Genomic DNA, 72,089 nt, shown 5'->3' with positions numbered 1-72,089 from the left:
ACCACATATGGTCTTCTCCACCTTCCCAAAATTTGGAAGCCCTACAACAGCTTCAAGTCTGGACACTTTAGCCACTTGTTTGAAGTTTGCATGCCCAAATCTTTGATGCCAAAGTTCCAACATGTCAACACGAGCACTTCTACAAGAAATCTTTGGTGTAGGAACTACTCTGTAGTAATTGTCGGTAGTCCTATTTCCCTCCAATACTTGAATCCCTTCTTCATCAATGATTACACACCCCTTCTTTGAGAATTGAACAAGGAAGTCTTCATCACATATTTGAGTGATGCTTAAGAGATTCTCCTTAAGCCCTTTGATGTAGAAAACATCCTTCAATAAAGGTAGCCTCGATAGCTCAATAGTCCCTTTGCCAAGTACTTGAGCATGGCTTCCATCACCAAATGTCACATAGTCACTAACCTTTTCTTTGAGTGACTTAAACAATGATTTATCTCCTGTCATATGGCGAGAGCAATCACTATAAAGATACCATAAACAAGAATTAAATACCTTCAAAGAGGTGTGCACAAATAAACAAGCATGGGACAAGCACTCTTGACCTTTAAACATAAAATTATCTTCACTTTCCACTCTCTTGTTAGATTGAATTTTCTTTTTAAGATCATCAACCTTATCACACAATATTCTATTCCTTCTTTTATACTTCTTAATCAAAGAATTTGACTCACTTATTCTATTGTGTGGGATATGGTTCTCATTTTCAGAATATTTCAGCATGTGAACAAACATTCTAGCATGTTTCTTTGTTTTTAATAACTATAGATTGTTAGGAAACTTCTCATAGAGTCATTATTTGTACATTTAAACCACAATTCAACATAGCCTTTTTCATAGCTTCATCTATAGTTAAGGGGTTTAGGATCACACTTAGGTAATCAAATCACAGCAAGTGCACCTACTCTGATACCAAATGAAAGTTAAATTAGTGTGAAAAATACTAATGAATGCTTAGACCCCCAATTTCAAATTTACCAACACAAGCTTATACCCAAATAATAGATGTGCAGAATAATAGGTACAATCAAAACCCAAACAAATAAACAACTCTGCACCATAATTAATCACAACACAGCAACAATTAAAGGTAGAGAGTAAGGGTTAGAGAGATGCAAACACAAGGATAACACCGACATGTGTTATTGAAGAGGAAATCGAAGAACTCAGTGAAAAACCTCTCCGCTGCCCTTCAAGCAGTAAAATGATCTACTAAAGAATAAAGTTGGGATACACGATAGCAATAGACCCCCCAAGCCTAATCTACCCAATGCACCTAAGCCCTCCAAGCTTCTTGCTTCAACAGGGTTAAGCCTAACCATGTCTTCTTTAGCTTCTCGAATCCCACAAGAAGCCCATTGCATCAACCAAGTAAATTGGTCATCTCCAAACTTCTTCCCAAGAACCAAAATACCTCCTCGCTGATATGGGCGTGGTGAGAAAAGGATTTGGCAAATGTACCTATTAAGGATATGTTAATGGAGAGGGTGAGAGTAGAAGAATTTAGAGAATCAAATGTCTAAGATTGTCGATAAGTCAATCTTGGTTTTTCTCTAGGGTTTCTCACTCAAATTCTCTAGAAGCTCTCTACATTTCTTGGGTATAAGGGTATTTATAGTAGTGTACGTGAGGAATGCGAAAAGTCATTTTTCTGCATAACAGGGCAATTTGGCGACTCAGTCTCTCGAGTGGGATGAATTGCAAGTTTAAATCGTCAGATAATTGCCTGGCCAAATTGTACTTTTTGGCCTGTAGTACTCCAACTGTCGTGACCCTTCAGCTTCCTACATGCTTCACATGTGTGGCATTTTGGCGAGTTGCCAGGAGCGAGTCAGCCACAAGATCTAGTTGCGAGACTCCTTTGAATGCACACAACTTGAGTTTTCTTCACACTCTCTCACACACAACCCTTACATAATTCCCACCTAAATACAGAGTATCTAATTGCTAAAATACAAGCAAATTTGACACGGAATAAAGCCAACACATGATTGAATAAATTCAACCTTACAATCTCCCCCTTTAGCTATTTCGTGACAAAACCCTAAAACTGACTCTAGACTTAAAATGTGAGTTGGGAATAGTTGCCAAAACTCACTCACACCTAACTCTAGAAACTGTGAAGCTCTTGAACCATACAGACAAGTTTTCTTGAAAACAATAACACAAGACGATCATTGTAAGTAGAAATCTTGAAATGCATATGGGACAAGCACAATGCGATAAAGCAATGAGGAATATGACAATAAAGCATGACTTGACCAAACATGAACAATCACTAGAAATAGTGATCACAATGATCATTCACACAAGGAATGAACATCCAGACATGCAAGCTAATAAGTTCTATATAAAGTATCATTTGCATGTCCAACACTCAACCGATACAAAAACACTAAGGTAAATGCATCAAGGATACAAGATCCAACAAAGGCACAAGAGTAGAGTACTATAGAAAATGCATACATAATCTAAAAGTACTAATAAGCTACAAAGCAAAGGTACGTAATTAAGCATAGTCAAGTACACAACATAAACCATGAGATATGAACATAAACTAAAAATAACATAAAACAAAATATTAAGCATATGCTTTTTCTTGCTCTTCATCTCCAATGCTCCCCTTTCAATCTTGCTCTTTCTCCCCCTATCATTACACTCCTTTATCATGAACCATCTCCCACTTTTTGTCATGGAATAGCTAGTCCTCATCTTCCTCTAGCTTTCTTTGGATTTGTTCCAATTGAGTTTGGAGAGACGTGAACTTTGTGTCAAAACAGATGTGTTGGGAGTGTATGATAGAAGCAAATCCGGACAGCTTAGTGCCGATGTCGTGGATGGAGGCCATAATAGTGTTTAGCTTCTCATCATAGGAATTGAGGTAGAGCGTGAATCACTATGTTTAGCAGGACTCTCTTGCTTAACTCCTCTTCGGCTATGACTGATGCTAGCATTGAGAATGCGAATGTTGATTGGACTTGCTTAGGATAAGGGTACTCAGTTGCCAATGGATGAACGCCCTTAAGCTTCAAATTTTTTGAAATAAGGCAACAAAAAGGAAGGCAGTTCCTTGAGGCAGTTCTCTCCACAGTCATGAAGGAATAATGTCCGACCAAGATTCATGTACCCGGTGCTTGAGAGAGGATAGAGGTTGTGGAACATGATTGTTGTGAGCAGCCTCAATTCCGGTGACAATGATGAAACACTAATTGATTTCCCATTGGGAGAGAAATCCAAGTTTTCTCCGAAGGTTTCCTGAAGCAAATTCGCCTTCGGGTCCAAATCATCATACATCGATGGTTTTCGGAACACTAGCTGGTTGATATTTAAGACGATGACAAGATAAGAGGGTGTAACCGTGAAGTCCTTTCCTCTAACCCAACACTTCAGCTCATCCCATTCATAAATGGCATTAGCATAAAATTCCTTCACCATTTCTTCGTAAGTTTCATCAAAGTTAGATAGAAGGAAGTTTCAATCCTCAATCGTGAACCCTTTCAGAATTTTTGTATCAAGAAGAGAAGCTTACTCAACCACCTTTTCAACCAACATGGGGGCATCTCGGAAGTAGTTCTCATAAGCTTGAGATGCAGCATATGATCTGAACATGTTGGCATCATAAAATCCCGTCGATGATCGAGTCTTCTTTGACTTAGGAGTGAAGCTATCAAGATCAATCACCGGTTCTTTTCCCTTGCTACTACTTCCTTTCACAGCTGATTTCTTAAATGGAGATATTGTCAAGCTGTATCATGTAATATCAAAGAGCAAGAGGAGACACAAAGGGCAACAAACTAGATTAGCACCAAGTTAGTCCCAAATCAGAATTTTAAATTACAACCCTAAAAATTGAATTTAAAGTAGTAAATCAAAAACAGATTGACATGTGAAGACATATAATATCTAAACATGATAAAATCATGACATTTAGTATTCAAACATGTCAAAGTGTGTGTGTCTGTGTGCATCAATTTCAAAAGTGTGCAAACTAGGGCAAAGTGTAAAAACACATAATCATACAATGTTTCAAAATCAAAGAAACATGATTATCCCTACAAACTTTGTATTCCATGGAATCCAAAGAGACACACAAAAACATTTAAGAAACATTTTATCATGAACATGATATAATGCATGAAAAATGAAGCACAAACATGTAAAACATGTAGAATAGGCATTATACTAACAAAACCAACAAAACCCACAAAACCCATACATCAAACTCAACAAAACATCAACAAAACCATATTCAAACATCATATTTTCAAATCTCAACATAAACACAAAATCCAAGAAATCTAGGGCTAGAAACATGAAATGCTTTGGAAATAAGAGAAAGCCCATACCTTTTCTTGAGGATTGATGAAGAAAATGGAGGTTTTGTGAGTGAGGATGGAGGTTTTGGAAGAGGGAGAGGTAGACAAGACAAAGTGTGTGTGCGTGATGCGAGGGAAAACTGAAAAGCCTTTGAAAACTATCATGGATTTAACCCTGTTTGTGTAAAACACATTTTCACAACTAGAATGAGTCGTGAGAAAGTCGCCAAAACGAGTCGCCAAAATCCCTTGACAAAATTTTTGAAAATTTTTTCCAAGTGTTTTTCACAATTGAGAAGTCCACTCGCAAGCAAGTCTCGAAGGGAGTTGCGAATCATTTTGAGTAAGCTCACGATTGGAGCTTCCACCCGCAACCAAGTCGCCAAACTGAGTCACGAAAATGCCAAAAACCCAAAAGTTTTGAAATTTTTATAAGTACTTTTTGCAACTAGGGAACAGACTCGTTAGAGAGTCACAAAAGCTTTTAAGTAAGCTCGCGACTGGCATGACCTGCGAGAATGAGTTGCCAAAACAGAGTTGCATAGTTTTTGGTTTTTTTGAAAATTTTCAAAACAAAAATACTTTCCAAAAACAATTAAAAATACTCAAAAATCTTTTTGTGTTTGATCAACATATGATTGAGTATGTGCAACACATTTAATCAAGTACAATCACACAAATGAATAAGGCATTCATTGAATATAGACATGTGTGATGTGTGTGGGTACCAAAAATGAGATAGTCTAATGTGAAGCTTCAATGATCAATTCAACCAAGCCATACACAATTAGCACTAGGAAGAGTGACCAATCTCAATTATAGAAGTATGCATATATGACCTCCCACAAGACTTGATTATATAACTTTGAAGCTTTTCATTTGGCTTCTTACATTTCATAACATTTTGAATTTTCAAATAGTGTGTAAAACATCTATGAACATTTAGACTCCCAATTTACAAATTAACAACACAAGCTTATAATCAAACAATGTATGTATGGAATATGAAAATAAGCTAAAACAGAATTGGTAAAATAATCTAAACCAAAATTAATCACAACCACAACAATAATTAAAAGGCAAAGATTAAGGGAAGAGAGATGCAAATACAAAGACAACACAGAGATGTGTTATCGAAGAGAAAACTGAAGTCCTCAGCGAAAAACCTCACCGTCGCCTTCCAAGCGGTCAATAATCCACTAGAGAATAAAGTTGGGATACATGAATAGTAGAAGACCCTCCAAGCCTAATCTACCTAGTGCACCTAAGCCCTCCAAGCTTTTTGCTCCAACAAGGTTACGCCGAACCTTGTCTTCTCTAGCTTACCGATCCCGTAATAGCCCATTGCTTCAACCAAAATAAATTGGTCCCTTCTGAACTGTTTCTCAAGTACCAAAATTCCTCCTCACAGTTATGGGTATGGTGAGATAAGGATTTGGCTAATGTACCTCTCAGGGATGTAACAATGGAGAGGGTGAGAGTAGAGGAATTTGGAGAATCAAAGGATGAAGATTGTGGATGAGTCAATCTTGTTTTTCTTTAGGATTTCTCTCCCAAAATTCTCTTTGCAATCTCTCTACATTTCATGGGTATAAGGGTAATTATAGTAGGGTGAGTGAGGAATGCGAATAGTTAGTTTTCTTCAAACAGGGCATTCTAGCGACTCGAGCTCGCAACTGGAACGAGCCGCGAGTTTGAGTCGTGAGCTAACTGCTTGGCCAGTCTGGAGGTTTTGTCTTGTAGTGCTCCAGCTAGCATGACCCTTCAGCTCCCCTTCATGCTTTACATGTGTGCTACCTTCGGCGACTCGCCAGTCGCGAGATCCAGTCGTGACGCTCTTCTTGAGTGCACACTCTTGAGCTTTTCTTCACACTTTCTCACACACTACCCTTACATGATTCCCACCTAAATACAGGGTTTCTAAATGTTGAATTACAAGCAAATTTGGCATGGAATAAAGCCAACAAAATGATTGAATAAATTCAACCTTACAATCTCCCCCTTTGGCTATTCCATGACAAAACCCTAAAACAAACTCTAGACTTAACATGTGAGTTGGGAACAATTGAACAAAACTCACTCACACCTAACTCTAGAATTTGTAAAGCTCTCAAACCATACGGACAAGTATTTCCTGAAAAGAACAACACAATACGATCATTGTAAGCAGAAAACTTGAAATTCATATGGAGCAAGCACAATGCGATCAAGTAGAAACCTTAAAAAAAAATAAAAATAAATAAATAATAACCCGGTTAAAAAAAAATTTTGCATCTAGGTAAACCCTAGTGATCTCTTCTCATCATACTTCACTTAACATTTTCTCTCTCTAAAAAAAAATCCCCTAGCGATACCACGATACAGAGAAAGGGAAGGAGAAAAAAAACCCTAACGATCTCTTCTCATCAGAATCTGCTTAACATTCAACCGTTCCCTTTCTAGCCTTAGAGCACCGCTACAAGCACATAGAGAAAGAAAAATCTATGGGCATCAACACTGTTATATCTACCACCATCAGATCGTCGGAACTAGCTCCAGTACGTTTTTCTCCATTGTTTTTAGATTTGGGTACAAAATATTACTTTTTTTGAGTTTTTTTGTTGGATAGGTTTAGATTTGATCTTGGTTTTGATTCCTTTTTGTTTCAGGTTTTTGGGTTCTCCATGAAAATGTTTGTTTTTGGATTCCTTTCCCTGTTTTCTAATATCTGTGTTCATAGTGTTTTTTTTTTTTTTCCTAGGGTTTTGACTTGGAAAATTGGTTTTGCTGTTGATTCACCACCAATCTCCTCTTTCACAGGTAACTTCTTTTCTCTTTTTTCTCTCTTTGGAGCACTGGCCATTCAAGTTTTTCTCTCTCACTCTTTGGGTTTTCAGTTTTGGTAGATATTTGGATTCCAGTTGGTTCTTAATTTTTCCAATCCTACTTTGAATTTTGATTTTATTTTTTTGAATGTTTTGGTAGATATTTTGGCGATATTGCGATACAGAGAAAGGGAAGAAGAAAAAAAACCCAAGTGATCTCTTCTCTTCAGACTCTACGATCCAGTGGAGATTCTTACGGCCGACCATTGCCATACCCTACCAAACTTAGACCACTGCAACGAGCACCCGTCAAAGGTAAATACGATCAAACGTCCCAGAGGTATTGAGATATGGAGATAGAGATCAACGCTATTTTGACATAAGGTGCACATCAATTCTCTGTGTTCATTCTTTTTCTTTAGATGCTTTGTTGTAAATATTGATTCTTACGGCATGGACAAGAATGCAGAACCCTAGAATCATGAGAGGTCATCTAAAAATCAAACTAACCTCTTATTCGAATTTGATTTGCATGTTAACATTCTGTACATGCTATGTAATACTACCAATTGCCTCACATTTGTTTCATAATTCATTTCTTCCATCATGCTGATATCTTCTAGACTTCATCTTTGAAATTTTTTGTTCATATTCATTGTTCATAAATAACTAAATCATTTAGATTTATCATGGTATGAGGGTAGAAAAAATTGAATCCAATCATCACTAATTAAGTCTAAAATGCTTATACTACTCGAATTACAATTTGTCTTCTTCAATATATCTATATTTAAATTTTTTTCCCCTGCTTAATTGTCTAGGGTTCTTCTTTTATCCTTTTTAAAAAATAGATTGGTTGATTCTCTTTCTTTGGATGCTTTGGTTTGGTTTTTAATTTTGGTAACATTAGGGACTTATCCTTTGATTTATTGTAGTTAAAAGTAAAATTTCACCTTGGATTGTTTAAAATCTTTATGCATAAGATGAAAACAAACTTTCCAATTCAAGTTTGTGCCAAAAAGTGTTACTGTTTGATGTTAATCTTGCTTTAAGTATTTATTTTATATATCCTTGGCTAATGGAAGCCAAATCCTTAGCCATCATCATACGGGAAATAGCCAACAGATTATTAAAAACTAAAACAATCTATCATATTTTTGCAACTCAAACCATATTACAATGTTTGCTTCCGCTTCTTTTGTAGTCTCTCTTTCATCTTTCTTTGCTGTGATTTTTGAAAACTTCTTACACTGACATTTTGTTGAATACTGAGTTTTTTGCCATGTACAACATGGGTATTTTGCAAGAAGAGTTGCTGCATCAAACTAAGAGGTTTGGATAGCTTGATTTTCCCTCTATTTATCTCATAATTTGGATTAAATTTTCTCCGTTGATCTGTTTGGTTTTGATTTGGCTTTGAATTGCATATTTTAATCAGCTTTTTTCTTCATTTTTTTTTTAAAAAAATTCAATGAATTCTTATTTTGTATTTTACTAAATTGTAAAACTGTTATGATTTTTTTTTTTTTTTTTTTGGCAATGCTTTTAGGGGGGCCTGCATTTGGTACCTCCACCATATTCATGTATTGGACAAACTTGATATAAAAATTGTTTCACACTACTTAATAAAAGCCCTAAATTGCCACATCCTTAAACAAATGGCACCTTTCTCAAAGAAAATTTGACTTCCACTCTATTTCGCTTCTTCTTTGCAGCACCTATACCCAAGGTCAGCATTTTGTTACTTTATGTGTTATATTCTTTATTTTGATGCTTTCTTCTATGCCAAACCCATAGAAGGTGGAAGACATTATTGAGTTAAAAAAAAAAAAGGAAGACATTATGAAATTGAGAAGGTGGAAAATCTAGAACAAATTTTAATTTAATGCTAAATTCTAATTCTAATGAACTATTTTAGTAAAAAAAAAAAAAAAAAAAAAAAAAAAAAAAAAAAAAAAAAAAAAAAAAAAACCTATTGATGTAGATAGTATGGGGTTTGTTGTATAACATGTTTTGCATCGAAGTAATGCTAGGATATTTGAGGCCGGCTCAAGAATGAGGAAGGTGAAATACAAGCCATTGAGGTCAAGTCTCAATTGGTAACCAAAGTACCATGTTGTTATTCGAAGATGCCTCTATTTGTACTTGGCAAGTAAACTGAAATCTTTATTCATTAAGGAAGTGGTTTTTTCCTTTTTTACTTGCCAAGTAAACTGAAATCTTGACTATTTCTGTAGAAGTTTTCACTGTGGCATGCCACTTAGTACTTACCACACATAGGATATGTGTAAGGTTGAATTTATTCAACCATCTTATTGGCTTTATTCCGTGCCAAATTTGCTTATAATTCAGCATTTAGTAACCCTGTATTTAGGTGGGTTTGATGTAAGGGTAGTGAGTGAGATAGAGTGAAGTTTGCTCAAGAGTGTGCAAGAAAACAGAGTGTCGCGGCTGGGTCTCGCGGGTGACTCGCGGCTTCAAGCTGCCAGAAGCAACCTCACGTGCCAAGCATGCTGGAAGGTGAACAGTCTGCTAGCTGGAGCACTACAGGACAAAACAGGACAACTGGCCATATGGTTATCTCGCGACTGGATCTCGCGACTTAGTCAAGCCGCAAGGTCAAGCCGCGAGCCACCCCTGTTTTGTAGAATTCTGACGTTTCACATTCCTCTCCACTCCAGTATAAATACCCCTATTACCCACGATTGAAAGAGAGCTTCCAGAGAGAATTTTGAGAGAGAAACCCTAAAGAAAAACCAGATTGTTTCACCCACAATCTCTACCTTAGAATCTCTTCAAATTCCTCAACTCTCTTCCTCTCCATTGTCAAATCCTTGAGAGGCATTATACCAAACCAGGTTCTCACCATCATCATCATTGTGAGTCTGTTGTTTGAATTTCTGGGAAGCAGTTAGGAAGGAACCAATCCTCATTGGTTGATGCTACGGTCTAGTAGCGGAATCCGGAAAGCTAGAAAAGAAAAAGGTTCGGCGCAACCTCGTTGGAGCAAGAAGCTTGGAGGGCTTAGGTGCACTGGGTAGATTAGGCTTGGAGGGCCTATTGCTGTCCTTGTATCCCAACTATATTTTCTAGTGGATTGATTACCGCTTGGAGGGCGGCGGAGAGGTTTTTCGCCGAGGACTTCGGTTTCCTCTTCGATAACACATCGCGTGTTGTCTTTGTGTTTGCATCTTCCTTCCTCTATCTTTGCCTTTAAATTATCTGCTGTGGATTTTATTTTGTTATGGCTTAGATAGTATTTAATCAATTTCGTATGATAGCATATGTTAAGTTTCCGCACACTAGTTGTTTGACATATTGCTTGAATTGATTAAGTTGTTATTTGGGGGTCTAAACGTTCAAAGGTGTTTTTACACGTTTTTGAACTTTCAATTGGTATCAGAGCGGGTACACTTGTTGTGGTTTAAATACCTAAGTGTGATCCTTGACCCCTTGTGTTCATTTGCCATGGATTGTGCTTTATATGACTCTTTGCATGATTTGGTTGGTGATGAATGTAACATGCCACGTGTTTGTGAAAATGCCTCTATGAGTGTTAATCCTCATAAGTGTGATGACATGTTATTTGAATCTATGAGTGTTGTTGACAAACTCTTAAAGAAAAATGCTATGAAATTTCAAAAGAATTTGAGCAAGTTATTTTGTGAAAAGGATGATTTGATTGCTAAGCTCAATGAATCCAACAAATTGGTTGAGAAATATAAAAAACTTGCTGAAATTTCTCATGAAAAGCTGAAAGAGTTTGAATGTTTGAATATGAACTTGGATGCTAAACTTGTTTTGTCTAACAAACTTGTTGATGATCTTAAATATGAAAATGAATCTCTTAAGATGCATGCCAAGTGTTTGATTGCTGAACCTATTGTTAAAAAGGATGAAAATATTTGTTGCAATCATGTTATAGTACCCGATTTTGTGCCTAGTGTGTGTTCTACCTTAAAGGACAAATCGGTGTACATTCCTCCACATAAGAGAAATCAAAAGGTGGAGAGAAAGGCTGTTAAGTCAAAGCCTTCATTTAGGTCTCAACCTAAGGTTTTGAATGGATCTAAATTTGTTCCAACTTGCCACCATTGCGGTGTGATCGGTCATATAAGACCTCAATGCTCCAAGTTGAAAAAGGAACAAAACAATGTTACTAGATCTTTTCCCAAGAAGCCTAGTAGACCTAAACACATTGTGTGTCACCATTGTGGTGCCTTAGGTCATCTAAGACCTCATTGCTCTAAGTTTCAAGCTCTTAAAAGAATCAAAAGAAAAGAGAAACTAGAGCTTTTTGGAAGTTGTGCTTTGAAAGCTAAACCGGATTGGATGGAAAATGGTAAGTTGTTGAAGAAAGTGGTTAATGCTCTTACCTCCTTGTCTATGTGCATCTCCGGTTCTCATTCTTCTAACCCTCGTCTCACTTCCCTTGAGACACTCATTCCAAACAATCGTTCCGTTTGGATGAGGAAGGGTTCCTATGGTTGAGCCTTTACTCTTTTGGTCCTTGATCTAATTCTTTCGATCTTTGTAGGACCCTTCATGCATTAAATGCCATATCATCATGCATTTTGTGCATCTTGCATTTATTTGTATGCATTGTTTCGTTTTTTATCTTACTTTTATGTTTCTATTTTGTGTGAGTAAAAATCCAAAACCACATAAAAAGTGAAAAATTCAAAAAGTTTGATCGTATTTGTTTGAGCACATATCACATGTGAGTTTGGCCTTGTACCTTTGTACAAATGGCTTTGTGCATTTACGAGCTTAGCTTGTTATTTTTGCACCTATATCTTTGTGGGAAAAAATCTTGACATCTTTGTGTGATTGTTGTAAATCGATCTTCAAGCTTGTCATGAATGATTTGTCAATAGTCATGTTGGTTTTGATACATGCGTAGACTTGTGCTTATATCTCTTTCCACTCTTTTATTTTTATTGCTTAAAGAGCTCAATAAATGTAAATCTCAAAATGAAAAGAGATAATGAGCTGCAAAAGCCGTCGCATATACTAGTATTTGACTAGGAAAAAGGGAAAGCGACTTAAATGAAATTGTATGATGCCCAAAAAGCCAAAGGCTTGTTCATCAAATTGAAATATCAAAAATTTCAGGCATCGATCTCAAAATGAGATGTTTTGATTCAAAATGATCAAATGTTATAAATTGTAAAGAAGCCAAATGAAAAGCTTCATCATATGTAATCATTTTCTTGTGGGAGGTCATATATGTTCATTTCTATAATTGAGATAGACCACTTGACTTTGTACTAGTTGTGTATGACTTGATTGAATTGATCATTGAAACTTCACTCTAGACTAAGGACTATTCCACATTTGATACACACACACAACACACATGCCTAATGCTCAATGAATGTCTTATTCATTTGTTAGATTGTATTTGTCTAAATGTGATGTGTATTTGCTCAATCTTATATGGATTAATCCAAAAAGATTTTTGATCAGTTTATATGTTTTTGGAAGTGATTTTTATCACTCTTTGTGTTCATGTTTAGTGTTTACTTTGTTTTTCAATGTTTAAACATGTTCTGAATTGAAAAACAGGTGTCAGAGTTTTTCGCGGCTCAGATGGCGACTCGCCAGTCGCGAAACCCCAGTCGCGAGTTCATCCAGAAGCTTTTGGCGGCTCACTCGCGGCTTGCTCGCGGCTCACTTGCGACTCGCGAAAATTTTCGCGACTGAAACTCGCGGCTCGCGGCTGAAACTCGCGGCTCGCGGCTTGCTCGCGACTGAACCTCGCGACTCGCCCAGTCGCGAAACGCCCAGAAACAGTTTTTTAAAGAGCTTTTTCGTGGGAAACTTGTTTTAAACCTCTCCCATCCTCTCTAAAACCCCTCTTTCAATATTTTTACATCAAAACCCAACCAATTTGAATGGTTTTTCAATCCATTAACATCTCTAAGGTAATTATAAACTCTTTTCATTGATTTTGATCCTTAGATTATGTTTTGGAGAGTTTTGTGCTCTTGGTTGGGATTTTCATCATAGGGGTTGGGAAAACTTATTTTTTTTGTCAATTTTCTTCATGGGATTGGTTTCTTTTGTTGATATGCATTGGATGTTGGCCCCTTGTGGCAGAAAGAACATGTATTAAGGGTGGATTTCATAATGTTCATGCATTGTTTCACATTATAGTTCATAGTGTGCATGCTAGGTGTTTGATAAAATGCCTCTTAGACATTTTCTCGCTTGTTTGGACTCCGATGAGTACCAAACTTTGGGGTTTCTCATGTTTCCTCATTAGGAACATGCTTGGTTCATTAGTTGTGTATTTTGCACACTTTGCCCCACATGTGCATTTTTCATGCATTGGACATGCATTGCACTTAGCCACCTCTTGCACACACCTTTGCTACCCTTGTCATGCATTGGTCTATACCTTGCTTCTTCATCCTAGCATGTCATCTCTGTCTTATGCTTTGTAGCATTTTACTTTGTCATGGGTTTGAGCTTCATTTTCTCATTCATCTTGCACCCCTCATGCATCATTAGCATTGTTCATTCCTTCATCTCTTGCCCTCGTTTCTTCTTGACCCTTTGTCTATTCCTGACAAAAAGGGGGAGAGTATACTCTAGAGAATATTTCGGAGTATTTTGTCATTTCTATATGACTCTTGTGCACATCCTTAGGGGGAGAAATTTTATTTCTCATGCACATTTGTAGGGGGAGAGATATTCCATAGGGAAGATGCATATACCAAGGGGGAGAAGACATTGTGTTAACTAGAAAACCTTGTTCTATTTGTTTTTCTTGTTGGCTTTATGGTACTTTGTGTTATGCTTTGGTGTTCTCATTGCATCATGTTTGTGCTTTGGACATGCATATGTCCCTATGTTATTATGCTTCATTGAATGCATGTTCAGATGATCTTTTGCTTTGCTATGTGATCATTGTAGTCTTTTCTATACTTGTTATATTATACTTGCCATTTATTACTTGCTTTACCTTGAGGGTCTAATGTGTTTTGTGCAAGTGTTTCAGGGTACAAGTATATATATGTTCCAAGTGCATCACCGCTTCTCATCACTTTGAAGGGGAGAAATTTTAAGCACTTTTAGTTTATATTGTTTAAGTTTTTATTCAATATAATGTGTTTGTACCCATGTGCTTATGTAAGCTTTTAAGGTTTATGTCTTTTGCATAGTTTGTAGGCTTTATGGTTTGTACCTTGCCTAGTGCAGCCTTTATACTATGTTGAAATCAGTACTTTAATCTAAATGTTATGCATTTTGGTTTATGTACTGTCACTCTTGTGCCCTTGTAGGATTGTTCCTAGATGCATATGCCTTGTGTGATATGCATTGATTGAGTGTTGTGCATACAAGTGTCTTGCCTTGTGCTTGTTAACTTGTATGTTCTTGTGTTCATTCCAAGTGTGAATGAGCACTGTGATCACTACCTTGTGGTGTTCACTTGGTTGATCAAGCCATGGTTTGTTTCATAACTCCATCTTTGCTTGATCACTTATTGCCTGTTTCATATGCATTTTATAATTTTCTGCTTACAATGATCATGGTGTATTGTTGTGTTTCAGGAGTATTATGTTCATATGATTCAAGTGCGTCACAACTTCTAGAGTTAGGTGTGAGTGAGTTTTGTTCAACTGTTCCCAACTCACATGTTAAGTCTAGAGTCTGTTTTAGGGTTTTGTCACGGAATAGCCAAAGGGGGAGATTGTAAGGTTGAATTTATTCAACCATCTTATTGGCTTTATTCCGTGCCAAATTTGCTTGTAATTCAGCATTTAGTAACCCTGTATTTAGGTGGGTTTGATGTAAGGGTAGTGAGTGAAATAGAGTGAAGTTTGCTCAAGAATGTGCAAGAAAACAGAGTGTCGCGGCTGGGTCTCGCGGGTGACTCGCGGCTTCAAGCCGCCAGAAGCAACCTCACGTGCCAAGCATGCTGGAAGGTGAACAGTCTGCTAGCTGGAGCACTACAGGACAAAACAGGACAACTGGCCATACGGTTATCTCGCGACTGGATCTCGCGACTTAGTCAAGCCGCAAGGTCAAGTCGCGAGCCACCCCTGTTTTGTAGAATTCTGACGTTTCACATTCCTCTCCACTCCAGTATAAATACCCCTATTACCCACGATTGAAAGAGAGCTTCCAGAGAGAATTTTGAGAGAGAAACCCTAAAGAAAAACCAGATTGTTTCACCCACAATCTCTACCTTAGAATCTCTTCAAATTCCTCAACTCTCTTCCTCTCCATTGTTAAATCCTTGAGAGGCATTATACCAAACCAGGTTCTCACCATCATCATCTTTGTGAGTCTGCAGTTTGGATTTCTGGGAAGCAGTTAGGAAGGAACCAATCTTCATTGGTTGATGCTACGGTCTAGTAGCGGAATCCGGAAAGCTAGAAAAGAAAAAGGTTCGGCGCAACCTCGTTGGAGCAAGAAGCTTGGAGGGCTTAGGTGCACTGGGTAGATTAGGCTTGGAGGGTCTATTGCTGTCCTTGTATCCCAACTATATTTTCTAGTGGATTGATTACCGCTTGGAGGGCGGCGGAGAGGTTTTTCGCCGAGGACTTCGGTTTCCTCTTCGATAACACATCGCGTGTTGTCTTTGTTTTTGCATCTTCCTTCCTCTATCTTTGCCTTTAAATTATCTGCTGTGGATTTTATTTTGTTATGGCTTAGATAGTATTTAATCAATTTCGTATGATAGCATATGTTAAGTTTCCGCACACTAGTTGTTTGACATATTGCTTGAATTGATTAAGTTGTTATTTGGGGGTCTAAACGTTCAAAGGTGTTTTTACACGTTTTTGAACTTTCAATATGTACTCTCACTTTTGCTGATTGGTATTGCTTTGAGTGTTATCTCAGGAAGCTGGTGCAACACAGGAACTATGATCCAAGCTGATGTAAGAGTAGTAGTAATGCTAGCTGCTGCAATTTAACAGGAGCATATCTAATGTATGATCTGTTAGTGTAGGTTTGTTAGCTAATGTATGACCATAGCTAATGTTTTAAAAGTGTATATTGAAATGTCAAGTTGTATTTCTATTGTACAATTTTATTATAATTTCCCTTTGACATTTGATTTGCTGTCATCTTTAAAAGCATAATCTAATAATTTCTTTTTGGGGACCTGAATTTGAAGCAAAGAAATAGAAAGAAAATGTGTAATACAAATGTTGGAGAGAATAAGAAGGAAAAATAGCAACTACATAATTCAATTTAATTTTCAGTTACTGTTTTACATCCTACCTGTTCTGCTATTTTTGAAGAGTGATTGAAAATGTAGAACCTTGAAATCTAAAGGTGTAATGTTTTTGAAACAAAGTTGATTATCTCTTAGATTTTAGTTAATATTCCACTCTATTTGCATAATTACTCGGGTTAGCTACTTTAAACTTTTATTTTAATGGTAGATAAATGCAAAAAAATGTATTTACTTTATTGTTGCTGGCAAATCATGTTTGGTTGGAGGACACCTCTTATTCTTTGAGTTTAACACTATAGAATACATTCAAAGAATGTGTGTGCAGCAGCTAATGTGGCATGACCACAAAGAAGGGACCTTTTCTCTACCTCACTTTGTTACAAACTCTCTACCCTTTTCTCTATTGTTCTTTCTTGGTTCTTACCCTAATATTCTAGCAACATGTTCCTCTTATAGTCTGAGGAATGTTGCTAGGTACAAGAAAAATGTCACATTATGATTCCCCCATTTGAACACTAATACAACTGTTGTACTATGTAGTGGCTGGAGGAGAGAGAATGAGCACACTAAGGTTAGTATAGCTGCATGAAAAGTAACCCTACCACTATGTAGGGAGCAATCCTTGGACAAGGAAATGGACATAAAGGGTCTTGAGAGCAATGCACATGTCACACCCCAAACCCGATACTTGAATTTGTGACCATGATCGGCATGTTAATATCAAGCCTAAACCTGGTATTAACAAGAACCAACTAAAACTTTTAAGAAAAATTTCCTCTTTCTTTTCATTCTCGTTTCTTTACTGATAAAAAAATTCGCCTGATATTCAGAGCATCTACACTATACTCAAAAAATAACATAATCCACCAATCATTCAATATCCACACTTTCACATAATACATCTCTTAATACTTTAAGGTACACAACTATCATTAGATCTTAAAATACACAATACTACCAAGCAAAACATCAACTGCTAATTTGGGATCTATACATTAAAACTAAAACTAGCTCCTTCCAAAACTTGACAAAGACTCCCTCTGCTCCAAAATAAAACCTGTTGACTAAAAGCGTGGAAGGGGTGAGCTACACAGCTCAGTAAAGGTAAGATACATAAAAATTTAATAAGAATACATGTAAATCAAATCATTTCATTTTATAAATGTCCAGATAGGAGAACATCTTTTCACGCATAGTATTTTATACTATTCATAATAAGAACTTATATGCTTTTCATCGGTAAATAACTGTTCTCCTTTTTCTTATCAGAACAATATTTTCAAAATCTTTTAGATTGAACGTCTTTCATTTCTTACAAAGTCACCAAATATAATATTGATTATTTAAAATCATATACTTACATCCATACATATATGTATATATATTCTCATTACAACATAATCATTTTAACTTAATTCAGATAATTGGTAACTTTGTCTTAAACTCAAAACATCTTAAAGAATAATAAGACTTTTCTTCATAAACTTCTTCTCATAAAATATTATAACTTTCATAATCATAAAACTTAACGTTTCATAAAGAATAGATGTCTGATAACTTTTTAACATAAAATTGCACTTTCATCAAAAACTTTATCTTTATAGAATGTTAAAACTTTGGAAACTTTTATCTTTAAGGAACAACTTTTCTTTTCATCAGAAACTTCTTCTTTCCATTAGAGCTTTCAACTTTTCATAATGCACTTAAACAAAATCATTCTCTCATGATTAATAACATAATATAGCGGTTTATAAATAACATATTGGTTAGTTCATGTCTGATAAGTCTGTACTTATTTGGGAGGCTTCTAGCACCACTATGCTATGCATCTAGCATTCCTCACAATTACATCATAATACATATATTCAACCATGGGGGTCGGTTGACTTCCTCGACAAGTTGGCTATAACCAAAAAGGGTGGGTAGAGCAGAGTCAATCCAATTTTTAATGGCCAATCAGATAACATTTTCCATGGAAAGCCAGTAATTAAACCCCTACTGGCAGAGTTCAGATCATCAGAGGACATAACCCGAAAACATTTCATACTTATACATCATACTAAAATTCATAGTTTGCATAACATTTCATAATAAAAGCATTTCCATTGTTTTCTTTAAACATCATGTTTGTGGAATTAGTAATGGCAGCGATATGCTTAAATCATATACATAAGGTTTCGAGAACTCACGAACATATCTTTATCTGAAACATGATTATATGTCATATCTCTAATAAAAAACATTTTAATGCATCATATACTTTAAAATAACCTCATGACTTACCAAATGCTCATATAACTTATCCCTTACTTGAAAGCAGAGGAATTGAAAGCCTATAGTCGAAGGAGCTTAGACTTGGGAACTGGTAACACCTAAACCAAATATCAAAGCTTATTACTTACTATCAATTATTCTTTATCATAAACTTACACATTCATCTCAAAACCTATTTCTTAGAATCAAGGAAATCCTAATCCCACCTCAACGAGGTTCCCACAAACATATTATGCACACATCAACAAATGATGTACCAAACTAAAGAAAAACTATCATTCTCATATTTATACCATATCTCCAGAAGAGCCAAATTCATTTCAAAAGGTGCTTTGAGATTAGGCAATAATGCATGCATAAACATAAAATCCTTTAAGTATGGTCATGTAACCATATACACTCATAATGCAACATACAACATGTTGAACAAAACAACTTCATAAATACAACCATCAAATGGTTTAGAACCCCTCCTTTGAGTACTAAACCTCAAACCAATTTAAACACAATTAATCTATGATCTAAACATACCAAAAAATAAGCATATTAAATTATAGCTCAAAACATTCACCCTAACTTTAGAATTAAATCCTCAAAGTCAGAGTTATCATTTACTGTTTACGGCTCATTTCAGCAGCACATACCTCATTTGTAAAATACAAATGGGCTATCTAAACACATCCAATCTTCATCCAATTTTACAGGAAACTCCTCTGGATATCTAGTAAAGACCATATCAATTTTGGAGTCAAATCATGAAACCATAATTTACTAAATATCATATAATACAGCATACTCAAATCTGTCCTGATAGAATTTCATGCAACTTAGAAATTAAACCATTATTTTTATATTAATCCAAATGTTGTGAGACCACTTTTATTAGAACCATAGGTGTCTTAGCATTCATAAGAACTACTCCTAGAATTCTAATTCATTGAATAAAATTTAATACATAATTTATCATGCGTAGACACAGAATCTGTCACAATGACAGCTTTGCAACATTTTCTTGTAAATTCACAAACAATTATCAAACAATGATATTTTCATAGGGGGGTTTTTATACACTCATTAGACATGTTAGAAAACACTTATATACATTCATTTAACCATTTATAGCAAAATTAAATACAACAAAAATCCCAACAGTAACATCAAAAGTACTCACTCGAACTTTTTCTACTTCCTTAATCATATACAATCATTAATTAGTAAAACCCCTAATCTACCTTCAACAAATCACCAACACAGTTTCAAAGCTTCTTAAAACAGCATATATATATACATATATACAAACTTACAAGTTCATGATTTTCTAATTTTACAAACCATAAACTACCATTACTAAAATTCCTTGAAGAAATCATGGATTCTAAGGTGAGAATAGCTAAAACCCTTACCAATTTATGGTTCTTGAGGGAAATAGACATAGAATCACTCTTGCATGAAAGGATTTCCCTTTCCTAGTGACTGGACCCGAAAGTATGAGAGGTAGAGAGCTTGAGAGAGTTGAAAGAAGCTTTCTTCTTGCTGCTAGACCTATAGGTGTGAGAGGGAGAGAAGAGTTGAGAGCTTTTCTTTCTTTTGGTGTAGGATCCATGGGTATGAAAGGGAGAAAGTTCTTGACTATTCTAATTGCTTTGAAAGAGTAGGAAGAAGAAGTGAGATGGAGCCTTATCTTTCTTTTAATGTGTGGACCCGTGGGTTTGACAAAAGGGACACAAAAGAGCTTCTAGCTCTTTCCATAAGAGAAAAGAGAGCAAAGTGAGGTGAGGAAATTCTGATCTGTGTGGACCCGTGGGAATAGAGAGGCTTCTAGGATGCTCTAGTTACTTTGACAAAGTCAAAGAAGAGATTAGGTGGAGCTTGCTCATTGCATGTCCAAGTCTTGGTCTTTGGGGTTTAAGGGGATGACATGTGTCAACGTGCATGATGCTTTGGCCTTACATGTGTTGAATTTCAATTGGTTGCATGTGTAAGTGGAATTACAACTATAACATCTCATGCATCATGCTTAATTAAAACACCAACTATGTATCTAATAACTCAAACCACTTAATATAATTTTGTACATAATTAGTATATATTCATAATACAATTGGTTATATAATTATTTATAATTTTAAAAATTCTTATTCGATGGCATTATAAAATAATATGTTTATTAAATACTTTTTTTTATTAATTATAGAAAGAAAGTGGCTTAAAATAATAATTAACCATTAAAACACATAGTTTAATTATAAAGTTGGGTCGGGGTGTTACAACACATGTCCCCAATAGTGGTCCAACACAAGTACGACCAATGGGAAGGAAGGTTTTCACAACCTTTGACTAAAGAAAGTCACTATCCCCTTTTGTGAGTGTTGTGTGTCCATGTCAGGTGCAAATCTCACTTTTCCCAAGATGATCACGCCATTGACATGGACCAAAGATCCCTTATCCTAGCCAACATTCCTTTTCCTTGCTCACAGCTATTCCATGCGTAGGTTCTAGGTCCAGCCATGTCAGTATTCTCCCGTGCCTTGGCTGGTGTATTGTACACGGGTGAGGTATCATGTGATTGCAATAGGCATAATCCATAAGCTAAAAGGGAGACTTAACAGAGAAAAACTCAGAGAATGGAGGAAAAAGAAGCGCCACCTACAAACGCTATTAGCGATAATGTTTTGCAAGTTGATTATGGAGATGTGGTGGATCTTGAAGACTTGGACTTTGATGAGATGGAAGCTATTGACTCGATAGGTTTAGTATTAGCAACATCAAAGGAGCAGCAGATTTGTTGTGATGATATCAAGTCTCAATATTGTGGCTAAGATGTTTGCAATAATTGCAAAATTGTTTGTTGGATTGTTAGCAATGATTTTTGCAATAAGAAAGAAAAATATCGCCTCCAAAATATTGTGTAAGGGGCACCTAGACTATAAAAAAATCAACTTTAGTTAAAAGTTAATGGCAATGGTCAATGGTCAATGGTCAAAGTCAACTAGAGAAGCGGTCATGATCAACAGTTAAGTCAACAAATGACTTGGTATGCTAACAAGGCAGTGAGGTGGAATCGATGGGGAGTGGGTCGACATGGCAATGCAAGAGCCTGACACGTGGTAGGTTGGTGTTAGCCAAAATCATATATTAGTGCGTGTGAAAGAGCAGCTGAAAGAGAACTTTCCAATAGTGTAAGACTGCCAAGGGAGCACACTAGAAGTTCAGAGTAATAGCACTGATACCATATTAGAAATGCTGAATGAAGGTAATAAAATATACAAAAGTGCATTGAGACCTAGAAGTGTAATGTACACGTTAACATATATATTATATTTGAAATGGCATTAATAATATATATTTATTATCACATCATTTTGTAAACCTTTTATAATAAATTATGTATGCAATAGTTTTAACATATTCCTTGTTATTTTTTGGTTGATGAAGCATCAATCCGTAAGGGTTAAATAATGGTAAAATTAGAAATATCTATCCTAGGGGTCACTTGTCACAGATGGGAAAGACACCTACGGAAGCAAATAATTAATGGCACTGATATTTCTTCTACCAAGAATTAAAAAGACCATAACCCCGGTTCTGATGGTGTTAGCCATTTGATTCTTTACAGGTGCAACTTGATATTAGTCACGGTTGTGTTTATTGTGTAGGGCAACCTCTATGGAAGGACAATATCACTTTTTTAAAATGTAATTAAAGAAAGGGATGCTCCCTTAGTACGAACTAGCTGTCCAAATCAACTTCCACATATATAAGTAGATGAAAAAGAGTTGGTTGTGAAGACTAACAAAGATAATCAAGGAAATATTAATTGTGAATTGTGATGGACATTTCAGTTGGACAAATTAATATCACGAATGTAATCAATGTATCGCTCAAATGTCAAATGGGATCAGTGGTCGGCCATTCCTCAATCTGCTATCGTTGTCAGCTAGCTATATTATACTAATTAATAGTTTGCTTGGCTGGGTAGTTGGGGCACACTAAAAACATTTACTATGTGTGCGTTTGGATACAACTTATTTTGTTGAAAACTGAAAATACTGTAACAAAATAATTTTTAAATGTGTGAAATATTACTATTCACTCTTTTTTTACTGTTCATATGCCAAGCATTGTTCATGTCCCATGAACAGTGCACCAGGCCTTGGCCTTCAAAAAAAAAAAAAAAAAAAAGCTGAAAATGCTCAAGGAGAACAAACGTTGGACATGAACGTGCTATCCAAACCAACCTTATGTGTGCGTTTGGATACAACTTATTTTGTTGAAAACTGAAAACACTGTAGCAAAATAATTTTTAGATGTGTGAAAAATTACTGTTCACTCTTTTTTTACTATTCATATGCCTTGATGCACTGTTCATGTCCCATGAATAGTGCACCAGGCGTTGGCCTTAAAAAAAAAATAATAAATAAAAAAAATAAAAATAAAAATCTGAAAACGCACAAGGAGAACAAATGCTGGACGTGAACGTGCTATCCAAACCAACCTAGAAAATAGTTTGCTTTGCTCAGGAAAAGTGTGATCACTTGAAAATAGATTTTGCTATTGAGCTCGTTGTTCGTGGTTATTGATAAGGATAATTTTGTGAGCCACTCATGATAAGGCAAAAGGTGACGGTCCTAATAAACCCGTCAACAATCTTGAGAGACGACGAAGATACAAAGGTCTATAGTTCCACCTCGAAGCTGACGATGGCACCTTGGACGACGAAACAGGAAGCTGACAGTTTGAAGCTAAAGGGGATACATAAAATTTTGACGAGTCTAACATGGCCTTACTTGGTCTCCACTCATGCATGTATAAGGAAACATCTTGTGCCCCATGCTTAACCATAAACAGGAAGACTCCTACAAGGAAAGGATTCCGCAAGATATGCGAATTAAAGAGGATCTCTCCCATAAGGAAATATCTTCTTAACCAAGGCACGGATGTCAACCCTACGCTACTATACTACTATAAAAGCCCTAAGTCCCTCACAAATCAAGGTACGCATAATTCCTCCCAACTCTATCACTCTAAAGTGGTAAAAAGGTTTTCTGACTTAAACTTCGGAAGGTCTTTGGCCGATACCACACCAGTACTTTCCTAGGGTTTTTCTTTGTTTTTTTCATCGCAAGTATCATCTCGAACACGAAAGCATCATGTGGCTTACTGACGATTTTTGGCATCATTAGTCGGTGCCATTTATGGGAAACATAATCAGGAGATAAGCCATATCCACTGCTTCTCGGAAAAAAAGTTGCATGGTACTTACTCGTTCGATGGCGACCACCACCAATAATCAGGGCGATGAATCGTGACCCACTGCCCTGGAAAGGCAAGTCCAAACCATCATAGCAGCAGTGGAACGTCTTACTAAGCAGAATCATGACCTAGAGGAATAGTTGTGCCAGAAGAATGCGGTGATGGATACCCAAGAGGACATGTGTCTACTGACCTCGATGACTTGGTCCATCAAACTGATTCACCATTCACAGCATTTGTCACTTCATTCCCCCTTCCACCAAAGTTTCGCATGCCGTAGGTGGAAAATTACGACGGATCCAAGAACCCCTTAGTTCACTTGGAGTCTTTCAAGACCATGATGCACCTTCAAAGGGTGCCAGATGAGATCATGTGCAAAGCCTTCCCCACCACATTGAAAGGATCCGCAAGGGTTTAGTTCAACAGGCTGACGCCCAACTCTATTGGAACCTTCAAGGAGTTAAGTGCCCAAATCGCCTCACACTTCATTGGGGGGCACAGATATAAGAAGTCCACTGCATGCCTGATGAACATTAAGCAACCAGAGGACAAAATACTGAGGTCTTACATCACCTACTTTAATAAAAAGGCCTTCTCGATCGATGATGCAGACGATAAGATACTCGTGGTTGCCTTCATGAACGAACTACGGAAGGTTAAGTTCCTGTTTTCCCTATACAAGAATGACCTGAAAACTATGTCAAATATGCTATACAAGGTAACCAAGTACATGAATACGGAAGATGTGTTGTTGGCTTGAGAAGAGAAGCACAAGAAGTGGGAAAGGCAGGAAGACCCGCAGTAGGACAAGGGGCAGAAGATGGCTAGAACCAGAGAACGGCGAGGGGACAGACGCTCCAAGCCCCTTGCAGGGAAGTTCACAAGTTTCATCCCGTTGACTGCTCGATCAACCAAGTTTTGATGCAAATTAAGGATAAAGGAGCCCTGACCTTTCCTAGCAAGCTAAAGGGAGATCCTAACAAGAGGTCTAGGGACAGGTACTGCCACTTCCACTGTGATCACGACCATGATATAGCTAATTGCTATGACTTGAAGCAGAAAATTAAAGCCCTCATCAAGCAAGGGAAGCTGTAGAGTTCATCAGCAAGGAGAGAGCAGACCCACCCCAAGAACAGGATCCTTGATGGGAAAACGAGCGTCCTAAACCGCCCTTAGGTGACATAAGAATGATTGTAGGGGGCACAACGACTGCCGAGTCGTCTAAAAAGGCCCGTAAGACCTACCTGAGGATGGTCCACAACGTCTAGTTGACAAGTTTCATGTCGAAGATGTTACGGATCGACAACCCTGTCATCGAATTCTTGGAAGAAGATGCTCGACGTCTCCACTACCCACACGATGATGCACTAGTCATCAACATACGAGTGGGGGATTACAACACGCACTGGGTTCTAGTTGACAATGGTAGTTCAGCTAACGTCCTTTACTACCCAGTATTTCAACAGATGATGATTGACAGAGAGCGACTAGTTCCGACGAACACTCCACTCATTGGCTTTAGAGGAACAAGGGTATACCCCTTTGGTGCAGTCACATTATCTGTGACGGTGGGCGACTACCCCCAGCAGATCACTAAGGACGTAACATTCCTTGTGGTTGACTGCTTGTCTGCCTACAATGCCATCTTGGGACAGCCTACCCTCAATTCATGGAAGGTCGTAACCTCAACCTACCACTTGATGATCAAATTACCCATTGATTATGGAGTAGGGGAGCTGGGCGGAAATTAAGTAGCCGCCTGCGAATGCTATATAGCTATGATGGAGATGGATGACCACCTTCAGGCCATGAACATAGAGGAGCATCGGACAGTGACAGAGCCCATCGAAAAGCTTAAAGACATACTTCTTGACAACTCCAATCCTGATCGAACGACCAGAATTGGTACTCTAGCCAGTCTAACCATCTGCCAAGCACTTACAACTTTGCTCAAAGATAGCCGGGATGTATTCACTTGGAGCCATAAAGACATGCTAGAAATCGACCCCTAGATCATGGTACACAGACTAAATGTATGACCCTCCTTTCCACTCGTCCGTTAGAAGAAGCGAGTATTTGCCCCCAAATAGGACCAGGCTATAGCAGAAGAAGTTCACAAGCTACAAGAGGCGAACTTCATCAGAGAAGTTTACTACCTCAATTGGTTGGCAAACGTGGTAATGGTCAAGAATTATGGGACAATATCAAAATAAGCCAAATCAAAATTCACCTTATTAAAAATGTTGAAAAGTACATTGGAACTTGCATTACAAAATTTCTTTCCCCTATTCTTGGAAAACCCAACCCAAGTCTAATTATTGAGGTGCCCCTTAGCAGGCACGATGAAGGTAGAAGGATCACTTAGCTCTTTATTGGTGATGGTGAACACGTCCCCTTTCATCTTCAACATAGTCTCCATTGCTTCAACATCCATATAATCCACTCAATCGACTTCCTCTTGAACTTCCTTGATCACCACAATAGGTTTCTCCTTGAAAGTAAGCTTCTCATTGAAGAATATCTCCAAACCTAGATGCACTTTTCTATCCTTACCTACCCAAAGTTCGGGAAAGCCACAAAAAGGAAAGTGTCCTCCTTCCTTCACAAAGTTTCCATTAAAGGTACCTTTTGATTCCGTTGCAACCTTCAAAGAATCTTAAACCTTTCTTGGTCAATTAAGTCTTAAAATTAGGGAATTTAGCCACCCCTTTTCCTTCTTTTCCAAGCCTATACTAGGCCTATACCCCATGTTCTTCATCATTGCAATCACCTCATGGCTACAATATGGGAGCAAGTTCATAGTATACCTTTCATCCTTCAATCCATAGTCAGCCATGTTCACAAACTCAAAACCACTCATTTGAAGCTCACTTACTCCTTCTTTGAGTCTACAGATGGGAGCAAGGATTTCACCATCACCAATTATCACAGAAATACCTCCTTTCCATGGGATTTTCATCTTTTGGTGTAGAGAAGAAGGAATAGCTCTAATGTGATGAAGCCATACCATTCCCAAGAGAAGGTTATAGTTAGGTGTGATGTCCATCACGTGGAATTCCACAATTGTCTCCAATGGAACAATCTTGCAAGGAGCCTTGAAAGTTCTCATAACCTTTCTTGAAGTATTGTCATATGCCTTAATTGTCAAAGGAGAGAGGATGATCGTCTCCACATCTAGGCCAATGGTGAAAGCGGTCCGAAAAAGGCATACATTCAATGTGGACCCATTATCAACAAGTACCATTGGAACCTTGGCATTGATGCACTCAATGGTGATTTGCAATGGCCTACTGTGAGTTGCTCCTTCGGGAGGAAATTCTTCGTCGGAAAAGGCAAGGAGAGGATGAGATGGAGCTTCAACTCTCATGAGAGATAGCACTTCTTCTGATGTGGTTTCAATGGGTACTTCCTTCCCATTCAAGGCATCCGAGAAAGCACTACAATTTTTGTGAGAAGCCATTAGCAAGCCCTTTATAGACACGTGGACTTGAGTCTTCTTTAATTGAATCAAAACTTTATCTTCTTCCTCCTTCTCTTCTTTTCCTTTAAAATCCGTGGGCTTAGACCCTTCTCATATGTCCCTACCAGGATGATCATTTTCCAAAAAGAATGGCTTATAGTTCTTTTCACTCCTAGTAATGTTTTCCACATTGTCTTCCACGACCCTTTTCTTAACTTGATTATCCCTTTGGGGAGTATCCCCCACACAACCACCACATTTTTCAAAATATCATCCTCCTCATTAACTTCTACAGTCTCTATCAACTTTGAACAGTCCTATTTGATCTCTTCTATTTGCACCTAATTCTAATATGGAGGAGGAGCTCGGTGGTATTTAGGTAAAGGCTTCTTCCTAATGCTAGGCTTGGTGATGATGTTGGTGTTGGAAAAACATGATTTGTATCTCATACACAACATACGTAGCAAAAAATTAATGGACCTACTTCATTTGTAATTGATAACATGTGCTATGTAAATTTCAGAATTTAAGAGCAAGAGAGCGTACCTTGAAGCGGTGAATTTTAAAACAAAGATCAGAAGCACTTGGGAGCATTTTTAATCTTCACTCCAATTCCACTAATGTCCAAGAAGTGTGGTCTCTCAATCAATACAAGGAAGAATAAGAAAGTGGCTTTCACTCACACATGCACAATTTCACAACCATGTCTCTAATAAAATTCTATATGTTTCTTCCCATGTATTATACCGATTATCTAATTGGGCCAGCCTTTTGGGCCTTTCCAATTGGGCTTAAGTGTGTGGCTTGGAGTGGAACCAAAAGGGACCAATAAGACACTAGCTCCAATAGGCCTTGGGCTATTCTGTCAACTCTTGACAAGTCCAAAGTACCATTAATTATATTTAATACCACTATATAAATATAATTACACTTTAGGCCTTATTAATAAATTATATCCCAAAACTTTATTATACATGCAACATCTTCATAAAATATTCGTAGTAATACAAAGTCATGAATGTAGACTGCTACTTTGAAGATTACTACATCTTAATTCCTTGAGTACTCGGTTTAATCCCTTAAGTTATTCATCATATATTTATGAAATCCAATTCGATAAATATATACTTTAGTAACTCCTTACTAAAGTGGTTAGGCCTAACACTCTAAATAGCTAAACCCATTAAACTTATCTCAAGGGAATATTTTATATCTTCGTTAAGAAATTATGAATTCCATCTTGAGAATATATGTTCCATCATTACTAAATGTGGCTGCCCAACATACTAAGGTTTTGATCGTGAATTTAGATCTCACTCATGATATATCAAAGCAACCTACACCTCATAATCAGGACCATTATTCTCTCAGGATTAAGAGTTCATGTAAATATAAGTCGTGATATTTATTATTCATTTGTCAATCGTTAGGAGAATAATAAATCCCATAGTGATCTAATTTAATATGTCTTAACTCTTAAAACATATCAACATACCGACTAGAAGTCTCCACTTCCATAATTAGGACAAATCATCTTAGTTGATATGTTATAGTCTTCGCAAATGAAATATCTAATTTCATCACTAACTACGAACTAAAATTTTGAGTTTACAAAGAACTTGTGATTCATATCTTCTGTGACTAAATCACATACTATGCATCTCATGGACTATATGATAATGTCCCAATATTCACGTTACCATTATTTTAGATAATAATAAAATAACTTTATTAATCACAACACATACATAATGTCATACATGGCATTATACAATAGGATTTAAGGGCACATATCCTAACAATCTCCCACTTGCCCTATAGACTATTGTGCACTAATCTAACTCTCATTTCCTCCAAATGTGATTCAAAAGTCCTTTAGGGCAAGGCTTTGGTAAAGGGATCCACTAGATTCTTTGCACTATCAATCTTTGCTACTACCACATCTCCCTGAGCAACAATGTCTCGAATGATGTGGTACATTCTTTCTTTGTGCTTTCCTTTCTTGTGATTCCTTGGATCTTTGGATTGTGCCACTACTCCACTATTGTCGTAGAATAATGTGATATCAACTTGCTCAATTCTCACAACACCAAGATCAGAAAGGAATTTCTTGAGCCAAACAGCTTCCTTTGCCGCTTCATAAGCAGCAACATATTCAGCTTCTATGGTGGAGTCGGCAATGCAAGATTGCTTAACACTCCTCCAACTTATGGCTCTACCTCCCAAGGTGAACACATAACCTAAAGTGGACTTTCTAAAATCAAGACTTGACTGAAAATCTGAATCTATATAGCCAATAGGAATCAAATCCTCACACCAGTAAACAAGCATATAATTTCTCGTTCTCCTTAGATACTTGAGAATATGCTTTACGGCTTGCAATGTTTAAGCCCTAGATTTGATTGATATTGTCTGACCATGCCAACTGAATAACAAATATCTAGTCTAGTACAAAGCATAGCATACATGAGACTTCCCACTACAGAAGCATAAGGAATCTGTCTCATCATGTTTTCTTCCTCAAGAGTTTTAGGTCTTTGGTCATCAAACAGAGGAACTCCATGTTTGAAAGGAAGTAATCCTTTCTTGGAGTTTTGCATGCTAAACCGTTCTAGAACCTTATCTATATATCCAGCTTATGACAAACCTAACATCCTATTCTTTTGATCTTGCCAAAGCTTGATCCCTAGAATATAGTTCACTTCACCCAAGTTCTTCATATCAAATTGGCTTGACAACCAAACTTTAACCGATGACATTACCCCTACATCATTTCCAATTAGTAGAATATCATCAACATAAAGCATTAGGAACATTACTACTTTATCTTGATATCTTTTGTACACACATGGTTCATCAATATTTTGTTCAAAACCAAATGACTTGATTGCTTGATCAAATCTGATGTTCCATGACCTAGATTCTTGCTTAAGTCCATAAATGGACCTTTTTAACTTGCATACCATATGCTCTTGGTTCTTTGCTATGAAACCTTTTGGTTGCATCACATCGATTTCTTCTTCAAGATTGCCATTAAAAAATGCAGTCTTGACATCCATTTGTCAAATCTCATAATCATAATAAGCAACAATGGATAAGAGAATTCTGATAGATTTAAGCATGGCTACTGAAAAAGTTTCATCATAGTTAATTCTTTCCTTTTATGTATACCCTTTCGCCACTAGCCTTGCTTTAAAGGTTTCAACCTTTCCATCTATCCCTCTATTCCTCTTGTAAACCCATTTGCAACCAACAGGTTTAATGCTGTTAAGCGCCTTTACAAGATCCTAAACTTGATTGGAACACATTGAATCTAATTTAGATTTCATAGCTTTGACCCAATGATGTACATTTATATCATTCATTGCCTCTTCATAAGTGTAAGGATCAGTTTTGGCCTCTTCTAAGATAGCTTCATAAGTTTCTCCCAAACCTATGAATCTTATAAATGGCCTTACAATCCTCCCACTACAACGAGGTTCTTGTGTACTAGTTATCTCATGAATAATATCTTGTGGTATATCGGATACAACCACATCATCCCTAGTTTCATCCATTGGTTGTTTAATTATAGGTTCATTCATTTCAACCAAAAGAACTCTACTTCTAGGAGTAAAATTATTCATATAGTCTGTAAGGTTGAATTTTATCAACCATCTTGTTGGCTTTATTCCGTGCCAAATTTGCTTGTATTTTAGTAATTAGTAACCTTGTATTTAGGTGGGAATCATGTAAGGGTAGTGTGTGAGAGAGTGTGAAGAAATGCTCAAGATTGTGCAAAGAAGCAGGGACTCGTGTCTAGATCTCACAGGTGGGTCGCTACTTGCAAGCTGCCAGAAGTTGAAGCATCATGCCAGCTAGAGCATTACAGGACAAAAAGTATAGACTAGTCGTTTAGTTACCTCGCGGCTGGAACTTGCGGCTCAGTCAAGTCGTGAGGCCAAGCCGCCAGCCAGCTCTGTTTTGAAAAACTGACTCTTCGCATTCAACTCTCACCCTAGTATATATATCCCTTATACCCACGAAATGTAGAGAGCTTCTAGAGAGAATTTTGAGAAAGAAACCCTAGAGAAAAACAAGATTGACTCATTCAGGGCTTAGGTACATTTGGTAGATTAGGCTTGGAGGGTCTTCTGCTGTTCATGTATACCAACTACATTCTTTAGTGGATTATTTACCACTTGGAGGGTGGCGGAGAGGTTTTATGCTAAGGGCTGCAGTTTCCTCTTTGATAACACATCATGTGTTGTCCTTGTATTTGCATCTCTCTTCCCTTAATCTTTGCCATTTAATTTCTACTATGGATGTGATTTTATTTGGTTTGGATTGTTTATCAATTCTGTTATAAGCTTATGTTTCATTTTCCGCACATATATTGTTTGATATTAAGCTTGAATTGGTAATTTGTAAATTGGGGGTCTAAACGTTCAAGGTGTTTTATACACTAATTGAACTTTCATAGTCATTTTCTAAGAATTTAGCATTTGTACTAACAAAAACTTTGTTATCTTTACGACAATAGAATAAATAACCCCCAGTTTCTTTTGGATAACCCACAAGCAAACACACTTCTGATTTTGGTTCCAATTTATCAGGCTTCCCTTTTAACACATGTGCTGAACAACCCCAAATGTGGAGCTATCTCATACTAGGCTTACACCCACTCCGCAATTCCATGGGTGTTTTGGGAACAGATTTTGATGGAACTAATTCAAAAGATGTATTGTTGTATTTAAGGCATACCCCCAAAAAGAAATCGGTAAAGTTGAGTAACTCATCATGGACCTAACCATTTCTAAAAGAGTCCTATTCCTTCTTTTTGCTACACCATTTTGTTGGGGAGTTCCAGGTGCAATCAATTGGGATACAATCCCATTTTGAATTAAGTAATCCTTGAAATCCCCAAGAAGGTATTCGCCACCACAATTAGATTGAATGGCCTTTATGTGTTAACCCAATTGATTCTCAACTTCAGCCTTAAACTCTTTGAATTTCCGCTTCATTAAGTACTCATAACCTCCTTTTTCTTGGGTTGAAATAGGACCACATACATCCGTATGAACTAATTCAAGCAACTCTTGAGCTCTTCTACCATTTACATTAAAAGGTTGTTTGGTCATTTTTCCTTCCAAAAAAGATTCATAAACTGGAAATTCATCAAAGTCCACTGGCTCTAAGAGTCCATCTTTGATCAGTCTTTGAATTCTGTTTGGATTAATATGACCCAAACACAAGTGCCAAAGATATGTATCATTAGAAGAAGGAAACTTTCTCTTTAATGATTTTACATGATAGTCATTATCTAATTCAGAATTATATAATTCATGCTTATCAGGAGTTAAAATATAAAGACCATCCATAATATTGCCAGAGCAGATAAACACTTTATCCTTCTTTATTACAACATTGTCTTTTAGGATAACACAATATCCATGTTTACCAAAATAAGTTGCAGAAATTAAATTCCTACGAACATTAGGTACATACAAATAGTCTTCCAATATTAAAACCATGGATTCAAAGCAAAAATTAAACACTCTAATAGCTACAGCTGGAATCTTGCTCCCATCTGCCTAAGTAAGAAACAATTCCCCTTCACTCAACTTTCTGGTCTCCTAGAACTCCTGCAAAGAATTTCAGATATGATTAGTACAACCTGAATCCACACAACAGGAATCTGTGGGATTTTGTACTAAACATATTTCAAGAAGGAATGTACTTTTCATATCCTTATTATTGGCAGCTCTGAATTTTGGACAATTCCTCTTCCAATGTCCTTTCTCACCACAAGGAAACACTTTCCTTTGATTTTCTTTCCTTTGTTGGCAACTCCTAAGGCAATTTGTTTACCATCTTGCTTGGTGAAGTCCTTCTTCTTCTTCTTCTTCTTACCTTTGCCTTTCGACTTAGATTGAGAAGAAGAAGCTTCACCCAAATTGGCTTCAATATTGGATGTACCAAGAATGCCTTCCATCGCCATTAACTCATTCATTAATTCAGACAATGAATAAATCTTTTTGTTCATATTATAATTAAGTCTGAATTCCTTGAATGATTCTTGTAATGATTGGAGTATCATATCCATTTGGGATTCTCCATCAATATCGGCACCTAAAACTTCCAGTGTATTCAGATTAGAAATCATCTTAAGACAATGCTACCTCACTGAAGTGCCATCAGTCATTTTGGTATTAAATTTGTCTCATAGTTTCTTGCCTTGCAGAACGGCCTTGCTTACCAAACATCTCCTTCAGACTTAGCATTATGTCCGAAGCTAGTTCTACATCCTGCATTTGATGCTGTAGAACATTTGAGATAGATGCTAGGATATAGCACTTGGCCATCTCATTAGATTTTTACCAATGATCATATCGTGTTTTTCCTCAAGAGGAGCATCTAATGATGGAAAGCTAGGACATGGTTGAGTAAGCACATATTTGTGCTCTTTAGCAGTAAAAACAATGTCCAAATTTCTTTTCCAGTCAACATAATTAGATCCAGTCAGTTTGTTTTGATTAAGAATAGTAATAAGTGGGCTAAATGATGTCATGATCAAATATGAAAACAATAAACATGAATATAATAAGTAAACTGGACATTATCAATTTAGCATATAAAAATATAGTATGGAACCTTAATAAAACCATAATATAAAATATGCAACAACAACCCAATCTTGTGTTTAAAATTCCTTTGTAGCAAGTAAATTATAAACACTATGACTGATTGAGAACTATTCTCATTAATAGTACTATCATGATAACTCTTATCAAATACTAATAATATGCCATATTTCCTTTAGCCTCTAAGTAATAATGACATAGCTCCAAAGGAAGGTTAATATCAAACTTAGTCTAGTGTACACCATTGCCTGAATTCTATGTGAGTCATTAAGTAACTCCACGGTAGTGTGGTCGTTCTTAATGTAAAAACATATATCATCCATCATTAAGAAATTTATTCTATAGTACCATGAATTAAACACCCTCCAAAGGGAGCAAAGCATATATGCCAAGGCGCTTAATCATACTACTATAAACCGATAATGGAGGTCATGAGATCCAACCCTTGTATCTCTCTCCCACTAGATGTTTTAAAATAAAGGTTTTTAATTAGAAACCATGTGTAATCTAATCACACATAGCCTTGCTTGATTGGTACTTGATTGCTGCTTGATTGATCGAAAAGAACATTTGATCGATCGACTAGCAATCAAGTATCAATCGAATCAAGCAGATTGGTCACTTTTTTTACTTGATTGATCAAAGGTAATTTTCGATCGATTGAATCTCGTGAAACTCAAATTTCCAGAATTCTTCTAAGGCAGTTTTCAACAGTTTTTCATGAACAAACAACCATAATATGAACATAATAAATAGAAATTGAGATCAAAATGGAATTCCATTGATGCTATAGCCTTAAAGTTCAAATTAACTCACTTAACATCAAACTTAAACAACATCAAAACATCAATATCAATTTTCATCAAAACATAATTTCATTCACCATGTAGAAAATTAATTGCATAACCTTCTAACATCATGAAACTATCAACTTAATTCCAAAACTCACAAAACATGTTATACAAATTTGAAATTGAAGACTGCTCTGATACCAATTGTTAGAAAAACATGATTTGTATCTCATACAAAACATACGCAACGGAAAATTAACAGATTTACTTCATTCGCAATTGATAACATGTACTATGTAAATTTCAGAATTTAATAACAAGAGAGCGTACCTTGGTTCTACACTTCTCTCTACGTTTTTTCTCTCTTCCAAACACCAAAAAACACTTAAAAAACACACATCAAAGTCTCTTGATTCTCCTCTCTTCACCAAGAACACAAGGTATTGCTTTTGAACCCAATCTTCCTTTCCTTGGTTCTACACTTGGGGTTTGGGGTTTAGGGGTGTGGATGTAGCCTTTTTGGTTATCACCCACACCCCTAACCTTCTAAATCTTTTTCTAGCATTTATCTTGTTTGTTTTGCTTGAATAACTTGATTTAATGCTTTCTTCGACATGTTTCTTGCTTTATCTTGTTTCTAGCATATTCTTAGCTTAGATCCATGTTCTTTTATTCTTGCTCACATGTTTATTTGTCCCGATCTATGTGTTTTATGCTTTATGCCATGCCTTCTATGCCTAGATCTACCTTTTCCATGTGTTGTGGCTAGATCCACATGTTCCTATGCTTGTTCACATGCTTATATGTTTAGATCTACATGCTTAGGTTTTTATGCCATGTTTCCTATGTTTTTTTCCTCTTTTTTCTCTATGTTGATTTTACGGTTATGGGCTCACATGCTTGATACCATGTCTATGGTTATGCCTTGCTCGGATCTATGTGTTCATATGCTTTTCGCCATGTTTTGTGCTTAGATCCGCTTTCGTACATGCTTATATGTTTGGATTCATGTTCTTCCATGTTTATTTGTTAAGCTTTTACATTCTCACACACGTTTTACACATGCCTAGGACTAGATCTATGTTTATGTGCTTAGATCTATGTTTTCACATGTTCGCATGCTTAGATCTAGGTTCTTCACATGCTTGTGTGCTTAGATCTGTGCTTTGCTTGCTTTATGCCATCTTCCATGTGCTTGTGCACTCCAGGCCATGTTTGCGTGCCTAGACCTAGGCTATGTTTGTCTTGCCATGTACTATTGTAGCCCTTTTGTTGCTTTATCTTTCTTTCTTGTGTTTTGGCCTATTGGTTCGGACCTGATCTAGACTCTATGGTCTTTGTCACTGTTTGTACGCCTTGGCCCATATCAAAGGGTTAGGATCACCCCATTTGCATGTCTATGCTTGCTTGCTTCTATGCTTTTATGCTTGTGTTAGCCTCTCTAGTTCTAGGCTTTGCCACGCTTAACGCCTTTAGTGGGTATGTGGTTGTGTGGTTACGTGGTTGTGTGGTTACGTCTGATGCCCATGAGGCCTTGTTTGGATGTAAACACTTAGGATGCATTTCCATGATGCTGGTTGCTTTGTGCATACCTCTCACTTTCCACTCTATGCGATGATATGCTTACCATGCTTGTTTGTGCCACCCATTGGCTTTCTTTGCATTTCTACACGTTTGCTTACATGTCCATGCATGAGTCTTACTTGCTAGTGTGTCATCAATGCTTCAACACAATGGAGCTATGGACATTCGATCCAAACCTACATCTGTCCCTTGTGGACACCACCTTTTGTTTGTTTCCTTGCTGGTTTCCCTTCTTGCTTGTTTGCTTGCTTTCATGTTATGTTTGCCATGTCTATCATGTTTATCTGCTTTAGGCCTCTTTATTGTGCTCTTTGCATCTTTTCCTTCCATGGCTTGTTTGTCGGTTTCTTGTCTTTGCCTTTGCATGTATGCACATGGAGAGAGGACGCATGGAGCTAGAGCACGGTCTCCTGGGCACAAGTAGTAAGGGCGAGGATGTGAGCACATAGATATAAGCCAAGCGGCTGTAGTCAGTAGGTTTAGGAGTTTAGCTATTCCCTTTGGTTATGTACTCTTTTAAACCCTCTCCTTCCTCCTCCCTTTCTCTCTTAGATGGTTGGTATTAGGTATATCATGCTTTGTACCATTCGTCCTCATCTCTTGAGTATGGCAACCATTGCTTATTTTCCTGCACCTATATTTTGGGCCATGCTCTAGGGATGTAGGCATTTACTTTCTTGCTCTATGTGCTTGCATTATGCATGATGTATGTATATATACCTGCTCACCCCTTCTGGTGTGATCGTCACAATCCATGTCACCTAAGGCAATGTGATGCCTAATTTTCGCCGTGAAAGTAAGGTGATGTGTCACTGGATTTTTGCTGTGGAAATCTGGTACTCGACTCGAATGCCATAGGAAAGCATAGGTTGGGACCACACCCTTTCAAAATCCAAACCTCAAAGCCCCCATGTATGCAAAGCCTCGAAAGCTAATGCCAAAATCATGTTTTTACTACCAATCTCCAAAAATTAAGGTTTTATAAAAACAAAGGACTGTCCTTGGACAGGCGTTGTGGGATGCCTAACACCTTCCCCACACGTAACCAAACTTCCAAAGCTAAGAATCAAGATTTTTTTTTCCATCCATATTAGATTAGGAAAAATGACATTTTTCTTAACCTTGGATCAGTAATAAAATCAACTAGAAACAAGTGACCTCACACCTTAGAAAAGCCCAACGATTGGTGGTGACTCCACTTACCTTTGGTAATCCCTTGAATTTTGGCCCAGATTCCTACCATAATGCCAAAGGAAGACAAATACCTTCCTCCACTGAGAGAGAGAGAGAGTACCCAAAGCTCCGCGCTAACCACACCATCATACATATCGAGAGGGGCCCTCCAACGAGGCCCCATGTGCGTGGGAGCTGTCAGCACAGTGGGTAGTCGAACAAGGGCCCGCGATGACGGCGGCGGTTTTTTCGTCCCGTTTCATTTGTGGCTGGGCATCGACAGTCAATTTGACTAGAAAAGGCACTTTGAATGCTCTGATGCACGAACGGGTTGTACCATGTCAATCTAGACGTTTCTGTGGCCCCATGGAGTAAAGATAATATTTTTAGAATTTTTGGGATATGACACGCAAATCAAGGGTGGACAAAATACGGTATCTACACATGTGGTAATATAAGCTTACTAAACTGTCTTAACTTGTTTTTGAAAATAAAATTGGTTAGACTTGTTTAGTGTTTGTTTTGATCTAGAGTTGTTATGTGTCTTAACATGCTTCTCTGATGGTTGGTATAGTGTCTATCTTGCATGCTTTCATCACATGTGTTTTTCTCTCCTTGAAAACCTTCCTCCTGTCTACTCAACACTAGCTCGATAGAAGCTCGATACTAGCTCGACACCTCTTGACACAAGCCTCTTCTATTGAGGTTTTCTGGGTTTATCTCGATACCTCTCAATAGATAGCCTGATCCATCGAGCCAAATTTCTCTTTTCTCTATTTGCTCGATAAAAGCTTGGCACATCCTTGATACCTCTTGATCTATCGAGATTTTTTTCTCGATACATCCTCGATCTATTGAGATGCTTGATCCTATATATACTCAAGATCAACCTAATTCAGTTCATTCCTAAATATCTCGATCTTTTTCTCTTCTCTCTTGATCCAAACATTCTCTTTTCACTAAAATCCTTCCTCCACTCAATTTTTCGGCCTAATTCAAGCTTTAATTCTTTGGTAAGTGTTCTAAATCTCTTCTTTTTCTCATTCTTCATGCACCTTATGCATTTAAACCTAGGTTTTCAAGTTTTTGGGAATTTTTAGTGGTCTTTGAGTTTTTGTGAAAATTTTTGGGTTGGGTTTTGTTGATATGTTATCACACGCTCATGCATTACATTCACTTTCATTATAACAATGTTTCATGCATTCTAGGTTTGTGTGACTGATTACATCTTGTGAGTGTTGTAGTTTGGATATGGTTTTTGCCTATGATGCAATTTTGGTTTGCACGTAATATGTTCATGCATTGCACTTCTCTTTCCTTCTTTCTTGAGCATCTTCTCTACTGTGTTTTCTTTTCTTTTCCTTCTCCGTTAGTTTTCTGACTATGGCACCCAAAAAAGTCTGTCCCTTCCAAGAACACGATCACTCGACGTGGTTCTTCTTCTTCTTCCCTTCCCTCTATTTCTGCTAGGGATAAGTTTCATGATTCAGAATCCTAAAAGGAGTTTGAGGAGAACTTTAGTGATAGGGTGATTCATTCGGAATGCCAGGTCATTCTGTCTAATTTTCCAAACACTCCTTTACTTGGTGTGTTTAGTACTCAAGATTAGGAATCACTATGTGAGAAACCCTTGAGGTGTCCCAGCATGTATATACAGGAGTTCTACTCTAACATACATGCTATCAATACCTCTATTCCTCAGTTTACTATGGTATTCAGAGGCACACGTATCTTAGTTACCCCGGAGCTCATTTTTAAGGTACTCTGTGTCCCTAGGGTAGCTCGTCCTGACTACCCTAGTCACCCTCGTCTCCGTTCTATCTCTTGAGACAAATTGGGCACACATTTTTGTGAACAGGCCATGTCATGGGGTGATCTTATAAACTTCACCACCACTGACTTTGCTAAGGGTCCTCAGATCCTTAATATGGTGATGACCTTTGTTCTCACTCCACAGTCACACTCTAACACTATCACTGAGCCTCGTGCTCATTTTCTATTCTCTCTCTTAAAGGGTCTTTCTATAGACTTTCCCTCACATATGATAGTATCTATGATATATATCTATCAAGACACAACTACATGTGATAAGCTAATTTTTCCTTTGGCTATCACACATATTCAAACACACCTACACGTCACTATTCCTTCTACTCCTTCCTTCTTTTCGATCATGGGTGCCATTACTCAGGGATTTATTTGGAGAAGTGATGCATAGCTGGCCTCTAAGGCCAAGCGGCCCTGTGATGAGTCCACCCCCGCTCAGTAGGAGGAGGCTACTTTCCATGCTACTAAGGATGCTACCTAAGCTACTTGACCCTCTTCTTCATTTGCTCCATCCTCATCTTTTAGAGTAAAGGCTTCGCTTACTACCATCTTGGATCAACTTCAGCATATACGTGCTGATTTCGGTAGTCGTCTTGACCATATTTATGATGAGATGTGTCAGATGAACACCAGGATTGGTTGCATCACTCACCGTTAGTCTCATCTTGGTAGATTTGCTCCTTCTCCTTGACTTGAGCCTGCTCAAGATTCTTCTGATGGTAGAGATGATGATGGTGATGCTTTTTGCTTTTCTAGCAATGTTGTTTCTTAATGATTAACCATTTGCCACTCGTGACAAAAAGGGGGAGTAGTTTTGGTTATGAGAGAGTAGTCATGTTGTTAAAGGGAGAGCTAGCATAGAGATACACTAGTTAGGGGGAAAGTGCTTTGAGAGATGTAGTAAGGTTTTGATGTATCTTTCTCACTTCATGTACCATGGTCTTGTGACCACTTTACGTACATTATACTTTTTTGTTATATATATATATATATATATATACACACACACACACACACTCATATATATATATATATATATATGATGATGATGATGTATGTTTCTTCACCTTTATCTTAAATGTGTTGTTTCTTTTTCCTTTTTATACACATGTTTCTTCTTTTCTAAAGCTTGTCTATGTTTCACACTTGATGCCTTGATGAATCTTGTTTAAGTGTTTTAGATAAGATAGGTTGCAAGTCTATCATGCCATGATCTCTCTTCTTGCAAAGTTTTTCAAGAGTTCATTGTATTAGTTAGACTTATGTAATTCTATGTGTAATAGTTATGGAGATTTTTGTTTATACTTCTCTCATAATTATGCTTGTGGTTTTGTCACGGATTACCAAAAGGGAAGATTGTTAGGGTCATATTTTCTATGTAATTGGTATCCATTTGATAAAATGCACTTTAATTGTAAATTAGGTAGATCTAAGTTAGGTTTGATACATATTAAGTGGTTGTATTAAAGACATGAAGATTGATCCAAGAAACATGTGAAGAAAACCTGTTTTACTGAAGTTCGATAGATAGCTTGACAGAAAGCTGCTATCGAGACTTAATGGGTAGCTCGACACAAGCTCAATCTATCGAGCTTTACGAATTTAGAGTTTCCAGATTTCAATTTTGGCCCATGTTGATGTATTTTTTTAGGGTTTCTTTTCTCACAATCCTAGACATATATAAAGCTTATTTTAAGAGCCATCACAATTGGATAGAAAGACTAAGAATTTATTTTTCCCCTATGAGAAGCTGTTGTGTTTGTATGCCATAGGGTTTTGTAACCAAGTTCTTCCAGATCCTTGTTGTTGATGAAGTGAAGAACTTTGTAGCCAAAACAACAATTCAAGTTGCTAGAGTTAGTCGCGTATTGGGATCCGTGCAAAAGGGTTAATCACAGATTGGAGATTTTTGCATTAAAGGAAAGAAGGCTACTACAAGATCAAGTCCAATTGAGTATTGGAGCAAAGGTTCAACTATAGGTTGATATTTCAAGATAAGCCAGGGTAGTGGTAAGATTCCTTATACTTGCAACTGCTTGATTATTGATTAGTGGATTCTTAGGAGTGGTGACCTTAAATTCACCCGGTGGGGCTTTTGCCTTGCGAAAGGTTTTCCCCATTTGTCAACAATCACCGTGTCAATTTAATTTCCACTGTATTTAGTTTATTTGGTGATTTGTTGGTGCCTCCACAATTTGCATGTAATTTGACCTAATTAATTAATCGAGGTCAAGCTATCTTAACCCAACATAGTTGACGATTAAGGCTATTGGCCATGTTTGTTTTTCTTTTTAGTGACTCTGGCATAGTGAGTAACTCTCCTTTTGCTTGCAATTGACAAAACAAGTTCTAGGATAGTGAACTTGTCATTACTCATATCCCAAGTAACAAAGGTAGGACTTCGGACATACGAATCCCACGCAACACTTCAGAGTTGCATCCTACCCCATGTATGCATGTTATTTGATGTGTGCATGGGTTGGACTTGATCTGTATGTTGAAACAAAATGTTTTGTCTCTTGTTCTTTTGATTTCGTTAGCGGAGCTCACGAATCAAAAGGGAGGCATCTGTAGACACCATATGCTAGGGTTCCAAAAACTATGAAAGGAAAGTTTTTCTACATTAAAGATTGGTTTTCAAACAAATCCCACATCATTTGGGAGCTGTTTCAAACCCTTATTTTCTGACTATAAAAAGCCATATATGGTACGTTTTCAAGAGACAAAATTTGGGAGGAAAGCAAACATGATTCACTAGAAATAGTGAATCAAAGAGGGAGTTTTCACAAAACACCCTGAAGCCAATATTTTTCTAATTAAGACCTATTCTGGTCTTGATCTTCGAGTTTCAAGGTTTAACTAACTTGTTGTAGGTTGGTTATGACTAGATTGACTGAGGGGAACAGTAAAAATCAAGCCAAGGAGCCTTTATTTTGGAAGTAAAGTTTATAGCTCTTCTTACATTCTTTTCTTTGTTTAAATTCTATTTTTCTCCCTCTTTTTTTTTTTTTTTTTTCCGCTTCATATACGTTTTTATATGTCTACTCAGTGTAGGTTTACGTTGTTTTTCTTTCTTAAGCATGATAGGTTGTTAGATTTAGTTTTTGTTCTGTGTTGTTCATGCTTTCCAGGCTGGAGTTTAGGGTGTGTATGCGTACGCATAGTTACTACATGCACATGCATACTCGAAGTATGCGTACGCATACAATTGGGCTGCGCACGTAGGCCCTATGTATGCACACACATACTCATACCCAAAAACCCTAATCCAAACCTTGTTTTCTTCTATTTCTTTGTTTTGTTCATATTACATGCTTCTGCCTTGAGTTAATATTTGTATTCACAAATCTCTGCTTCTCTGCTTTGCATTTTTTACCCCTTTAATGCTAGTTAGGGTTTTCTCTTCTGTTTTACCATAAACATGCATATGAAATGCATTGATGTGTGGGTGTTGTGATGCAGTGAGGTAAGTTATACATGAACATGCATTTGTTTGGAAATATGATGTTGCCTTAATGATGAATATGAACATATTTAGTTTGAATGCCATGATCTTGATGTTTAGATGCAATAACATGTTTGTTTGATTCTGCCATAATATGTTTTTGCCTTTGGGAATATGTGATGTGATGCCATGATAGACAAATGTTAGGTCTTGGGATGAGTATGCCATGTTGTTTGCTTTAGATGCATGCTAAAATGTGTGTGAGTCTAGAATGACAATGTTGAATGTGCGTTTAATAGGATTAAGATGTAAGACACAATGAGTGGTAGCCGACCCACGGGTTAGGTGGGGTTGGATGCCTAACACCATCCCATCCCCATACCTAAACTTCGGACACATGCTCTGGTAGTAGATTAGTCATTCCATGAAGGGCGCTATATTTATGGTTCCTAAACCTAATCAAGGTGGCAACTCAATTTCTCCGCCTTGGTCCATCTTCGGTCAAGGAAAAGAGCGTGTTCGTGGGCGCTTACACCCACACAGACCAACAACAAATTCTCAATCTTACCAAGTCCTTGGACACCATGTCTCAAAATGTGCAAAATCAAAATCCAAGATTTGAGTGAGAGAGAGAGAGAGAGAGAAAGAGTTTAAGAGGAGAAACTAGTCAATGAGGCGCGGATCTTTGAGGGAAGGCTAGGTTGAAGGCGTTGGGGTTCTTTGTAGTGATTAGGTTCATTCAATTTGTGAGGTAACACGCACATGATCGTTGCAGGGTAGCATAGTGGATTTGTGAGACTTAAATCCTAGGGTTTGGCATTGCATCAACAGTTACAAAAATCACTGGAAGAATAAGTATAAAATTGCTAATGTGCTTTTGTTAAAATTTTAAAAAAAAAAAAAAAAAAATCTTAAAAACACTTAAAAGATGTTTTCAGTTTTAGTATTTACATAGAAAATTTGAGTAGGGTTGTCCAAGCCATTGGACCAGTCAATACTGGTTTTTGAAAGTGGAGACCCGCCATCCTCCAAGATTTGACTCTACCTGATCCAATAGTGCAAACCCTTAAATTTAGCAAGTTTCGCTAAGTCAAGCAACATTTCTAGTGAAAGTCGATGGAGATCCACCCATTTTGGCAACGAATTTAATGAGATCTTCGTCGGTTACTCTACCTCTTTTCATTGTTACCAATTTCCCTCGAATCTGACCGCAACTGGTGAGAATCAAATTTGTCCAATCCGACCTCCCATACCTATGAACAATGGGTCTAAGTCGCCACCACCTGATCGAATCAAACTCGACATGGACCTACTAATGGACACCCCTAAATTTGAGTAGCCATTTTCTTAGTTTGGTTTTGTAGAAAACAATTTAACTAAATAAGATATTATTATGTGATGAGTCCAAAAAATAACGACTTCATCATTTAATAATGGACGAACCTAAGATACATTACACATTTATAGCAAGCATTTATGACAAGGAGTAACGGACAAAGCAATGGGAGAGAAGACGTTACACAAGTCAAAGCTCTAGTCTGTAATGCCTTAACCATTACAAAAGAAGAGAAATCTAGCTTCATCCATCAAGCTAGCATTGTCCATGTGATGAACGTCTACAGCATACATTAAATGAATTCCCCATAAATTACATGAGTACTGGTTAATGTGTCAGACAGGTAGAAGCGTAACCGATGGACCAACGGGCAAAAGATCATTGGAGTCTATTAAGCCCTCGCATTCATTACTAATGAATTAATAAGATTGTCCATCTCTCGACAGACGAATTAAATGCTATTCAATGCAAGGCGTAACCTATAGACATCAATAACAGACGAACCCATAAAAGACATTCAATACTTAAGACAGATAAGGAGTAACTTGCAGGCACCAACAGAAGAATAGCCATTGGCAGATAATAAAAGCCAGTCGTTAATATCAACGGCTCCATATCTCATGAATATAGATATTTGTTCAGACCATAAAGACAATGGTTATAAAAACCCACACAAACCAAAGGCAAAGGTACGCACAATTCTCACCCCAAAAACTACTCCTAAAGTTAAATTCTCTTACAATACAATTCAATCGAATCTCATTCTAACTTAAGCTGCGTTTGGATTGCGCTAAAAATCAGCGCGTTTGCGTTTTTCCCTTTTTTTTTTTTTTTTTTTTTTCATGCGTTTTCCAGACTTGCGGTTACTGTTCATATACTGTTCAATGAACAGTAACCACAAATTTTGACTTTTCAAACTTTTTTTAGCCAATCAGAGCACATCGTGTACTGTTCACGGACCCACAAATTTCACTTTTCAGCAACTTTTTCATTAAAAATGGGTCTCACGGTACTATTCACACATTTAAAAATTATTTTGCTACAGTATTTTTTAGTTTTCAGTTTTCAACTGTATCCAAACAAACCCTTAATCATCGAAGGGTGTTTGGCAAACACTACACCAGTGTATCACTTTTTCTCTATTTCAGATCTGTTGTAGGTTCGTCCTTGGACAAAGCCATTAACATCGTCCATCCACACTGATGAAAATCCTAACAATTGATTTTCTGCATCATCATTATGCATCCCACTACAGAAAAGGATTTTAAAAATGAGTTACCAAACAAGCCCAAGTTTCAGCTACTTCAGCGCTAGTTATTTTAATTGTTTTTAAACACTTGCAATTTATTAGGAACATTTAATCTTGCTGACGTATCTAACAGTATCCCAATCTAGTTGGGCTCTCACGGATTCCAGATTTTGACTGAGGAAATAAGAGCGTATATTATGTTCGTTAAAGAAAATTTCAAGTCTTAAAGAATGAGATTTGGGGTCCATAATCCGTATCCCTGCTGTGAAATGTGCAAGTTTAATTTCCTCCATTCTTTAGTTTCATTCTTTTCACTATTATACCTTCTCGAATGAAATTTCAGCTGAAGAATTCTACTTCAGAACTTCAATTGTCGATCTTGAAAGCAACACATAAACATGAAAAAAAATTCACATCACAGATAAAATGGACCTGGATCCCAAACACGTCTAGCTTTTCACTAGTAATAACAAGTAAAACGTCCACCACCCTGTAAGCCACCACATATTCTCCACTTATTTATTTATTATAAATCCTAGAGCCCAATAAGAGGTAGGAATTTAGTTTGGAGTAACCAAAAACAAAAAAAACAAAAAAAAAGGGAAACTCTTACACAAATACCATATATGTAATATAACATAATAATAGCATATCTTATACAAACTACATCTCATACTTACTCTTAAGTGATAACTACTAGTGATTATAGAAACTATTACAAGCAAGCCTGTGCTATTAGTAAGCAAAGGTCTAACAATAAGCAATACATTTGTTCTTGCAATCCATGGTGCAGCCACCACCACCACCACCACCTCCATAACCCTTGCCTGAGTTGCTGTAGGAAGTGAAGCACTTGGCCGGACATGTGAGCTTCTTGTTGTAACATGGACCCTTGTCTTTACACACCACTGTGGGCCTTATTATACCACCTTTTGAGTACCCTCCATTTGGACCTCCAAACCCGCCTCCATACCCGCCTCCAACACCATTTCCAAACCCAGGAATGTTGAACCCGCCTCCAGGACTAAAGAACCCGCCCATGCCACCATCATTTCCAGTTCCACCTCCACTTCCACTTCCACTTCCACCACCTTTATTGTTGTTGTTGTTGTTGGGTTTGTCCTTGGAGTGTTTGAGCTGGGCTGAGAATGACCTGTCAGATTCGGGTCGGGTTGCCAGAGAGACTGAGACTGTGATGACCAGAATGGCTAAGAGAAAGCTGGTTATGGGTTTCATTGTGTACTGTATGTATATTTATATATATTTTTGTTTGATCAAGATGAGTGAGCTTACGAGAATGTGATGAGAGTTTTTGTGCGAAGGAATAATATACATGCGGATAGTGGTGGAAGAAGTAGAGATGAAAAACAAGCATAGCATTTATGGGGTGGGTGTGGACAGTTGAGGGGGGACTTCCCATATGTCATGTGAGTAGGTTGGGCGCCATTATTGTGATCCTATTACTTTTTTTTTTTTTTTTTCTCTCTCTCTCTCTCTCGTACTGTATCAGTTTTGGTCATCATATACCGCTCAAATATATCTTTTCAAGGATTTAGTGTAGTGGGTTTTTTTTTTTTTTTGATAGGTAGTGTAGTGGTTTTTAAATAATCTAAGTGATGTTTATGTCCTGATCGTTGCGATTTTAAATTATCTCATTTCTTATGTTTGGTAGCTATTGAGCTCAAAGTGAGATAAAATTGTTTTTAGTAATTTCAATTGTCTTTGTTTGTTTTGATATTAATGTTTTCTACAAAATAATTATTTTTTTAAATATTTTCTTTAAAATATCTCATTTTCTTATGATTGGTAGCAACCTTTAATTAGTTGGAAAACGATTTCCAAGATACTCTTATTTAGCTTACCATTCCAAAAAAAAAAAAAAAAAATTAATGGAAAATAATCTCTAAAAATTAAGTCTTAGTGAAAAAAATTCTAAAAAATAAGTATTTTTTTAGAAAATCTAAAAAATAAGTAATATTTCAAATAGGATTTTTTTTTAACAAATATAGTTTTTTTTTAATGATACTAAAAAAAAACCTATTTTGACCAGAATTTTCCAGAGAAATAAAGAGAAGATTATTACTCGGTGAATATAAAATGGGATGTGAAGATGTATTCACCCGAAGATTATTAGTGTATGCATATGTAAAAACAACTAAAAAGGTGTAGTAGTAGTACTTTAAATTAACCCAGTGGGGTTGGCCAAGCGGTTCGGCGCTTGGTCTTAGAGTGCTTGTACTTGGCTCAACTAGGTGTGCTCCCTAATTCGAGTCCTGCTACCTGCACTTTGAAAAGAATCCCTGGACTAGTGCTTTACCCCTTCATGGGCTGACCCAGCACGAACAGTGATTAATCTCTGATTGAAAACTTTGAAAATACACGGTGGAAAACCAAAAAAAAAAAAAAAAAAAAAAAAAGTAGTACTTTAAATTAATGGGGTAGCATGGGTTCGGTTTGGTAAAGATTTTTATTTTGGATCCATTACATGTGCATGATAAGCTGTTTTGCAGTATTGGTAATAGATTAGATGGGCCCGGGCGCTGCAATGGTGTAAATTAATTAATTAGATGAGATGCTCATCAGTACGTACGTACGTACAAGGTGCGTGGCGGTGCTTTTGAAATTAGCATATATTGCATGTAGAACAATTCACATGTCATATCACATTATCCATTTTTTTGGTCGAGGATCTTCAATTCATTACTCATTAGTCCATGGAAAAATAAATTAAAATCTTTTGTTAAACTTTCCTTCCACCGATAATAAGAATACAAAACATGTCGGAATAAAGCATCACAAGGAAGGTGAAATTTGGATAGCGCCTGCAAAATCTATGTTAATCATTTTGGCCCTCAGGTGTAGAGTAAATAAACAACTTGCTGATTTATATGATTACTAGAATTTTGGCTTAATATAAAATATGATTCAATAATATATATATATATATATATATATATGATGGGATAGCGAAAAATTAGTTATCTCCAATTCGTCCAAAGGTATCGTCCAGAACCCAGAGAGCAAGCCGGATCGGAAATTACCCAAGAATGAGAAGGATGCTCATGGACGAGAATATCGTTCAAGAACAATGAAATAGTCCATGGACGACAATGAAGTTGTCCATGGACAATGATCAGACGTCCAAGAACGACCAAATGGTCCACGAAATGGATAGAAGAACGTGCAACACTTGGGAAATTCTAAGCATCTTGGAACGGTTACCAAACCCATGATTATCGCCATAAATTCCTCGAATACTTAACTTCCATTAGTGGTTGCAACTTCTGTAGCCGTTGAGGAAGTTATGTCTGGACTCGTTGGTTTCCACGAATCTTGGGAAAGTTTCTAAGTTAATAACTGCTCCAAGGTTCTCTATATAAAGGACCGGTCTGAATCAAACTGGGGCGAGTACATTCTGAAATTTTACTCCTACAAAGTTGGAACTCCATTTTTGTGAGAAACTAACTTAGCCATCGAAGGGTATTTGGCCGGTCAACTTCGGTCCCCTTTTGATTGTGTGTTCATCTTTGTAGGCCTTCCACAGCCACTAGTAGCCCACCGAAGCTGGAGCATTCAGCCTACTAATTCTGTGCAACCTCAATTGGCGCCGTCTATGGGGAAGATAGTTCGATTGCTTTGCAATTTGTCTTTCTACGACAAAAGGTTGAATGGTTTGAACCAAGTCGAAGGCTACCAACCCAAGCCATCAAGAGAGTAGGGATGCTTCAAGCAATCCCCATCGCAATCGTCAATCAGCCCCAGTGATGCCACAATCCTTTATTCAACACATGTAGTTTATGGTAGCCGTTATGGCGGAGTTAACCCATCAGAATCAAGAATTGACTAGGGAGATTAATTTGAAGAAGCAACGCTATGAGGGGTACACTGAAGGTCAAGCCCAAAATCAAGAAGATAGGGAAAACGCTGAACTTGAAAGCCAATCAAGGGGTACCACGTCTAGAAGGGTTCCACAATTGGAGAGGGAAATGAATTAGATGAGAAAGGTTATGGCAGAGATGAGGGAGAACATGAGAAGGGAAAATCTAGTGGAGGATCTAGTCCACCGAACAGATTCCCCTTTCACGGCTTCCATCAACGGTCACCCCTTACCCCCAAAATTCAAGATGCCTTCATTGGATTCGTACGATGGAGCACGTGACCCATTTGATCATATAGAAACTTTCAAGACTACCATGCACCTTCAAGGAGTCCCGGATGAGATTATGTGTAGAGCCTTCACTACCACTCTCAAAGGACCGGCGCAAGTGTGGTTCAGCACAATACCCCCGAACACAGTGAGTTCTTTTGAAGAATTGGGTAAGTTGTTTGTCAATAATTTCATCGGAGGGCAAAGACACAAACACTCTTCGTCCAGTCTGTTAACCATAGAACAAGGAGCGAATGAAAGCCTGTGCTCCTTCATCACTCGTTTTAACAGGGAAGCCCTAACCGTAGATGAGGTGGATGACAAGCTACTCTTGGCAGCCTTCCATAATGGGGTTAATTTTGATTTATTCATCCATAAGCTGTATGAGAAGGAGCCTCAATCCATGGCTGAACTCGTTCATTCGGCCCAAAACTTTATGAATACAGAAGACGCAATCATAGGCACGAAGAGGAAAAGAGCTGAAAGGATGGAAGCACACCTCGCACGCCACTCGGAACAAGGTCCTCATCCAAAGAAGGGATGAACGGAAGATAAGAAGGAACGAGATAATAAGGAGACGGGTTCGTCCTCAAGAAGAAGTCAGAACTACACGCCCTTAGGTGCAGCCTGTAGGTACCATCACGTTACCAGTAGTGGTGGGATCATACCCACAACAGATAACCGAGGGAGTCAATTTCCTCGTGGTGGATTGTTCGTCCTTATACAATACTATTATTGGAAGACCAACTTTGAATAGTTAGAAGGCGGTCACGTCTACATACCATTTATCCGTCAAATTCCCTACAGAATATAGGGTAGGACAAGTGCAAGGAGACCAACTAGCAGCAAGAGAATGCTATTTGGCCATGTTGGCCACAGATGAACAGAACCAGACGAAGAATACTGAAGAAAGAAGAGTTGTTGTAGAACCTACTGAAGTGCTAGAAGACGTTTTATTACAAGGAAATGATCCTGAAAAGTTCACCAGAATTGGAACAAGTATGAAGGAGAAGGTGAAAAAAGACCTCGTCTAGTTTCTGAGAAAGAGTATCGATGTTTTTACGTGGAGTCATGATAACATGCCAGGAATCGATCCAAATGTAATTACTCATCGATTGAATGTGTACCCTTTCTCTAAGCCTGTTCATCAAAAGAAGAGAGTGTTTGCTCCTGAACAAGATAAGGCTATCAAGGAAGAGGTTTAGAAACTGACCACAGCGCAGTTCATCCGAGAAGTCTATTACCTGGATTGGTTAGCTAATGTAGTAATGGTGAAGAAGGCAAATGGCAAGTGGAGAATGTGCATAGACTTCACTCACTTGAACAAGGCTTGCCCTAAGGATAGTTATCCTTTACCGCATATTGATCAATTGGTGGATTCAACAGCTAGCCATCAATTGTTGAGTTTCATGGACACCTTCTCAGGATATAACCAGATAAAGATGGACGAGGCTAGCCAAGAAAAAACCTCCTTTATTACTAGTCAGGGTTTGTTTTGTTATAAGGTAATGCCCTTCGATCTGAAGAACGCAGGGGCGACTTATCAAAGGTTGGTGAATCACATGTTCCGCCCACAGATAGGACGGAATGTGGAGGTGTACGTGAATGACATGCTTGTGAAGAGCTTAGACGAGGGAAGTCATTTGGACGATCTTCAGGAAACCTTTGAAACACTTAGGCGATATAAGATGAAACTGAACCCAAGTAAATGTGCATTCAGGGTATCATCAGGAAAATTTCTAGGATTCATGGTTTCACAAAGAGGAATTGAAGCAAATCCAAACAAGATCCAAGCCATATTAAACATGGAACCACCTAAAAATGTCAAGGAAGTCCAGTCCCTCATCGGAAGAGTTGCTGCTTTAAACAGATTTGTTTCAAAAGCCACAAACAAGTGTTTACCCTTCTTTAAAGTCCTCAGGAAGGCATTCGAATGGACGGACGAATGTCAAAAGGCCTTCCAAGATTTGAAGGACTACCTTACCACAGCTCCATTGTTAAGTCCGTCCGTGCTAGGAGAGGAACTGTATATGTACTTAGCAGTGTCCCCACATGCCGTGAGTTCAGCGTTGATCAGGAAAAAAGGGAAGGTGCAAAAGCCTGTGTATTACACTAGCCGAGCACTCAGAGGAGCAGAAGGAAGGTACCCACTAATAGAGAAGTTAGCTTTTGCACTAATAACAGCTTCTAGGAAGTTAAGACATTACTTCCAAGTTCATGTCATCAATGTCATGACAGACCATCTGCTCAAGAAGGCAACGAACAAGTTAGAAGCTGCAGGACGACTAATTCAATGGGCAGTCAAGCTCAGTGAATTTGACATTCGGTACCAACCAAGAAATGTAATAAAGGCTCAAGCCCTGGTAGATTTCAATGCAGAGTTCACTCCAAGCTATGGGGACTTAGGCAGAGGAGAAGACAACAAATAATGGGTCGTCCATGTAGATGGATCGTCTACTCAGTATGCAAGAGGTATAGGGATTGTCTTGCAGTCACCAGAAGGAGATAAACTAAAGCACAAGGTTCACTTGCAGTACGAAACGACTAACAATGAAGTGGAGTATGAAGCCCTTCTTAAAGGGTTGGAGTTGGCTAAATCTGTAGAAGCAGACTCAATACTCATATTGGGAGACTCTCAATTGGTCATAGGCCAAGTAAATGGGACATGTGAAGCCAAGGAAAACAGAATGAAGAGATATTTAAAGAAGGTAGTACGCCTTGTGAAGAAATTCAAAGAAGTTGACTTCGTTCAAATCCCCAAGGGAAGAGAATGTAGAAGCAGATACTCTGGCAAAGGAAGCCTCCGTGAATGAAGCAATTAACGAGTTTGATGAAATACAATACATGCCAAGCATAGACCTACCAAAAATATTGCATATAGAAGGTGAGGAAAATTGTATGACCTCGATAGTATCATACCTGAAGGACGGAAAGCTTCCAGAAGGGAGGGATAAAGCTAGAAAGCTCAGGGTTAAGTTAGCGAGGTACATCCTTATGGACAAAGTGTTATACAAAAGAGGTTTCTCCCAGCCTTACCTAAGGTGTTCAGCTTCGGACGAGGCAAATTACTTACTAAGGGAAGTTCATGAAGGAGCATGTGGTAACCACTCAGGAGCCAGATCACTTGTCCACAAGATCGTCCGTGCAGGATACTATTGGTCACCAATCCAAGCTGATGCTAAGGCTTATGTCAAGGTATGTAATCAATGTTAAGATTTCAGTAATATTCCTAGACAGCCATCAGAGTATCTTACCCCAATGATGGCCCCTTGGCCTTTTGCACAATGGGGTTTAGATATCTTAGGCCCCTTTCCAAATGGGACTAGACAAATGAAGTTTTTAGTGCTAGGAATGGACTATTTCACTAAATGGGTAGAAGTTGAACTCTTAGCAAAGATTACACAACAGAATGTCAAAAACTTTGTTTGGAAAAACATTGTATACAGATTTAGAGTACCTAGGGTACTAGTGTCTGACAATGGACGACAGTTCAACAATACACCTTTCAGGGAATTTTGTGAACAACTTGGAATCAAGAACCATTACTCCTCACCCTCCCACCCATAGGCCAATGGCCAGGCAGAAGTAGCAAACTGATCCTTGTTGAAGATCATCAAGACTCGGCTTGAAGGGGCAAAGGGAGTATGGCCGGATGAGTTACTAGGTGTTTTGTGGACTTACAGAACGACAGTGAGAACCCCCACGGGGAAAAATTTTTAAACTAGCCTATGGAAGTGAGGTAGTCATACCGGCAGAAGTGCACATGGCCAGACACAGGGTGAAGAAGTATCAAGCTGAAGAAAACGAAGAATAGTTTTATCTTAACCTTGACCTTATGGACGAGGTGAGGATGGACGCGGAACAGAGAACAGCAAGGTACAAAAATCTTATGGCAAGGCAGTATGATGCCATGGTGAAACCCAGGCGCTTCAATATTGGGGATCTCGTTCTGAAGAGGGTTACCTTGGTAACAAGAAACCCAGCCTATAGGAACTGGGGCCAAATTGGGAAGGACTTTATAGGGTTATCAACTACAAGAGGCAAGGATCCTACTATTTGGAAGCTTTGGATGGACGGAGGCTAGAACACCCTTGGAATGTTGAGCACCTAAGGAAATACTATCAATAAATGCTGACCCTGGACGAAAGTGGCCATGGACAAGATTTATGGACGAGTGGAATATTGTATTCTCGTGTTTGTTTATTTACTACTATTGTGTGTTTTAAGTATTTTAATAATCCCCTAGAAAGTACATTAGTGTTTGACTTTTGTGATATTCATGGACGAGTTTGTGTGTAAGTATTTTTAATTCCCTAAAGGCACTAGCTCTCAAGCATGTGCCATGCCTGTGGACGAATGTTTGCATAGTTTGGATTTCCAAATATATATATGATGCATTTTCAAGTATATACATAATTGTATAGGAATCCTTCATTTTTTGTAAATTCATTCAGAGTGATCCATAAGAAGCAAACAATCAATGACGAATAAAATCCTTGGACGCAAGGATGTACCGTCCATAAGCTTTCCTTAAAGAAAGGATAAAGCAACAAAGAATAAACCTAAGGTATGCCCATCTAAAACTTAAGACGAGATGAAACCTAAGGACTGATCGTCTAAACCATGGATGAATAAAGATTGTGTAAAAACACAAGCCCATGGACGAATCTAACCAGCCTAACAATCCAGTGCAAGGACGAGCATTTGCTGGGAATGATTTAGCTAAGGACGAGTAAATGATCAACCCAAGTTTGGATAACGAATAAAGCCAACGAAAAGGCACGTCATTCATGAACGGTCTATACTTAATGGTGAACCTGAAGGATTCATTTTGCTCTATTTTGGTGATGTAATAAGAAATTCACCCATATACTCAAGAAAAGGTAAAATGATTTCCTAAGTGGACGAACCACACAGCCATAGAAATGATATGGACAATGTAAATAAAGTTCATACATAAAGCTTTAAACGTATTCAAACATAATGAAAGGTGAAAATGGAAAACATTCATTCATTCATTCATATAATTTAAAGAAGGGTGGACGACCAACATCCAAAAAACCTTTAAAAGTTATGTAAATATAACTGATTGTATATAAGGCTCATCCATAAGCTTAGACAAGATAATTGTACTTGGATAAACTTGAATAAAAGAAGCAAAAACAAAGCCCAAAACAACGGGCACTTCTAATAATGATAAAATAATTTTTCTAAGGAAAATATAGTCACTTGGATAAGCCAAACTTGGGATCGTCCTAGGTCACTTCATTATTAGCATCATCCGTTATGTTGACGTCCTCAGAACTCGTCTGCAACAAGGAGCTTTCAGTAGTAAGGGGAAGCTTGAAAGAATCAAAGTCCAAATCAGGAAATGTTTCTTTGGCATCAGCACGAAAGTCCTTATAGCCAGTTGCATAGTGACTGTTTAGACGATTCTTGTACTTATCAGACTTCTTAAAGGCTGCTATGGCTTCCCCACGTGCTTTCTCTAAGGATGAGACAAATTCAGAAACTTGTCCCTCGAGATAAACGATGCGAGTATCTTTTCCAATGTTATCGGCCTAAGCTCTTCCACCTCATTTTTTAGCTTCGTCTCACTTCCTTGCAGACGATTGAAATCTTCAGTCAACCTAAGCACGTCCCCCTTTTTTAGCAGAATTTCATTGTTCAGCTCCTTAGCCTTATCCTTAGCGGTCTTAGCGTCTAAAGCCAGCTCTTTAGCCTGGCAGGTCGCTGTTTAAAATTTTGACATAGCTTGTGTATGGACGAAGGGAAGTTAGACATTTTATTTGAAAATTTGAATAAAAAAACACGAGGACAAGTGAAACACTACCTTAAAGAGGTCATGGATACCAGAGCATTCAAACTCTTTCACTGACATATTGTAGCATTCATTGACTTCATTGTCAATAATGATTTCTTTGAACGTCCTCCATGCACAACTCTCGTCCAGCACCAGGTTAGAAAGACACTCAGATGGCTCTGACGGATGAGGCTTGCAAGGAGTCTTGGTTGGAGGGGGAGTAGGATCAATCTAGATAGGATGAAAAGTTTGGATAGGCTCCACATCAACTGGAGGGTCGTCCGGGTTTACCGTCAGGGGTGTGAACATGGGAACCTTGGGAAGAGAAGCCTTGCCAAGTTTTTGCTTCTTAGGACCTCAACGACTTGGAAGATCATCTAGATCCACAGCACTGGATATAGACTTAGATTTTCTCTTCCCTGTCTGGACGGAAGTTGCCTGGACGACTGATGGTGTAGTGACATCCTCGTCCCCACTGGTTATGGTTTTTTCTTTGTTTTCCCTCATTGTAGTTATTCCTGCGATGAGGAAAATCAATTTTTTTTTTTTTTAAAGGGAAGAAAAAGAAGAGAAGTAAAGTAGTATGGACGATACTTTGACGGGTGGTTTCCTCATGACCGAGATTCTTAACAGTAGGCATTGGGCCAAGCCCCCAAGTAGCTGGACGACTGAGAGTAACTAGATCATGAAAAGTTCTCCCAGGGAAGACATGAACTTCGTCAATCTGATCCAAGTAAAGTTTGTCCAAGCGTGGACGAACAACAGCTGCATTACCAAAGAAAAAAGGTTAGACGATTGAAAGATAGAAAATATGTAAAGAGAAACAAAATAAAATGGAAAGGAAACATACCCTCAAGATGAAGGCGACCTAGAGGGCTGGTAAAAGGTGGGAAGGGGGCATTACCCACATCAGTTAGGTCCCCAGCCCAATTTCCAAAAATGTAAGGTTGAATTTAATCAACCATGTGTTGGCTTTAATCCGTGACAAATTTGCTTGTAATACAGCACTTAGAAACCCTGTATTTAGGTGGGAATCATGTAAGGGTAGTGTGTGAAAGAATGTGAAGAAATGCTCAAGACTGTGTAGTGAAGCAGGGACTCGCGGCTGGATCTCGCGCAGAGCATGCAAGGGAGCTGAACAGTCATGCCAGCTGGAGCACTACAGGACAAAAATCCAGACTGGCCATTTAGTTAGCTCGTGGCTTGAACTCGCGACTTAGTCAAGTCGCGAGGTCAAGTCGCCAGCCAACCTTGTTTTGGAAAAACTGACTCTTTGCATTCCATTCTCACACCAGTATAAATACCCCTCATTCCCACAAAATATATGTGGCCATTCAGAAAGAAAAACCCTAAGAGATGTTTCTTCAAAATACCCACCCAATTAGAGAGAGCTACTTATTCTTAGAGAGAAATCTTTGTAGTCTCTTCTCATTCCCTCTCTCACTGTCATACCTATTAAGAGGAGATTTCTATCCAAACACTACCCACACTCATTTAGAGTGTTGAGTGTTTTTGGAGCTTTGGGAAGCATTGGAAGATGCCAAGGATGGCGGATGCTATGGATTATAGCAGAATCCAGTAAGCTAGAAAAGAAAAAGGTTCGACGCAACCTCGTTGGAGCAAAAAGCTTGGAGGGCTTAGGTACATCGGGTAGATTAGGCTTGGAGGGTCTATTGCTGTTCATGTATCCCAACTACATTTTCTAGTGGATTATTGACCGCTTGGAGGGTGGCGGAGAGGTTTTATGCCGAGGGCTTCAGTTTCCTCTTCGATAACACATCGTGTGTTGTCCTTGTGTTTGCATCCCTCTTCCCTTTATCTTTGCCTTTTATTTTCTGCTGTGGATGTGATTTTAATTGGCTTAGAGTGTTTACCAATTTTGTATTAAGCTTTTATTTCATGTTCCGTACATTAATTGTTTGATATAAAGCTTGAATTGGTAATTTGTAATTTGGGGGTTTAAACATTCAAGGGTGTTTTTACACTATTTGAAGTTTCAGGAAATAATAAAAAATTCTTTTTTCCAGAGCCTGTCAAACAAGCTACGACCCTTTATTAAACTATAGTAAGAGCCCCTAGATGAGAACTGGTAAAAACCAGTAGACTTCTTTATCTCCGAGGGCTTATAATAGTAAAAAGGAACTCGTCCACCGTAATTGGACAGTTCCCTTCCAGTGCCTCACGCCATAGCAATTGCATGGCAACTATCGTCCTCCAACCATTGGGGTTGAGCTGGTTAGGTCCAATACCTAACCTATGGAAGAGGTCTCTGCAAAAGGAATTTAGAGGAAATCTAAAGCTAGCTAGAAGATAGGAAGTGTATACCCCTAAACCAGAGGAAGGAGAACAACACCATTCTCCGGCCTCGGGTAGACGAGGGTAAAGCTCCCTAGGAATCTGGTATCTATCTACAAGAGTTTTTAACTTGACAGCATCTAAGGTGGATGCTACCTCTGGGCCACAAATATAAATGACATTTTCTTCATCCTCTTCCTCGTCTTGAGGAGGGCTAGGTGGCTGTCTGGATGAGCTAGCCCCAGATCCAGAAGCCATCCTACGTTGTAGTTCTTGAAATTCCTTGAAGGGAATACTAGGTACCCCAGATGAATAATGCTTGTCTGAAGAATCACTACAGGCTGTGCTACCTTTGCTACTCTCATCACTACCCTTACTCCCAGAAAAATCATCCTGGTACTCATCTTTCTCCCTCTCTAAACTACTAGATGAAGACATGGTTGAAATGAAGAAAGATTAAGATGAAAACCTAAAAAGAAAGAGGAAGTACCTGATAGAACTAGGAGGAGAGCTAGGCGAGGCTTTTGGATGAGATGGCAGAAAGGAAAATGAGAGAAAAATGAGGGGCAAGGAAGGAATGCACCTATTTATAGGCCCCAGAAACAGGGTCAGTGAAGCGACGCGCACCATTCAAAAAGTGACACATGGTGGTTCCTTTAGGAAGCGAGATTGACACAACAGGTTAACCAATAGTTTCGCGACACGTGGCACACAAAAAAATTAAAACTTGATTAAAATCATATAAACACGCATTAAATCACAACAATATCCTGGACGACCCTTTGAACATGGGGGCAACTAATGGGATAGCGAAAAATTAGTTATCTCCAATTCATCCAAAGGTATCGTCCAGGACCCAGAGAGCAAGCAGGATCAGAAATCACCCAAGGATGAGAAGGATGTTCATGGACGAGAATATCGTTCATGAACAATGAAATCGTCCATGGACGACAATGAAGTTGTCCATGGATAATGATCAGATGTCCAAGAACGACCAAATCATCCATGAAATGGATAGACGAATGTGCAACACTTGGGAAATTCTCAGCATCTTGGAAGGGTTACCAAACCCATGATTATCGCCATAAATTCCTCGAATACTTAACTTCCATTAGCAGTTGCAACTTCTGTAGCCGTTGAGGAAGTAATGTCTGGACTCGTTGGTTTTGACGAATCTTGGGAAGTTACTAAGTTAATAACCGCTCCAAGGTTCTCTATATAAAGAACTGGTCTGAATCAAACCAGGGCAAGTACATTCTGAAATTTTACTCCTACAAAGTTGGAACTCCATTTTTGTGAGAAATTAACTTAGCCATCGGAGGGTGTTTGGCCGGTCAACTCCAGTCCCCTTTTGATTGTGTGTTCATTTTTGTAGGCCTTCCACAGCCACTAGTAACCCACCGAAGCCGGAGCATTCAGCCTACTGATTCTATGCAACATCAATATATATATATATATATATATAACTGAAACCTCTGAAACTTTCACAATTTTCCACATCACCACTATTTTCTTTTTCTTTTTAATTTAGATTCTTTTTATTTTAGGTTTTATATCTTATATATTTATTATTTCTCTTCAATGTGTAATTATCTTATCAAGTGTTACAATAGTTTAATTTAAGTAAAACTCTATTAGATATATGTTTCAAGAGCTTGAAAATTCTACTTATTCTACTTCAACTAAAATTCTAAATTTTGATTTTATATAAGTTAAGAGGTAAATCAATGATTGTGGAATTACAACTAATATCTCTTTGTATTGTTCCCCCCACTCCTCTTCTACTTGTGTCTCTGCTACCCCAACCAGTAAGTTTTTCTCTTTCTCTTGGAAAACACTGTAGATCCACCCTCTCAAACACACCATAATCTCCAATTCTCACCATCTAACCTCCTTAGAAAATCACCCAAATCTTCAATTGTCAACTAACCCATATAATTAGGATGAGATTTTGATTGTTTAATCATGTCAGGTAATTCTCCCAATTCTTTTCAAATTTTTTTTCCCAAATTATATTTGGTTGTCTCTCTATTTGTTTGTAAATTCTGCCATTACCACATTGCCTCAATTCTCACCTTTGAATCTTTGTACATCCCTATTTTTTCCTTTCTTTTTTCCATATGGATTTTTCATATTTTTCTTTTATTTCGTTTGGTTCCCTATTGCTTGATGTAATACCTGGAAAAAAAAAAAGATTTAAAGGGAGGGGTATTTAAGTAAATCTCTTTGTGGGGTCAATTTTTATAATTAATATTATTAAGGGAGTTTTTAGAAAATTAGGTTGAAACCCTAACTATATATATAAGCTAATTAAGTTAGAGTATAACGATAGATATTTTGGAGGAGGACTTCTGAGTTTGTTCAAGTAGTGAAAGATTGACGGCACACTTGAGGTAAAACCTAAGAAATCTCGTTCTTTGACAAATTTAAGCTTTATATGGAATTAAAATATTTTTTTTATTTGAGTATTTTGGCCAATAGTGAGACTGTTTATATATCCAATGAGATTAGCGATGTAAACAAAGAAGGAATTTGATTTATTTTCTCTGTGCCCTGTGTTGTGTTAAGAGTAAAAGAAGGCTCTTGGGTCCGATTTTGCTCAGGTTTACCGAATTGGAGTTTTGGCGAATTGCAAAAGGTAATGGTGTCCCTGTAGGCTTGAATTTGTATGATATAGAATATAGTACTTTTTCCCTAGTTTTGTCCTCATCTCGAAGAGAACTAGGTGTGAATGGGGATTATATATAAATATATATATATATATATATATATATATATATATATATGAGCACATGTATAGAAGATTAGGTGGTGTACTTTTGACCCTATATGGCTATACGTATGGTGTATCTATAGGCTTTATCTCTAGGTACTGTTAGTGGCAGAAAGTGGAGGAAATATATATATTATGAGTACGTGGATTTTTAACTATGAGATAATATTTGAACTATTTTGAGTTGTTAAAATTTCATATGTGATTTTGGAACTGTTTGAGTATTTGAACTATTTTGAGTCACTTAAACTGTTTATGTATTTTTGAAACCTATTGTAAGTTATACCTTTTGATGTATGAAAAACTAACTACTTTCTAAACCATCTATGATATATTTGTAAGATTAAAGTATGTGATCTATTTGCATTTATTATTTTAAGACTATGAAACTTCTTTAGTTATTTTTGAAAACTCAAATTACATATTATTACTTCACAGATCTATTGCTTGATAGAACTTACTAGGATGTTGGTTACTTATTGAGTTGTCAGCTCACCCCTTTTTTTCACCTCCAATTTCAGATTGTGAAGAATAGCAAGTTTTGGCAGTTTTTGATGTTGTTTTGTGAGCAGGAAAAGAAGCTTAGTGATTTTAGGATTGGATGGTCTTCTAATAGTTTTATATTTATTGGCCAATTGGCATTATGTACATGAGGTTTGGATTTTGTTCCTATTAAATTATTGGAGATCTATTCATAAAGAAATTGTTGAGGTATTTTGGATTTATTTGATTTAATTTTTTAGGATAAATTTTAGTTTCTAAAAAAGCCTTGCACACTTGTAGGGTGCTTACTTTATAAGCATGTGGCGATTGTCACATGCCTATCTTTATAGTTGGGTTCGGGGCATGACAATTTTAAATTGTGATGCCCCAATTTGATTGATTGTGTGATGTGTGTGGGTGTGTGTTGAGTCCCACATCGGGTATTTATTGGGTTGAACTGGGTTTTATTAACAACTACAAGGAGCCTCAATTGTGACTAGTTCTTTTGAGGTATAGCGTAGATGTGGCTAGCGCTTTTCCTTGGGTTGTTACACTTGATTATTTTTCATTTTTTTTTTTGTGGGTTTCCTTTGGTTTTGGAGGATTGCAAGGAATACAACCCAAAAGGTTTTAATTCTTCTACTATTCCATTTTGTTCCTTTTTCTACTATTAAGAAAAAATGGGAACAATGGTCTCCATTGTTCTATGGTTCATCGTTTTAAGTTGTACTATGTTTTGTATCAAAAAAAGTTGTACTATGTTTTTTTTTTTTTTTTAATGAAATAGTTGTACTATGTTAATAAAACAAAGTTTAGAAATTTAGTAATTTTATTGTTAATTGCATCTTTGCTGAGATGTAATTGTTCTCAACTTTATAGGATTTTTTTTTTTTTTTTTTTTTTTTTTTTTGTTATGGTTTTTTTTCCTTGGCTTGTGCTTATATTAAACATGTTGATGAAAGGGAGCTTAATTACTTTTAAATATTTTTTTATTTATTTTATGAGAATCACAAAACATCTAAGCTGAAAAAGAAAGTATAAACTCCTAGAGTTTAACATCTAGATTGCTTAAGTTGAATTCTATGCCCTAAGACTTTGGGGCTATACATCAATTCTTTCATATTTGTTGTCTTTTAAAAATTTAATTTATTCATCACATTTGGAGCAAAAGAAAAATGAAAATATTGGGGAAAAAAAAAAGCAGTTTTTTCTTTTGTGAAAATTTGAGCTGGATCATATTTTGTTCCTGAACTTATTGAAAGTTCAATAAGTGTATAAAACACCTTGAACGTTTAGACCCCCAATTTACAAATTACCAATTCAAGCTTAATATCAAACAATTAATGTGCGAAAAATGAATATAAGCTTAATACAGAATTGATAAACAATCTAAACCAGATAAAATCATATCCATAGCAGAAATTAAATGGAAAAGATTAAGGGAAGAGAGATGCAAACACAAGGACAACACTCGATGTGTTATCGAAGAGGAAATCGAAGCCCTCGGCGTAAAACCTCTCCGCCGCCCTCCAAGCGGTAATCAATCCACTATAGAATGTAGTTGGGATACATGAACAGCAGAAAACCCTCTAAGCCTAATCTACCCAATGTACCTAAGCCCTCCAAACTCCTACTCCAACGAGTTTATGCTGAACCTATTTCTTCTTTAACTTGCCAGATTCCGCTACTTGACCATAGCATCTACCAATATGAAATTGGTCCCTTTTTAACTGCTTCCCAAACACCAAATGGCCTCCTTACAGATATGGGTATGGTGAGAAAAGGTTTTGGTAATGTACCTCTCAAGGATTTGACAATGGAAAGGAAGAGAGTAGAGGAATTTAAAGAGTCTCTATGTGAAGATTGTGGATGAATCAATCTTGTTTTTCTCTAGGGTTTCTCTCTCAAAATTCTCTCTAGAAGCTCTCTGAATATCGTGGGTATAAGGGTATATATATAGTAGGGTGAGAAGGAATGTGAAAAGTCAGTTTTTCCCAAACAGGGTGTTCTGGCGACTTGACCTCGCAACTGGGTTGAGTCGCGAGTTCAAGCCGCGGGCTAACAGCCTGGCCAGCCTGGGACTTTTATCCTATAGTGCAACAGCTAGCGCGACTCTTCAGCTTCTGGCATGCTTGGCACGTGTGCAACTTTCTGGCAGCTTGCAAGCTGTGAGCCACCCGCGAGATCCAATCGCGAGTCCTTGCTTCTTTGCACAATCTTGAGTATTTCTTCACATTCTCTCACACACTACTCTTACATGATTCCCACCTAAATACTGGGTTACTAATTGCTAAAATACAAGCAAAATTGGCACGGAATAAAACCAACAAGATGGTTGATAGAATTCAACCTTACACTTATTATTGTTTTAGAATCAAAATTTTGGCTTGGAATCATGCTTTGCTATATTACTTGTAATTAATTTTTTAACTCGAATTTGTAGTTGGATTGTCATATCTTTTACCTCACAGAATGTTAAAAGTTGTAGGTGGTTTCTTTTACCCATATTTGTGTTATGGACTTCTATTATTGCCCATAATCCATTCTATGATCCTTACTTGTCACTTTTGAGGTTGGAAGAAAAGATGAGAGCCCCCTTTTTTATTTTTTTATTTATTCCGTAGCTATTTTCAACCAAATAAGACTTGTTTTTTAGGCATTAATTGCAAACCCATAAAAGTTCTTAAATTGAAGGATTTACATCGGCAACTGTTCATAAATTTGTTAAGATTCTCATCCCTTTTTTAGTCAATTTCTATTCTCTTTATATTTTCTCCCATTTTGCTCTTGGTTTGACATTCTGTACTATTATGGGTTAAAAAAAATTATAATACGCTTTGAGCCTCGTGCATCGCATTGGTTAGTGACTAGTATAATTAAAATACAAATTTTTTGAGAGAAAAATTGAATGACAACTTAGAAAGTAAGACATATATATATATAACAAAAATTACTTTTAAGTTACATGATAATTGACAAAGTATTTATCAAACCAAAAACATATATATGAATTCACACTAATTTATATTTATTAAAATTTTGATAGTTTTATTTTAATTTGAATAATAGTTTAAATTTTTTAAACTTTTGTAATAGAGGTTAATTTAATATTAAAAATAATATTTTTTGATAACATATTAGAAATATTATTGTATGCAAAAGAATGCGAATAAGATTATTACTTACTGAGAAATGCTACGTTCACAATATTTTCACAACACTTTTACATCAAATCCTAGTTAGCAGGTTGTTACATGTTTTAATTTGAATCCATCATTAAAATTACTTTATTGCCCCACTAGTAACAACAAGTAACAACTTGCAGTATAGGATTTGTTTTAAAAGTGTTGTGAAATGTTGTGGAAATAACATTTCTATTACTGATTTTGAGACACATAATGCAAGCACTGGGTGTAAGATGAAGATTTTATTATTAAAAAATATAATAGATAATTAAATAACTTAAGTAAATAAATAAATTTCTTTTCAATTTATATTAAATTTTGATAACAGAATTTTGTAGTAGTATTTGTTTTTTAAAAAAAAAAGACTTTGCTACGTAGATTTCCACTTATAGCAAACTATATATGTTAATAAATTTAGCGGACTTGTATTGCATCATATGACAAAACTAGCCGCTAACCCGTGCGATGCACAAGATAGTTTTAAATCGAATGTTAACATGTTCAGGTTTAAACATCTCTCTAATTTCAATTATTGAAAGTTAAATTGGATCTAATATAAGATGAAACATGTAATATTATGAAGTAATATTAAAAATGAGATAAATACAAATATTATGCTATAGTGCTTCATTGAATGCATGTTTGGATGGTCATTTGCTTTGCTATGTGATCATTGTAGTTATTTCTATATGACTGTTTTGGTGTTTGATCAAGTTACTCACATGTTTCATATCATGTTTACTTGATCGCAATTTACTTGTTACATTATACTTGTCCTTTTATTACTTGCTTTACCTTGAGGGTCTAATGTGTTTTGTGCAAGTGTTTCAGGTTACAAGTATATATGCTCCTAGTGCATCACAACTTCTCATCATTTTGAAGGGAAGAAACTTTAAGCACTTTTAGTTTATATTCTTTAAGTTTATATTCAGTATTTTGTGCTTTGTACCTTTGCTTTGTAGCATAGTACTTGCTGTTTAATGTTTTGCATTTTCTTTAAGTACATCACTCTTGTGCCCTTTGTTGTATTTTTATCCTTGATACATTTACCTAGTGTTTATGTATCGGTTAAGTGTTGGACATACAAATGATACTTTGCATTGAGCTTATTAGCTTGCATGTCCGGATGTTCATTCCTTGTGTGAATGAGCATTGTGGTCACTATTTATAGTGATTGTTTGTTTTTGGTCAAGTCCTGGTTTATTCTTTAATTCCATTTTTGCTTGATCGCATTATACTTGCTCCATATGCATTACAAGTTTTCTGCATACAATGATCATATTGTGTTGTTATGTTTCAGGAGATATTTGTTCTTATGGTTCAAGAGCTTCACAAATTCTAGAATTAGGTGTAAGTGAGTTTTGTTCAACTATTCTCAACTCACATGTTAAGTCTAGAATTTGTTTTAAGGTTTTGTCACGGAATAGCCAAAGGGGGAGATTGTAAGGTTGAATTTAATCAATCATCTTATTGGCTTTATTCCATGCCAAATTTGCTTGTAATTTAGCAATTAGTAACCCTGTGTTTAGGTGGGAATCATGTAAGGGTAGTGTGTGAGAGAGTGTGAAGAAGTGCTCCAGTATAAATACCCCTTATACCCACGAAATATTGAGAGCTTCCAGAGAGAATTTTGAGAGAGAAACCCTAGAGAAAAACAAGATTGACTCATCCATAATCTTTACATAGTGACTCTTCAAATTCCTCAACTCTCACCTTCTCCATTGTTACATCCTTGAGAGGTACATTAGCCAAAACCTTTTCTCACCATACTCATATGTGTGAGAAGGCTATTTGGTACTTGGGAAGCAATTAGGAAGGGACCAATTCATATTGGTTGATGCTATGGGTTATAGCGGAATCCGGTAAGCTAAAGAAGACAAAGATTCGGCGTAACCTCATTGGAGCAAGAAGCTTGGAGGGCTTAGGTACACTGGGTAGATTAGGCTTGGAAGGTCTTCTACTATTCATGTATCCCAACTTGATTCTCTAGTGGATTATTTACCGTTTGGAGGGTGGGTGAGAGGTTTTACGCCGAGGACTTCGGTTTCCTCTTCAATAACATATCGTTGTGTTGTCTTTGTGCTTCCATCTCTCTTCCCTTAATCTTTGCCATTTAATTTCTACTGTGAATGTGATTTTATTTGGTTTAGATTATGTTATCAATTCTGTTTTAGCTTATTTACATTTTCCACACGTACATTGTTTATTGATAAGCTTGAATTGATAATTTGTAATTTGGGGGTCTAAACGTTCAAGGGTGTTTTACACACATTTTGAACATTCAAATATAATAATATTATATGATGAACATTAAGTTTTTGGTAAAGAGTAATGAGGAGTTTTATCATTTTAAATGTTATGTGATAATAGAGGCTTACCAAATGTTACCTATTGCACACTGACTTGTCAGAGTTTAGGAAATTAGGAAAGACATGCCAAGCAACATGTTTCCTTTATCAACTTTGAACCGCTAGAGCTTTACTCAATGTACTTCTTAGCCCTTCAAAGCATGACTCCCAAATTTCCCCTAATGAGACTCATGAGCTTGGATCATGAGCTGAAAATGAGATGATGTGCCATGTGATTGAGTCATGGCCTTTGATGAGATAATATCGCCATGGTTTTGGACCATGGGTTTTGGCGTCTTTTTGTGTAAATATGGGCTCTTTTGGGATTTATCCAAAATCCATGATAATATTGAAGTGGTGTGGGTTGCCAATGAAATAAAGCCATGTGGCGTGAAAATTTTCTCCTCAACATTCAGCCCCCAAGTGCATTGGCTTGTATTGCAAAGGCATGCTTGTGTAAAGGTTTTGCTTGAAGACTTTGTGGATGAACCATTTTGAGATTGCTGATCGCTAAAGATGATAGTCGATAGTACTGCTAGAGTAATAAAATAACTACTGTTGGATATGTGGTACAGTTGATGAAGAGATATGATGTTTTTGAATGCTAAAAAATGTGTGAAAGCACAAGAGCTATTTAGACCACGAAATTAAAGTTACGGCTCAATTGATTTTACTCTAACTTAATACTAAGTGTGGAATTGAGTAAATGCAAGCGGATAAACAAACATGCTACTCTAACCCATAAATATTATAACACAGCAGTAAAATGAAAGGTAAAAGAGTAGGGAAGAAGAATGCAAACACAAGATAACACGCTAATGTGTTATCGAAGAGGAAACCGAAGAACTCGGCGAAAAACCTCTCCGCCGCCTTCCAAGCGGTAATCGATCCACTAGACAATCAGTTGGGATACATGGGTTAGCAAGAGACCCTCCAAGCCTAATCTACCTAATGTACCTAAGCCCTCCAAGCTCCTACTCCAACAAGGCTTCTCGGAACCGTGTCTTGTTTAGCTCTTCGGATCCCGCAACAAGATCCATGTTGCATCTGCCATCCTTGACTTCTTCCAATGCTTCCTAGCAGAACCAAAACCTCACCATTGTCTGGCGACGATGTCATCCTCCCCCACACGATAGCAACATCAACGATAAGTGGTGAAAAACCCATTTTGGCTCTAGTTCTTGAAGTGTTGTCCACCACAGCCACTACTACTTCATCGTGCTTGCACAGCCACCAATGCCTCACTGCTTCTCCTCACCTCTCCATAAAATCCCTTAAATATTGCTATTTTTTCTCTCTCCGTAGTTACAGTCCTTCGAATTAGATTTTTTTATTTTTTTGAAATTTTAGATCTTCACTTGTTATCGTTATGCACACTATCTATTTGTGTTTATGCTTAAATGGTTGAACCATCATTTGGCTAATTCTCCAAAACTATGTGTATGTTATATTGTAGGCATTTGTTTTGGTGGTGCGTTCATTTTGGAATGTGATTCTCCTTTATTTTTTTTTTTTTTTTTTTTTTTTTTTTTGAGATAAAAGATAGAATTGTATTAAAGAATTGAAAAGAAGTATACACTTACAGTCTTGAAGACAGAAATGGCCAGGCAAGGAAAGAAGGAAAAAAACAAGGATTTGCAAATCGAATGAAAAGCAATACAAAGATTAAAAAAATGCATAACAACAACTAACAGAGTAATTTTAAAGTGTTGACAAGTGATGGTGAACGGTGACATTCTTTGATCGTAGATCTCATAGGTAATTTGAGAGATTTGATTTGGGTAACTTGTTTGGGACTTGTTCAGGTGTCGGATTATGGATTTATGATGTGTTATTTGAGTTTTGTGAATTTTTAATAAAAAAAAGACACCACATCACTATTTTGTTAGCCACGTCACAACTTCGTTAGCCACGTAGACATTAACAGTAACTGCAGTTAACAAAAGGATTAATAATGCCCATTTTTTAAATGTGAGGGATTAAAAGTGCTCACTTGAAATTTGAGAGACCAATTGCACTCACAAAATAAATTTCAGAGACCAATAATGTAATTTCGCCTATAATGAACTTTTAAATGTAATTTATCTTTATCTTTTTTTTTCCTTTATTTTTTTTTTCTTTTTTTATGTGGAACCTCACCCCAGTTTTGGTGAATCTAGGGTAAATCTTGAATATAGACGATCACCCCTACATCCACATGTAAAATCACATAATAGTTATGTTACTTATTTATATAATATAATTGGTAATGTATAGATTATTATTAAATTGTTACCAAATGAATTAGGAATTAAAGATTTCTTAACAAATTTCATTATCTGTTTCTCAAAAAAAAAAAAAAAAAAAAAACTAATTTCATTATCTACTAGATATATAAGAAATAAATAAAAAAGTGCTTAAGCAACCAAAATTTATTTATTTATTAGTAAGGAGAGAGAGAGAGAGAGGCGCATAAACCCACCATACAGTCCAACCCATCAGTAGAATTAGCTCTTTGGCTGGAAGGTATCTTCAAGAATTCCTGGACACCCTTGATCAGCCTCTAGCTGCCACGGATTATCCTTCGCCCTAGCAATGACAGCCACCAGATGAAAACAAGTTGAAAGCCAACTTCGATGCCGCGGTCTTCAAGTCTTCCAACCATGCAGGGATAGGCGTGATCATTCGGGACTGGCGTGGTGAGGCTATTGGTGCATTATCCATGTCAGTTCCTGCAGCGCAGTCAGTTGTGCAATTAGAAGTCCTTGCTTGTCATAGAGCGGTGCAGTTTGCAGTGGAACTAAGACTTCAAGATGTTGTATTTGAAAGTGATTCAAGCTATCTCACAAGAAACTTTGGATTACTTATCTTATGGCCACATTATTGAGGATATTTGAACCCAAGTTGCTGCAATTTCTTCTTATGAATTTATTTTTAATACTAGGCACTGCAACGTTGTAGCAGATGCTCTAGCCAAAAAAGCCAAGCTTTCTAGGGAGTCTCGGGTTTGGACTATTTCCCTTCTTGAGGACATTGTCCCTCTTGTAGCTTTTGACATTCATTGAGGTTTTGTTTTTATTGAATAAAAGCCCAGGCTACTTACAGTCTGGTTTCTAAAAAAAAAAAAATACAATTTAAAAAATATATATCTATTCTCAACCAAAAAAAAAAAAAAAAGTACAAACTTATGCTATAACATATATAAGCAATAGAGAAGAGCTTTTTATGGTGTTTAGTTTTTTAAACAGTCGTTCCTCCAACAAATAATAATAATAATAATAATTCAAACATACTATTGGGGTTGGAACCCCAATAAACTTCTTGTTAGAACGTAGTAAATGAAGAGGCCATGTGAAAAGATTTATGTTGGTGGAACTGAATAAAAGGTCAATGTCTCTGCTGTCATTTTAAACATGGCATAAATGCATCCAACTCCCAATATGCAGTTCATTAAACAATTTGATTTTACAAATCATACTTATATATAAACAATTTTTACTAACTAATTGTGATTCAAATATATATCTAGATTTTAAATCTTAAAAGCTCTAGAATCTATATACATTCTGTGCAAGAGCACAGAATTCATTTTGAAAGTAACCTGAGCATGTCTGCCTGTCTATCAATCTATAACAGATCACTATTCACCTACAACAAATCACTATGCTCTCTGAAGACATTCTTCTATCTTCAGAGTCTGTCAATTTATTGATGAAGTGAACCATAGTAAGTCTTTTAAAAGTAACCTGAGCTAGTTAACTCAAGTTAATCTATCGGTAGAAACTTGAAACTTGTAGAATATTAAAAACTAGCTTCTAATAAATCTGTCTAGGAGTTTGTCAGATGCGTGCTAGGCCTAAATGCCTCCCACTTACACTTGACGAGGTGGTGCGTGATCTCCACTGGGTATGTTATGATATTAGAGTGGGGACCCATAATCCCTTGTATGGAACTCTCACTTCCCATATAAGGGTAAAGGAGGGTTCTTCGCCGTACGACGTCTCTTCATGCCAACAACCTGGCTGTGTATTTCCCTGTTGAGTGTAAGTCGGGGCAGTACCTTGCTAGCGTAAGTCTGGATCTGGAAGTAAAAAGGCAGGCGTGATGGCACAACAATAAGCAGGTGTGACACATCTAGGGTGCATGAAGACAAGTGACTCTGATAGGTAACCTGCTACTCCCTTTAAAAGGTGGTGGTAGGTTTAAATGCCCCCCACTTACACCTGACGAGGTGGGGAGTGATCTCCACTGGGTATGTTATGGATCTTCTGTCTTCATGTTGATAAGTAATTCTGGATAGGGATTATATCTGTCAAAAGTTCCTTCATAAACTCTATTTGTTTCTCCAAAGCTTTCATACCACGTAGTTTTATGAGATAGCCATATGTCGTCTGTCATGTCTTCAGTTTTGATAAATGTTATAGAAACTAAAACTTCAAAAAGATACATCCATCTGTCATAAGAACTGGTGTGATGCAGCTTCAAGGAGTTGTTTCTTAAGGTGTTTTTTGTCTAAGATGGAGGCAAGTTGACACTGGACTTGACTTTTTTCTAGAAGGAAATTAGAACTTTCTGTCTGGGAGGAAGAGGTCTTTTTTTGTAATTCTTGGCAAATGTGATTAAAATTAAACTTATTCCACCATTTTAATTTTAATTTTCTGGTAAGCATGGGGAGAGGATACTGGGGATGTCTTTCTATCTTGTATTCCCATCTAATGATCCATGGGAGATTTGGAAACCTGTAAAAGAACTGCAAAAGATGTGGGAAATTCTTTAGATACGGTATGTTTGGCTCTTTCTTGAAAGTCTCATAGGCTTTTAAGAGATCATAAGGGAGAATCATAGCTTTAGGACCATAGGAATTCCACCAGTCAATGAACCATCTTGGTATCATAATATCTTTCTTTCTAAACATATCAAAATGGAAAAACCAAGTATGTCTGTAAATATTATTTCGGAGTAGAAGGAACCTATCCCAAGCTTCCACATAATCACAATAATTATAAAATTGAGGGTCAAAGGGTTGGGAAAAGTTCTTAGTGATCCAGGGTTGTGCTCTCCATTGGGAGGGAGTGAGGATCTGTTTTATGACTACTTTAGAGTAGCCAATTCTGTTTGGGTCCTGAGAGCAAGGCATATGTGTTACCAGGATTGAGTTTGTATCAACTAAAATAAACTCATAAAATTTCTGGGTATTTAAAGTTTCTGTCTTTGGGTGTTCCCATCCTGGGGGTATTAGTTGTCTGACTAGGGAGTGGGTATTTGTAAAGTGCTGATATTCTGGTTCAATCCACAGAATAAAATTCTAGGAATCTTTTGGGAGTTCAATACCGTGGTCTCTTTTGGGGCTTGGTCTTCTTGAGAGGTAGAGGATCTGTACTTTGGTTGGTTAGAGGGAGAGGCTAAAGGGGGAAAAGAGGATGCAACTATGTTAAATGGTGTTTTTTGTAATCTTGTAACCCTTCCCTCTCCATCTCCCTTAGAAAAACTCTGGTAATCCTTCCTTTCTTGTAATCCTGTAACCCTTCCATTTAGACAGATATAATCTTGTAACCTTTCAGTTTCAAAGACAGTTTTTATTTTGTAATCCTGTAACTCTTTAGATAGTTTTATTTTCAAAGCTTGTATCAAGACAGAAGTTTGTTTTCAAGTTTTATCAAAGATAGATGTTTTCATTCGAGTAAGATTTTACTAGTTTCTGTTTGCACATTCCATACTCCGTTTTAACTT

The 72,089-nt window shown here is 37.2% G+C and overlaps 2 protein-coding genes and 1 long non-coding RNA gene across 4 annotated transcripts; 1 reads left to right on the top strand and 2 right to left on the bottom strand.

Annotated features, from left to right (window-relative positions):
* Positions 1-17,131: 17,131 nt before the first annotated feature.
* LOC115992968 lies at positions 17,132-20,255 on the bottom strand. Of its 2 annotated transcripts, none has more exons than XR_004092738.1 (3): positions 20,009-20,255; positions 18,615-18,703; positions 17,132-17,395 (listed from the first exon to the last, which is right to left on the bottom strand). It is a non-coding gene; the product is annotated as an uncharacterized LOC115992968 (long non-coding RNA). The 2 variants fall into 2 exon arrangements; XR_004092739.1 differs by having other exon boundaries at positions 17,132-17,388.
* A 25,584-nt stretch (positions 20,256-45,839) lies between these two features.
* LOC115992300 (glycine-rich protein 5-like) lies at positions 45,840-46,706 on the bottom strand. The gene has a single exon (XM_031116453.1). The coding sequence runs from the start codon at positions 46,580-46,582 to the stop codon at positions 46,097-46,099; it is 486 nt and encodes a 161-aa protein (XP_030972313.1). The 5' UTR covers positions 46,583-46,706; the 3' UTR covers positions 45,840-46,096.
* Positions 46,707-49,353: 2,647 nt separating this feature from the next.
* Positions 49,354-50,037, top strand: LOC115990429. Its single transcript, XM_031114262.1, has one exon. The coding sequence runs from the start codon at positions 49,354-49,356 to the stop codon at positions 50,035-50,037; it is 684 nt and encodes a 227-aa protein (XP_030970122.1).
* The last annotated feature ends 22,052 nt before the right edge of the window (positions 50,038-72,089 follow it).

Source organism: Quercus lobata, chromosome 5, assembly GCF_001633185.2.
Source record: "Quercus lobata isolate SW786 chromosome 5, ValleyOak3.0 Primary Assembly, whole genome shotgun sequence".
NCBI lineage: Eukaryota > Viridiplantae > Streptophyta > Magnoliopsida > Fagales > Fagaceae > Quercus > Quercus lobata.
This window is presented reverse-complemented; position numbering and strand designations above follow the sequence as displayed.

What these genes read in the sequence shown, in the direction of transcription:
- LOC115992300 (XM_031116453.1), bottom strand. Translation starts at nt 46,582, where the DNA reads ATGAAACCCATAACCAGCTTTCTCTTAGCCATTCTGGTCATCACAGTC.
- LOC115990429 (XM_031114262.1), top strand. Translation starts at nt 49,354, where the DNA reads ATGGCAGAGATGAGGGAGAACATGAGAAGGGAAAATCTAGTGGAGGAT.